Here is a 72,089-nt window from a genome sequence, read left to right as displayed (position 1 = left end):
TGAAATGTGAGGGTTTGACTCCTGGCTGCTTTATTCCAATTTTAACCTGATTTATGTTATGCTGGTTACAGAGTAAGGCAGCAGTGGACCAGGCCTGAGTCCATCTCCTATCTTTAGTATCAGGTTGACCCCCTTTCCATCCCACCCCAGACTCAAACACTCCCAAACTCTGGGAATGGGAATGTTCCAGGCCCTCTCTCATTTTCAAGAGTGGGGTGTAGGTCCGGAGAGGGATGTCATTTAATGAACAAGAAGGGAAAGGGAGTTCCCAACATAGGCGGCAGAGTGATTTCATCTGTGACCTGACAACCATTATTATTTTTTATTTATTTTGGAGCCGTATATTGAACCTTTTATCATTTGCATGTTTTTGACGCAGGTTCCAGCACTTACATGTTTATTGCATCTAGGGCCAGATTCTCACTTACATTAAGGCCCCTTTATGCCGCACTAACAGAATAAAGGGGCTTTAAAGTGGGCGTAACTTCCACTGGCAGCTACTCTGAGGCCTCTTACACTGCTTAAAAGGCCCATTTCCTTTTGTGATCTATCTCCAGACAGGGGTCTTGAATCCTGGTGTTGTACCCTTCCCTGGGGAGAAGCCCTGCAGGAGTAACTAAGTCAGGGAGAAAGCTTGTCTTCAAAACCTGGTCTGAGTTGGCTCCCGGGCTGAGCTCGATCCAATTTCAAGGCAGATTTCCTACCTCAGACAAAATGGTGAGTCAGCAAATCTGGACCACAGATGACAGAAAACACTTACAGGCTTGAATTAGTTGGCTGTTGCTGGCTTAATCCATTGGCTGGAGGGATGGACTGGCCATTGCCTCCTGCAGAAAGGCTGGGGGAGGCACAAAGCATAGCCTGGAGGAGGACAGTGCCTTCCCTTTTGGCCTCATCAATCTCCCCAGCATATAGCCTCAGGCACTGAAATAGTCACAGTTCTAAGGACCAGAATAGAACAGAAGGGTTACCTGAGCTGTGCACTGGGATTAGGTTTTCCTCCGGGGAGGTAAAGCTTTGGTAATTCATTACTGAAGCTCCCGTGGATTCAAAATGATTTTGCAGCAAATTTCAAAATCCTTGTGCGGCTTGTTCTGCAGAGAGCCAGGCGTCAAGCAAAAACTGGGAAAAAAAAGTGTTAAGAACGAGTAACAGAATCACAGTAACAGCTGGCAGAGCTGCTACAGATAAGGGTTTATGAGCATTTCTGTTACTCTGTTGTTTGAGTGTTTATAGTTCAGCCATTAAAATTGATTTTGAGCTAAAAATTGACATCCAAGTTGTCATCTCAGCAATATCAGATATGAGTGGGTATATTTTTAATGAAGTGGCTTCACTGTTTCACTGGCACAGTTTATGTCCACAAAATCTGCTCTTCCATTTCTGCACACACAGTCCAGTAGGAGGTGTAGATCTGTACAGGTACATTGCAGGCACAGTGTAGGTAGCAAGGCAGGAAATTATTCACATTTGGGTCCACAGCTTATTTTGCGATCTCAAACTGAGTTCACCTGCCAGGAACCCAAGCTCATGCTGACTGAACATACACCCTATAGTATGTCTGTATAGGTTACCACTGCTACAAATCACAGGGTGGTTAAATATTTCTCACGTCATTCATATTGCTATATTAAACCAAGTTTAGATTAATTTTTTTCAGCCATTTTAAGTGATGACAGTCAAAATCAATACTGAAATATTAAGCCAAATTCTGACTCTGGCACCTTATATGTGCATACCTCAGATGCTGAAGCCTGAAATAGGACAGCAGGACAGAAACTGTCCACCTTAGCTCTGGCTAGCTTCCCAGGGCTGTGTCCTTGGAGGCTGGTGTCATGGTGAGGGTTTATGGATCAGGGCTTAAGAGAACCAAGGTCCGATTCTTACCCACTTTCCCCACACTCCTCTGCTCCTCACTGGAAATTTTTGTCAGGGGTAAATGGCATTGGGAGCTCTAGAAGGGGCTGAGAACAGGATTCACAATAACACTTTCTGCAGCAATCAGGTTTACCTGTTTAAGCAATTCTGTGCACTGGTTTGGAATGCTTTTAAACTTTTTTTCTTTTCAATTAAACTCTGAAACTTTGTGGGTTGTTCAGGCATAATTTGAATTAGGAACTTTAGATGTTAAAAATAATGCACCCTGGAAGTTTAAATCCTTTTATTGTTCACACTGGGCTTACTGAAAACCTACCGAAGTCCATGGGTTGTGTGGATATGTATGATGTGCACCATTACGATGATTCTAATACTATAGTCCCATTGACTTGAGTGTGCTAACTACACATGGGCAGCACTGCTGTTAATATACATGGGGTAGTAATTTACTGCTATGAATCTGGGCAAGGATGCACATCTTTAATAATATAATGGGGGAAAGTTCCCTTGGAATGCTTATTTCTAAAGAGACCATTCTGCACAGCAGATGGTAAAGATATAGAGATATATCTTCATGAGCATATATGGACATGTACTGACAGCTTAGGAATGTGATAGCCATTAGCGTGAATGAATATTCCTATTGTAATACTCATACTTAACTTAAATTGTAAAGAGCTCTGATACAATCAAACAACCTCCAGAGTTTAGCTGTTGGTTTTTAGTGATGCTTCCCAAACACAAGAATCACCGGGTGGCTTCTTGTAGGGCAAAGCCTCCCACATTTTGGCTAGCACAATACACAGAGGAATAAATGCTCCCATCAAATACATCTGATCCTTTCAGTTTGTATCTTCTACTGCCAAGGAGAGTGAACCTGCTGCATCGGCTCCCTGTATCTTGCTTCCCAACGCACAGGGTAGCTACATTTGTTCCCCTGCACATAGACTCTTCCATGCCCATGAAAAGAGGCAGGAGGAGAATACAGAGAAGAGCAGCATCCTGAGTTTTTGCTGGCAATGAAAATTATTTTCCTGTTTTAAATTATCATATAAGTGCAGAGATGGACCAAGGTCTAGCATAATGAGCATAGGTCCGAGCACGAGGCATCCAGGAGCGCTAATCCAGCCTCTGACTCACTAAGTTGCCTTTGCAATGTAGTTTATCTTCTTTGCCTCAGTTTCCCCCTCTGGAGAATGGTGACCATACAGTATTTGCCTGCCCCACAGGACTGTTGTGAGCATTCGTTAATTAGAGTTTGTAAAGAGAGAAGCTTTCACTTCATTAAAAAAAATCCCTTGTTAATTTTATCCTCATTTGGCCAAAACCCCTGTATAATAATTCAGTCACTGGCTAGAGAAAAGAGGCCTTCGATTCTGAATGAAAGGCAAGAAAAAGAGCTGAGAGAAGGCCCTTGTGATGCTGACAGTGACCCTTTAATCATAGCAACACTGGCAATAAGGTGTCCTATGGGGATGTCATTCCTTTTTTTTCTTTTTTCTTTTTTTTTGTAAATGGCCAGATCAGGTTTATCTTATTTGGAAGTATTATTTTAATCAGCAAATCTACATGCCATACATAGAAAGTCTACGTGTTTCGTATATTCGCCTGATTTGCCTCCTGCAGCAGGAATGATTGGCACAAGTGTCAGAAGTATCTGCACAAGGATCTGTCATGGTTTATAACTGATTGTTCTACTTGATTTTCTGTAGGAGCCTCTCTTCTCTGTTCAATTAGTTACTTATACTGACTCTTGCAATAGTTTAAGGCTGAGTCATGGCTTTATTAATGAGATAAAAAGACCCAGCAAGTTTACTGTATCTTTATTATTAGGTCTTAATACTTAATAGCTTTTTTGTTTAAGAGGAGAAAGGGAAGCAGTATTAGATGGCCATATACCATCAAAACTTGGAATGCCTAATTCACCACTGCTCAGAGCAGGGTTTGCTAACATGTGGCAAATATGACCAAGACCACTGTCATTATCGATCTGTCTTGGAGTTTTGTTTCTACTGGTGGAACTACATGAGTACTGAATGATGGGTCTAATGTTTGCTAGTGTGGACATGCCCTTACTGGTCTGAGGCTGGGGCTAGGAAGTGGGAAGCCCTGGGTTATAATCCTAGCTCTACCACTGACTTTGCTATATGGCCTTGTGTAAATCACCAGTATGCTCTAGGCCAGATCCTGATACCCTTATTCAAGGTGACTAGGTGCCTCTGAAGTGGCCCCATTAAAACCCCTGGGACCACTTGTGGAGTAAGTTGCTATCTGAACTGGCTTACTGCGTCTCTGTTCCCCGCTGTATACGTACATCATGAGAGTGTTTGGAGGACTGACTAGTTAATCTTTTTAAAGTGCTTTGAAGATGTACAGTGCTATACAAGACCATTCTGAAATTACTTTTCTGTGAAGAGGAAACGGTGAGTCTGGTTGTCTAGTGTCAGTGTTCCCATATGGGGGAATTAGGCCCACAGGATTTGGCAGCATTGACTCAGCCATTGAGAAGGAGTGCCACAATTTGATCTGCAGCAACTCCCTCAGGCCAGTGCTTGGAGGACAATGGATAACCTCCAGAGACTGCCATTTGCAGGAAGGAAGGTTGCCATGATTTGGGATGGGAATGACAGGGGAATACATTCCTTTCCCAGGCTGAGTTTTCACCAAACCCTGACCAAATGCTATATAGTCCTTGATACTTAGAATGCCACCACTCACATCCCTGAATACCCAGGAAGCACATGCCAGTTCATATCCAGCTTTGCAGAAAAAAAGTAGAACTGCAACTAGAACCCGGATCTTCAGTTTCCCACCAGTGTGGTTTGCCTCTGAACAGAGGAAGCAATGATGGTAGCTTACCAAAGCCACCAGCAGAGATACTTTGTATGGGAGTTACAGATCTGTTGCAATGATCATTAAAAATGAAAGAAAACAATGGGTTTCAGGGCCCTGAGTCCCTGAAATAAACATTTCATGTATATAATTAAATGTCTTCCTGATACCACTTTTCTGTAATAGGCAGTCTGCCCCTTTCAGGTCCAGAAGGCCAGCCAGCCCTGTTCTGATACACAGTCCCTTTAAGAACAGGATTTTGAGCCTGGTAGAGGGGATGATCTGAACCAGCTGAGAAGAGATCGGTACCCAAAGAGCACCTGATTCCTATAAGGATTAAAAGAGCTCAGGTAGGTGAGACCTAGAGGAAGTGGGTTGATTTTTATGGCCAGCCCTGGAGAAGGGCATTCTAGGCAGATGGTCAGTAGGACAGAGGAAGAGCTGCTAGAAGCAGGGAAGCTCTCTCAAAGAAGCCTCTGGGTCAGGGGAGAGGTAGCTATTGGATTTGTGTTGAGCTGCACTATTTTGGGGATTGCTGAAAAGTATTGATGTAACCAATAAATAGTTCCCTGAAGAAAGGGCCTGAACAGACTCTGGATGTGGTATCTGTTATTCCTTCCTGAACCAATGAGTTAAGATAGTAGCTTCCAATCAATGTTCCTGAGAGCAGCTGGGAGTCCCTCTGCTCAGACTTCTACAGTCAACCACAGAATTATTACCTTGAGAGAGCAGAAGTAATAAGAAGCAATTAATGTGGTGTCCACATTAACTGTAGAACTTAAGCTAGCTTTTTACTAATACACGATTAAAACAGGGAAAGTCTCTGGTTGTACAATGAAAACAACCAGCATGATCAATGGGTGGGGAATTATGTAAAACTCAGCTGAGATGTCTCAAGAATAAGTATATTATAATCAGAAGGGTTACCAAACCCTGCTCACATAAGTATAACTGTTGACCCTGATTCTCTTCTCACCTAGATTAGCTTTACTGTAGTGTCTGTTTCACTGAAGTTACCACTGAGTAGCGTTAAGTGACAGGCAAATGAAACCCATGAGCTTAATGGAAGTAATGGTGAGAAGGATTGGCATACGCCCCCAAATGTTGGACTAATTAGCCTGTCTATCTCTCAGAAAGGAGTCACAACAGTTGAAAATTCCAACAGCACTATATTTTATCTTGTCACATATACTATGCTCATCACTATGGCCTTCTCAAGCTTAAGATCTTTAGATACCATAAACAGTGATGAAATATTTGTGTACTTCTGTTTTAAGGTCTGGAAATACACAGGAGTGCACATCTATGAGAATTAAACAACCTTACTCCAAATAGGTTAGCCTAACATTTTTGAACCTCAGTTGCCCTTCCTTGCTGTCCCTGGGACTTTAATGTATGCATCTCCCTAAGTTATCCAGGGAACATCTGAACCATTATAAGAGAACATGTTGTTCCTTTTTGAGCAACATAGTTTCTAGAAGCTCAACATTGTTGTCAGCTCATTTTAGTAAGCTAACATTACCTCCCAGAGAAAGAACTTAGTGTGTGATCTACACAATGGTACATACCTTAATACAGGGGTGGGCAAACTTTTTGGTCCCAGACCCTGCTCACCAGTGAGAGCTCGAGGGCTGAATTAAAATGACTGGTGGGCCAAATCCAGCCCATGGGCTGTAGTTTGCCCACCCCTGCTTTAATACCTTGAATGCTACAGGGTAACCTATCTGCATCCTAGGTAGTTTGGCCTTGTGTTTATTAGAGAAACCCTAGCTCCACAGATGAGTAGTACAGCACTAGACAGGAATAGTTAAGCTGTATGTGCGCTACACCCTCTATCAAACACAGCTGGTGTGTATAAGAAAGAAATGAGTAGTGGTTTGTTGGGGTGAGGAGGAGACCAGATGAAAGAAGAATGTGATTAAATTACTACCTCCTTGAAAGGTGAAACTCTTATTCTAAAGAAGGAAAGGGTCTTTATTTAGATTATTATTACAACCTGATAAAGGGAAGGGTGCTGTTTGGTTTGGCTGTTTCATTCATGCAAGAGAAGATGGTGAGTTTGCTTGTTCTTGTTTGAGTGCTGGTTGATCCCACCCCTAGTGAGTGGGAGGGGAGAGAGATGTTCATCCTATGACCCAGAGCAAATTAGTCACTGACCAACTTAATCATAGTGTTGGGACCAAATCATTTTGTGTGACAAATACAAATTCCACTCTTTGTGTTGACCAGTTTTGGCCTCTGTAGGCAAGTTGTATTGGATAACTTGATCACGATCTATAGACAGTTAATGTTCAATAAAGAAGAACAAAAATTCTGAAGAAGATAAAGGAACAAAGAGGATGAGGGAGACTCTCAATGATGACAACTTGTTACCTAGAAACATATGTGCACACACATGCTACATGACTGTTCCTTGCTAGAGCCACCACGCTCCTGATAACTCTTCCCCAGTCATGTAGCACATGCGTGTGCAATAATACCTGCCTAAAGCAGCCAAAATTGGTCAACATAAAGAGTGGGATTCGTATTTGTCACACACAACAATTTGTGCTATAGAAAGCTGTGACTTGCACCAATGTAGTTATAAGTAGAACAAGGTTAACTGTTTATTGCAGTTGAACTGACAGAAATAGACTTGACCTCTGTAAGAGTCAGGGCCTGAAATTCAGTTAACTTCTGATTTCCAAATTTAGGGTGACAGTATCCAAGTTTCTAGAGGAAGAAGTTGTTTATCACTGGGAGCAGCGTAACCATTGGAGGGGAAGAGGAATTATTTAAAGGGATGTTTAAACAAATGAGTTTCTGGACCACAAGAGGTCTAATTCTGAACTCTTATGCTGGTGTGAATTTCTATTACTCCAATGGAAGTAATTGCACTAAAGTCAGTGGAGTTACCACTGTTAAACAGGTGTAAATGAGAAGAGATTCAGGCCTATTTCCTTCAGGCTGCTTTCTTGCTCTGGATGAAAGAAAAGAATGTTTCAGGCTAATCCAGCTGAATTAAAGTATTCCCAGCTTCACAAGATTTTATATCCTTTGGACTGTTAAAGCTCTAGGTTCGCTGATGTTTCTTCTAGCTTAATTGATGGAGAGTTGCTGACATCTCTGTATAGTACAGAAGGACACTGGGGTGGGGTAGAAATGAGAACTGAATGCTAACAGTGGCTTATAATGTAAAGAATATGCCATAAACACAAATTTGGTAGGGTAATCATTAGGAGAAACATTGAATGGTTTTTATGATACTCTGGTCAAGTCTCACCTGCAAATGCAAGATCTCAGTATTGCTGACGGGTAACAGAGGTTCTTTACCCTATACTGCATATGTTTTCACAATCTTCTTGCTTGTATTGGTCTGTTGAATAGAGAAGTGCAGAGGGAATTTGAGAGGCTTAATTAGGGCTGAACTGAGCCTTTAAGCTCAGTCCTGAATAGGGGAGAGTGTATAGATGCACCACCCCAAGAGAAATAACAGCAACATACTGCAACTAGGGGGGTTTCTACACTTGGAAGATTACTGAATTAGTTATTCTGAACTAGTTATTTCAGTGTAAGCCCCAAATGGATTGCCCCATCTTCTGGATAAAAATGCCTTTTCTGATCTAGCTTAATAAAATCACACTTATTCCAGGATAAGTCACGTGACTTGTACAGAAATATATTATTCCAGAATAGCTACTTTGGTAACTTCCAAATGTAGGCAAGCCGTAAGAGTCACAATCCTACCCTGTTCCCCTTTTGCTCCTGGGGTGGAGGAACGGGGAAGAAAGTTAGCAATACCTTTCTTCTTGGCTGCAGTTTCCAACCTTTTACCTAGCCTGTGCGTAAGGGAATTATCCAGTAGCTCTGCCTTTCTGCTCCATCCCTCTTATCACCTTTTGTCTGTGAGGGAAAGAGATGGTGGGAAGGGTGGACCAAAGGTTCTGTAGCCCTCTTTCTCCCCTCCCCCACTTATCACCCAAACTCTGGGTGGAGCAGGCCCCATGTGGTTATGTGGAGGGAAGAAGTGGGGTCTTATTTCCATGCCCAGAAATATAGGAGCAGAACACAATCTTGCTTATTAGGTTTACAAAAGCTTTGCAGTTCTAAAGCATTTTTTCATTCGAGGGTCTCAGAATGAACACTATGATTGGTGCAAGAGTAGCAAAAGCTCACTCACTATACACTAAAGACGTAAAATTTCCAGAAATTCTGACGGCATGGGAAAAAACAAGTTTTTTCGCAGATTTTTTTTGTGGAGGGAATGGAAATTTTGGGAAAAACTGAATTGGAGTATTTGCAGTAGTTACTTGCTTATCAAAACTAAACTTTATTTATTTATTTAAGACTGAGAAATGTATTCTGTATAATGTATTTAGCACACAGAAAGCTTTGTAAGATAGATTTATGAAATAAGTATAAATTCTTTACTTTTGAATAATGACAAATATACCTAGCATTAGAGATGGATCTGCACTTAAATGTATTTTTCTACCTGTTGACATATTTCTAAAATGGAAGGGGGGGGATTAAAATGTTGAAAATAGAAAGTATCATATTATTGACTTGTAAACAAAAAACAAGGTTATATCTGTAGGGCTCAAAAATAGTATGTAAATTGAGACCTGATGTTCTTCTGTATCTGCATTATAACCTCATGTTTTTAGAGAAAACATCAGAAAATGAACATATCTATATATTTATTACAATGTAATTAACACAGTACAGTATTAAGGACCAACAATGGTATATATCCATACTTTAAAGTAAACTTTAGACTCTTTAACAGTGCATCATTATCATATATAGAGTAAGTGTTGTAAACAAAACTAGCCATCCTAGAAACATGTACACTGCTACCTCAATATAACACCACCCGATATAACATGAAATTGGATATAGCGCAGTAAAGCAGTGCTCCGGGGGGGGGGGGGGGGGGGGGAGGCTCCACACTTCGATGGATCAAAGCAAGTTAAATATAACACGGTTTCACCTATAATGTGGTAAGAACTTTTGGCTCCCAAGGACAGCGTTATATTGAAGTGTATAGTGTAACAAACAGTTTAGTTACTAATATAATTTTGGAAATGCTAGCATAGCTCAAGCTTTTTCTTGTAGTTTCTCTAATCAGAATTTCTGTCTGAACAATCCACAATGTCTGATTCTGAACTTTCATTATGATCTTCATGTACTTCATTACATGAAGAGTTGCATGAATTGAAACATGTTTCACATATTAGCCTGCTTGTTGATTTTGTGTATATCTTTCCAAACATTGACCAGTTTCTTTCAGATGCTGCAGAAAATGGAGCAATCTGAAGCAGACAAGAAGGAAGAGGACTCAGAGTTGTACAAAGGCCTTGCCATATGTTGTAGGAGCAATATGCTTGGCAGATTGCCAGATTGCACTCCTGGACCAAATACCTGAAGAGGTTTCAGTGCTCTGCGACATCTGAAAGTACTTTTCCAAGAGCTAATCCTAAGTGATTGCTTTTTAAGTAATCCAGTCAAATGCTGTCCCAATGGTGTCATCACTAACATTTCTACTTTTGAACCTTGGATCAAAGATATTTACAGCACCATGTATGTGTCTGAAGCAAAATTCTTCCCATCTGTGAATAAAGCCCTTTGCTTTTACTTCTTGCTGACTTGTGGGTGGAGATGCACTTAGATTCCCCAAAACAGTTGAGTTTATCTTGGCCATAAGTTGAGGAATGTCTGACAAAAGTCCTTTGTCTGATTCAGATACACTGATTGCAGAAGCAATTGGGTTTAGAATCTTCAGGGGAGTTCTGCAGGTGAAGCCAGAAAATATCCTCTTCAAGTATAGTGTGTTGTATACATTCTACAGTATCTAATAAGATCTTCAGTTATCACTGTTTCCTGAAGAGCTGCTTTGTTTTTTAATAAACTTTAAAATGATGACATCATTCTTTCCCATCTTGTTTTGCCAGTAAGTTTCAATGTTATTTTATTTTTCCCATGCTTTTCTTCCTGAGGCTTCCTAAAGACAGCAGCTACAATATGAGTAGTTTTCACATCTCTTAGAACTTTTTGCTCTTTTATAGATCTTTTTCAGTTTGGCCAACTTTATTAAATCATTAGGAAGCAGATTTAGGCCATGAGAAGCCCATCCTTTTGCAATAATATGTGGATATTCATACATTATGCTGTCCCATGTTGCTTTCGTATTACTGGCATTGATAGCAGAGCAAGTACTTTCCCACTTCCAGTCTTCTCTTGGTACTTCATATATTTTACTACTACTATACTCTGCAGGATATCTGCTCTCTCCTATTTCAATGCTCTTGTAAACACTGGTTGAGATGTTATCATGAAGTTTGATTCCTTCCCCACATACATTTGTCCACCCATCTGTAGGTACTGCCAGAAAAAAGTACTTCATTGATTTTTCTTTCATTGCACAGCTTGCATTACATATTCATATTTTTGACTGTAAAAGGCTTGTTCGAAGAATGGCTGCTGTGTAACTGGTACAATGGTCTTAATAGTTTAAATGCTGCCTGCCATTACTTGTTTTCTGTGACTGATAATGGAGTACCAGAAGTGTATATCGCTTGTCTGGTCATTTTTTTGTTTACTTTCAAAGTCAACTTGTTTACAGATGAAGTCATTGTTGGGAATCTGTTGGATACAGTTGGTTGAGAGGCCTGTTGTTTTCCTGGTGGCTGAGGTACTCAACTTGAGTATTCAACACTTCCAGATGGTAACATCAAAGAAGCAGAAGGAATTCTGGATCAGGAATGATTGTTGCAAGTGCAATCATTGTCAGTGCCATCTACCTCATGCTCTTTTTCTTGACCTTCATTTCCACTCATGAAGGATTTTTTTAATAGCTGCAGGACAAGGATGTGTTTGGTCATCCTGGTAATATTTGGAAATGTGTATTTCATTTGTCAGTATTTGCAAAATGTGGTTCCTTTTTTGTCTGAATGACTTTCAGTGAGGAAACGCTGCCATATGTTAGAAGATGGTTGCACCATTTTTGCTGGTGGAGAAGGAAAAAAATAATAAGAGCGCCTCCATGCTGGGTGTGGTTGGTTCCTCCTGTGGATTTTGGGGGTCAGGACTCAGGCAGGATCAATTCCAACCCCTAAAGATTCTTCTGCAGGCATAGGCCCTGCAGGCATAGGCCTCTTGCTATCTGCCCCAATGACTCCACACAAGCAAGCAGCAGGCTGTTTGTTCCCCTGAAGGACAGAGGGTGTCAGTCTCTCATGTCACTAAGGAAAGATGTCTTTGGAATGAGTGGGCTGTTCACCAGGACCAGTCAGGAGGAGAGCAACTTCAGAGCAGCAGCTACTTCTTTCTCATGATCACATTGTCTCCACATCAAACTCCACTTCTAGGATAGATGTAACCGAGGCAGGCAGGCAGCAATGCACAAGGATGGGCCCCTGTACTTGCTTCTGTTCCCTAGTAAAGATGACAGTGGGGGCTGAAATAATATGTCCCAGGGGATTAGATAGATATATGGTACATAGACCTACAGTACATTGAAATTGTAATTGCCTCATACTACAGTAACTCCTCACTTAATGTTGTAGTTATGTTCCTGAAAAATGCAACTTTAAGCGAAATGATGTTAAGCGAATCCAATTTCCCCATGAGAATGAATGTAAATGAGGGGGTTAAGTTCCAGGGAAATTGCACACATGCAGTATAAGTTTTAAACAAACAATTTAATGCGGGTACACAGTGATGATGATTGTGAAGCTTGGTTGAGGTGGAGGAGTCTGAGGGTGGGATATTTCCCTTACTGCTAAATGATGAACTAGCAGTTAGCTGAGCTTTCAAGGGTTAACTCTCTCACTCTGCAAGGCAGCAAGAATGGAGAGAGGGGGTATGTGTGTGAGAGAGATATGTGCATTCCCCCTTTAAGTACACTGACTTGTTAATTAGATCAGCTTGCTGAGACCAGCTGTTGCAAGTTCCCTGTGTCCTGAGCCCTGGTGTTTCCCCCTTGCTCTATGGAAGATGGGGTAAGTGTGGTGCAGGAGCAGGGGGGAGGGGAACACCCTGACATCAGCCCCCCTCTTCCTTCCTTCCCCCCAGCACAGCAAGCAGGAGTCTCGGGGAGCAGCTTCAAGGCAGAGGGCAGGAGCAGCTCATGGCAGTGGTGGGAGGAACAGCTGCAATTGCTAGCCTGCAGCACAGGGAACTTAAGGGAGTGGGGAGCTGATAAGGGGAGCTGATGGGGGGCTGCCGGTCCACTCTGGTTCCAAGCCCCCACCAGCTAGCTGCAGTGGGCTGCTCTTCCTGCAAGCAGTAGACAAAGCAGGTGGCTGCCAAATGATGTTAGAAGGGAGCACTGCACAGCTGTAAACGAGCATGTTCTGTAATTGATCAGCAATATAACAACGAAACAACATTAACCGGGACAACTTTAAGTGAGGAGTTATTGTATAAGTTTTAAAATAAAATAACTTCATCAGAAATACTTGGTAAGCATTTTGTAGGACTGAAGTGCAGCAATAATAACATCATTTTAAACATTACTCAAATAGTATTTTACTGTTTAGTCTTTTCAATTTTTCTCAAAATTTTCATTTTTTCCCTACCAAGGCTTGGGTGGGGTAGTTGTTTTCTGGAAGTTTCTGGGGATTTTCTGGACCCTCACCTCTCACACACATTTATTTGTAGTTCACAGAGTGCCAACTGTGAGGTCAGGCCAACTGGATTATTTGCCTCTGGGAAGGAGACTTTGTACCAGCACACACGGCCAGATTTTGTTCTCATGGAAATCAATAGGGTTGCGTGGGTGTAACTGAGAGTGTAATTTGGCCCATACAGCTATCGTTACTGTGCATTGCTTTTTCAGTTCATGTTTATTAGTGGTAGCCGTAATTATACATTCACTTATTTTCTTAGAGTTGCTATAGCGATTCAGCTATGAAGCCTGGGAAAATATAGTCTTTATGAAACCAAAGTGTTAAGTGGCGACATAAAGATAACTCTAATTGGACTCGTTCCTTTCTACTTGTGTTCTGTTTCTATTCTCCATTACAGCACAATTTGCTTCTGTTCAAGCTACACTAAAAAGTGAGAGAGAGAGTACTCACCCCCCTCACTAATAAAACAGAATGGAGACAATATAAATGACTAGAACTTGAGTTATAAAGCTCTTTGAAGAGCAGTTTCCTCTTTCTTCTGGCTTTCCACTGTATCCCCTCCTTACCTGGTTCTCATGGTCTCTTTGCTGTTTCTTGTTACATTTATAACTTTGATTGTAATGCTCTCTGAAGTGAGGACCTTGGGTCCGAAACATTTTTGCTCTGTGGCCCCTTTGTGCTGGCTATTGCTGGCTAGTATCTGCTGAGTCTCCGGAGGTAATGTTAAGGCCTTCTGATTGTACCCCCTTTTCTCCCTCCAGGCTCTACATACAAGTTTGCAAAAGTGGGTAAAAATAGACATGTGCCCATCCTCCACAACAGTAGCTTCAAAGAAGAAATTTCTAGCGGCTGAAAGAAAAAAAACCTACCTTTTTGCTTCTGTGGTTATTGGTTAAGAAAGTTTGTCCTTGTTTAAAAACAGACGTTTCTCTAATTTAACTTAAATAACTTTAAAAACGAGCTTAGTTAAACTGGTGCAAACCCCTACATGGACATTCTTGTGGAACTTTATTTTTTTTTAATTGGCTTATACTGCGGCAAGCTCCACTGCTATACGCCAGCAGTAAACCAATACAGGGATTTAAAGTGGGAAGTGTCAACACACAGTTGCCTCAGGTTAACAAAATAAGTTTAAAACTGTAGTTAACTTATATATAAACTGGTGTAAGCAGGCATGTAGACAAATCCTTTATCTGTGCATCCATGATATTTAAATTGTGCCATTCCCCATGGTATTTGGAGAGTTTATTCTGATATGAAAAGGGAGCATAATACAATAGGACAGAATGGGTATGAAGTATCTTCCATACCACTGAAAAGTTCCCCAGTTCAGGCTTTGAAGTTAACACTACATGGAGGTGAATTGGGTCAGCTGCAGAGAGCTAAGACCATCCTTTTGTTAGTATTGTTTGGTTGGAAATAAGTTTCTAAAAGGCAGACAGAACCCTCTCCATTGTATGGTGTGACTGGGTCCCAGGGGAGCCAACTGAGGTCACTCAATTAGGGTGAACTGCAAAGAATGGGGCAGGCAATCCCCAAAGCTGGTGGATATTCCAATACTTAGATTTACCAAGCCAGCACAATACAGCTTCTATAATACCTCACTGGTTACCCAAAAGCCAACATCAATTCTCTTGAAGTAACTCAGGCCTCCGTCCAGACACCCAACTCAAATATGATGAGGATTACTGAAAATCTTATTCATCATATAAAAAAGTTCTACCAGTCCCAAAGAATAGGACATATTACCTCCCAGGTTAATGAATATTCCAGATCTTGCCCAAATACATGCTTACAGCCGATTCTTATTAATGAAACTAAAATTTATTAAAAAAGAAAAGTTAGAGAGCATTGATTAAAAGATCAGTATACATACAGACATGAGTACAATTCTTGAGATTCAGATTCATAGAAGAGATTGTGAGCTTTGTAGTTGCAAAGAGTTCTTTCAGAAATAGTTCATAGGTTATAGTCCAATGTTTATATTCAGGGTGGTTCAGTCGGGATTGGGATCTCAGTCCTTGGTGCTTAGGCTTCCCCTGCATGAAGCCTCAAGCAGATCTGAGAAAGAAAAGGATTGGGACCCAAAGTTTTACAGTTTCAGGCCTTCTTGTGACAGCTGAGAGTCCTTCGGCAAACAATAGACACTCATGGGGACTTTGAAGTGGACCTATTTCCTAAGCATCACCAGTAATTATCCACACAGATTAACATAAGGCAATTGCCTGTTTTTCGGCCATTCACATGATTTGCTATACATTTCAAAGAGAGATGAATACAGTGATATCCTATGTTTACAGTATATTTAAATGTTAAGATGTCCTTTTGATCTCTGAATCAATAGCTACAGGAACTGTCTTTTTACATGGCTAAACGTTAAAGAAGATATAAGTAACCCATACAATTAGTATCACTTTTAATTTCTAACAATATAGGTTTGCATTTCAAAGTTCTAGCCTATCTAACATGTCTCTAAAGGTTGACTCTGGGTCAGCTAGCTGACAAGCTGCTTAACCCTTTCTGGTCATGCGTCACATATGGGCTGGGACTAGACTTTCATTGTAAACTCAGTTTTAGATACTATTTTAAACTCCAACTTCTGGGTCAACTTGACACATTTGCTCTCCTGCTAGGGGACAATGTAAGGAGGAGGTTTGGGGATAATGGAGCAAGATGTCTTGAAGACAAGAGACTTTTTTTTTTTTTTTTTTTTTAGAATGGCATTCTACTTTTGCAAAAGTCTAACTGTAATATGTCGATCAAGAGGTTTCTCAGATTAGTTTTATTCATTTGACCTCACTGAACACCATTTCCTTCATGAGTTTGGTGGGACTGTAGCTGGCTCTTGAACCTATGAGAGCTCCATCAGTAGCAGATGGAGTTCAAAAACATTGTCCTCTCAATTCCAGGCAAATTTAAAAGGTGCTTGGCTTTCTGCAGGGGATGACTTTCACACACACACACAGAGGTGCCTATTATTTAATCCACTCACTTCCTGACCTGGTACAGGGATCTCACTGCAAAATTTAAACATATTTTGGACTGATGATTGGAATCTGTCTTCTGACTTCCCACTCTCCTATTGCTTGCTCTGCCATGGACTTGTCAATCAACTTCTGTGCCTTGCTTTCCTGGTCTATACAACTGGGATAATTACTTGCTTTGTAAAGTGCTTTGATCCCCTTGAAAGAAAGGTGCTACCTAAAGGCATTATCTGCTCCATGCAGATCCCTACACTGGAACCCCTTCATTTCCAGGTGTAGGTGTACCATATAAACCATATAAATGTTAATGGTCTCAGAAAGGCAGAAGACTCCTTAAGAGGAAGAAAGGTCTTGTGGTTAAGGCACAGGAGATTGGAATTGAATTCTTAGCTCTGCTACAACTTCCTGTGTATTGGTCTCAGTCAAAGCCAAACTCTCCTGCCTCAGTTGACCATCTGTATAAAGGGGACGATGCTTCTTTTCTCCATCTGGTCTGTTTAGATTGTGAGCTCTCTCAGGCAGGAGCTGTGTCTTACTATGTCTATACATCATCTAGCACAATGGAGGCCTAATCTTGGCTGTGGCCTTCAAGTTCTATTGTAATATAAACAACGATCATTGAGGCAAACATTAGGTTTCAATGTCTGAAACTTATAGGACCTGACCTTGCAAACATTAGTGAGCAGAGCACTTACTACTGTTTTTATCATGGTGGAAAGTACTTTTCATACGGTTTGCCAGACCAGGCCCAATCAGGCTGCTAATCTTCCTTTACACATTCCTTAGCAGTAGTTTTGAAAGCTAAGGACTGCCAGCTCTGTAGACTTTAATCTTTATTTATACACAGGTCAGGTACCGCACATAGCCATTGGCAGACTGGCACTAAAAATATAAACAGCCAAGGCAGTATTTTAGATAAAATTTCTGTGTTTCATTCCAAACAAGGGACAAAGTCACCTATTGTTCAACAGAAGATTAGAATGAAACACACAGAACAAACCCTTCAACAGCGAGGGACTTTTCTTAGGGGCCACTTTAAAATGGTATCTACTGGTGAGTTTGACATGGTTATTACTGTGTAAATTGATTATTACTAAAACATGTATCAGTGTTGAACTATTTAATTACATGTTAACTTTAATGGATTAAATATTTTGTTCAGTTAATGTGGTGTGAAATGCAAAAATTTTGTGAATGTTTTACTTAAAAAGAATATTCATTTGGGCCTCATCCTCCACCCTTCTGTTTTTGCTTTCTGGCAAACATCTGAACAACCACATTTTAATAGTAAAATTTTTTTGCCAAAAGCAGACTTCAAAATCATGCTCACAACTACCTCTGGAAACAGAAATTTAAATAAACACATGCAGGAACTTATGCCAGCAATGCTTATATCCCAATAGCACACTCATCCAGTCATGACACAGAAACAATACTATGACCTATTTGTCATATGACAGTTAAGCAACACAGGTTGAATTTTGAATACAAGTGAAACCAGACGTAAAAAATTCAAAAAAGATATTCATTAAATACGTGTGAGGACATCCCAGTTGTGTCATGCACAGTCGGTGAGCAGGAAGAAAGGGCTAGCCTTATGGAAGAATCCAATGAAATGTAATAAAGATGAAGTCAATAAGGTTCTGTAGTAAGTCCTCTTAAGGCTACATAATTTGACTGAATACAAGGGATATTCTTTTGATTTTCTATTGTACAAGGACAGAAAGCAATAACAATTACACAGGAAAAAGGAAAAAATACAAAACTAAGTTCAACAGAAAGCTATACATGTTATAAAACAGTGTTGTACATTTATACCCTCTTTGTCTGGCAAGAATACTCAGCAGAGATACATTCCTGAATTAAATATTATTGGATGGTTCAAAATAATCTATAGAAACTTATTTTCTATTTAATTCTATAGAACTTTTCCACAAGGTAAGTTCATCAAAAATTAATTCACAACGAATCATTTTACTCAGTTTAAGTTAATGTAGAATAGTCTAGTATGAAAGTGTAAGACAAATGCCCTATTAAATCAGCATCCAAAACATTTATTTTTTAATAAGTGTTTGCTTTGGATAAATGTCAGATTTGACCACCTCACAGCAAAGCAGTTCAGTGAATCAGTCATTTTTCAGGAGGATACCCACAATTATATATATGTTAGAACCTTTATGGTTGAGAGGACAACATTTTAAATGCGAAGATATAAAGCAATGCAGTGCCGTCTTCCAGAGTCTGCAGACAACCTGAAATATAAGCTTTCAGGGAAGTGTAAACTGACTAATTTTGCCTCAGCAACATCAACATTAACTCTACACTGCTGACCAGAACAAGCAAGAACAAAAAAGGAAGATCATATTAGGAAAATCTGAGAGGAGTCTCACTTTGGCATTTTCAAGGGGATCGAGCCATGTTTGTGCCCAAAATTTGGGAGACACCACCACTCCCTCTCCACTCTATTCTAGCCTCTTGTTTGGAAAAGGCATTAATAATCAATAATTTCACATCTGTAAAAATCTTTTTATTTGTATTCAGTATTGCAAATAACGTATAACTCATAAGCCATCAGTAAGTATTCTACCTTCAAATAGGATTGATGTGTTTTCTGATTTAAGAATGAAGCTGTTCTGTTTCCTGGCTCACTTAATCAAAATGTTTGCCAGAACGTAGAAGCAATTGCTCTCAGTGGAAAGTTGACAGTTCAAGGGGAAAAGTCTTTGGGAAGCCAAGTTCTTGTATCTATGATATATCTACTGGCTTCCCTTACCCCATCCTCAGTGGTCTGGAGTTGCTGCTGCAGAGCTGCAAACAAAAACCTGAGATTGAGTTGAGCTGAGCACAGGTTTGTGTTGAATGGCTCTGTGACTGTTTGGGGAATCTGTCTATGTGCAATTGATTAATTCTGGTTGATGTTATGAATTCTCTGTGTTTAAGCCCTTATGATTATTTTTACTATATTCTTATTGCATATTCCTTGTGACAGGCTTTAAGGGCTATCAACAAATGAAAAGGCCATGCCTGAACAGAACAATAGGGTGGCTAAAGATAGGAAAACCAGATCTCCAGAGGAGAAGGAATGGAATTTCCCAGAAGAACAGGTTTCTGGAGTGAGGGGGAACCTTTCTGACTGTCAGACCAGCCAGAACCTGAAGCACATTAACTGCAGGAGTAAGATGGAGAGACTCCATGTTCTGGAGCAAAAGCCATGTGCAGGAGAAAAGCTGGAGAGGAAAGACCCTGCACTCATTAGAATGCTTTGACCAGCTCCCAATGAATACTTAAGTGTAGTGAAGAAAGGGAGGTAGGCAATGGTGTAGAGTTGTCTCATTGTTTTGCCTAGATCTGTATCTCCTTTGTGTTGTGAAAGCGAAAAGTAGTGTTAGAATCCCAAAGCAAAATCGGTGTCTATTTGCTTCAACTATCACATCTTTCTGTGATACCAGAGAAATCCCCAGACTCCATTGTGTATTCCTGGCCTCCATCTTGATTAAGAAGAGTCACTCCACCACTAGAAGGAAGCTGTAGGTCACATAGTACTTCAAAGTAGGGGTAAAATCAGCTACATTACCAAAGTAGGGGAAAGTACAGATGAGGTCATCATAACTCTGAGGTAAACAACGGCAGTGAGCATGCGTGGAATGTTGGCATCCATTCAAGAATGGGGTAGAGTTTGGAATGTTGGTACTGAGCGCATGCGAGCATGTGCAGTAAAGATCTGATGGTGTCATATCTAAAAATAGAATTGAAAAACAGTATAAAAGGCAGTGTGCCTGTGGACAACAGAGAGAGAGTTAGAGGACGAGAGATACTATTGCGAATGGACGGGTAGCAAAGGAGGAGCAAGGAGATAGTGAACTGACAGGGGGTAGCTGTGGTGAAGTTGAGCTATGGAGCAGAGCAGAGCAAAGCAGGTGGTAGGAGAAAACGTGAAGAAGCAGCAGCAGCAGCAGAAATCAGGAGACAGAATAAGCCTGTCAGTTATGACTGTAGTACAGTGTTAGTGTTAGCTTGTGTGTGGATTAATAAAGATGTGTCTGCGCATTATGTTAATTGTACAGGGAATCTATGTATGTAACACTTACTGATTGTTACTGGTAGCTGTCAGTGACCTGTGATGACATTATTGTATCAGGGATTGTTATTTGCACCAAAAAAGGGTGCTTTGTTTTGGAAAGAATACTACTTGCGTCAATTATTTATTGAAAAAGCAGCAAAGAGTCCTGTGGCACCTTATAGACTAACAGACATTTAGGAGCATGAGCTTTCGTGGGTGAATATCCACTTCGTCAGATGCATGTCTGACGAAGTGGGTATTCACCCACGAAAGCTCATGCTCCTAAACATGTTAGTCTATAAGGTGCCACAGGACTCTTTGCTGCTTTTACAGCTCCAGACTAACACGGCTACCCCTGTGATACTTGACAATCATTTATTGGAAGACTGTATCCATGTCCTCTGGGGGTAACAAATTCAAGCTGTTCTAGGGAGCTTGTAAAACAGGGAATCCCTGGTAAGCACAAGATATTCCTTAGCCATTCTGAAGACCCATACCCAATGACAGCAGCTTGATTATAACAAGAGAACAAGTGGGCTGTTTTGAAGGAACCCTTGGTATGCCCAGAAAGGGGCAATAGGTGAGCTATTCTGAGGATACCCCAGATCTGAAGGGACAAACTATACCAGAGTTCCCAAAAGGTTGGAGCTCTGCGAGTGGTGTGCTTAAGGTATTGGGGAGTCTGGAGGAGCCAGCACAATCTCAGGGCCTAGGCAGATTGTCATAAACAGATAGTTAAGGGTTAATAGAATAGGAGTACTTCATGTCTCTTTTGCCTGTAAAGGGTTAACAAGTTCAGTGAGCCTGGCTGTCACCTGACCAGAGGACCAAACAGGGGACAGGATACTTTCAAATCTTGAGGGGGGGAAGTTTGTGTGTGTGCTGTTAGTTTTTGGTTGTTGTTCACTCTGGGGGCTCAGAAGGACTAGACGTGCAACCAGGTTTCTCTCCAATCTCTCCGATACAGGCTCTTATAAGTTCAGAATAGTGAGTACTAGGTAGATAAGGCGAGTTAGGCTTATGGTTGTTTTCTTTATTTGCAAATGTGTATTTGGTTGGAAGGAGTTCAAATGTGTATCTATAGCTAAAAGACCCTGTACCTATTCCATTTTAAATTTACCAAGATAATTTTTACTGTTTTTTCTTTCTTTTATTAAAAGCTTTTCTTGTTTAAGAACCTGATTTTTTTTTTTTATTCTGGTGTGAGATCCCAGGGGACGGGGTCTGGATTCACCAGGGAATTGGTGGGGAGAAAGGAGGGAAGGGTGAGAGAGAGGTTAATTTCTCTCTGTGTTAGGATTACTTTCTCTCTCAGGGAGAGTCTGGGAGGGGGAGAGAGAAGGAGGGGGGAAAGTGAATTTTCCTCTCTATTTTAAGATTCAAGGAGTTTGAATTACAGTGATCTTCCAGGGTAACCCAGGGAGGGGAAGCCTGGGAGAGGCAACGGTGAGGGAAAGGGTTTACTTTCCTTGTGTTAAGATCCAGAGTGTCTGGGTCTTGGGAGTCCCCGGGCAAGGTTTTGGGGGGACCAGAGTGTACCAGGCACTGGATTTCCTGGTTGGTGGCAGTGTCATAAACAGATAGCTAAGGGTTAATGTCTCTTTCACCTGAAGCACCTAACCAGAGGACCAATCAGGAAACCGGATTTTTTCAACTTTGGGTGGAGGGAATTTTGTGTCTGAGGTCTTTGTCTGTCTGCCTGCTTTCTCTGAGCTTTGGAGAAGTAGTTTCTACTTTCTAGTCTTCTGTTTCTAAGTGTAAGGACAAAGAGATCAGATAGTAAGTTATATGGTTTCTTTTCTTTGCTATTTGCATGAATATAAGTGCTGGAGTGCTTTGATTTGTATTCTTTTTGAATAAGGCTGTTTATTCAATATTCTTTTAAGCAATCGACCCTGTATTTTATCACCTGAATACAGAGAGACCATTTGTATGTATTTTTCTTTCTTTTTATATAAAGCTTTCTTTTAAGACCTGTTGGAGTTTTTTCTTTACTTCAGGGAAATTGAGTCTGTACTCACCAGGGAATTGGTGGGAGGAAGAAATCAGGGGGCGATCTGTGTGTTGGATTTGCTAGCCTGATTTTGCATTCCCTCTGGGGGAAGAGGAAAATACTTTTTGTTCCCAGTCCTGGAAACAGAGAGGGGGAGTCACTCTGTGTAGTTTCACAGAGCTTGTGTCTGTGTATCTCTCCAGGAGCACCTGGAGGGGGGAAGGGAAAAAGGAGTATTTCCCTTTGTTGTGAGACTCAAGGGATTTGGGTCTTGGGGTCCCCAGGGAAGGTTTTTCAGGGGGACCAGAGTGCCCCAAAACACTCTAATTTTTTGGGTGGTGACAGCAGGTACCAGGTCCAAGCTGGTAACTAAGCTTGGAGGTTTTCATGCTAACCCCCATATTTTGGACGCTAAGGTCCAAATCTGGGACTAAGGTTATGACAGGCAGCGCTACAAGTACTAAGCTGGTAATTGAGCTTAGAGGAATTCATGCTGGTACCCCATCTTTTGGATGCTAAGGTTCAGAGTGGGGGTTTATACCATGACACAGATGGACTGTAAGGTCCTACTCTGAGAAAGGAGGGATAGATGGAGGATTGTACACCAAGAGTCTGCCTAGAGACCCAAACTCAGAGACACTGCCTTGGCTCTGCTCAGACTCTGCAAGCAAAAAGCACACAAGTCCAGTGTTGGGATCCAAACTCAGCAGCCTGGTGAGTTCCCAGCAGGGAAGCTTGGCCAGAGCTGTGACAGAATCCACTAACTTGATAGGCATTCAGAAGAGATTTTCTGCAGAGATGGGCCGAGCAGGTGGTGCCTGGATCTGGATCTTGATTAGGTTTAGACCAGGTTTGGGTTTATTGGCAGAATCAAGGGGTTTGTGTTCAATGCTATCAAAGTCTTGCAACCCCGTCCATTGAGATTTTGGCTCTAAAATGCAGATATTTGATTTTACAGTCTTGTAAAGTTTCCACCATCTTGGAAATGGATCTGGAAAGTGGGCCCTTTCGAGGTTTGGTTTCAACCAAAGGCCTGGTGCTTTAATTTGGATTCAATATTTCAAATTCACATAACCTCTGTCCTGCCCCAAACCCAGGAAACTCAAAGGGAGTTATATTCAAATTTCTAGATTAAATTCTACAGTTACTTCTTTGATCAGTGAAGATACCTTAAGTGACATCATTCTGTCACCTCACCAGATTGCTTGGATTGCAATGAGAGCTGAGGTATTTCTGACGTGACGTACTGACGCATTATGAGATACTGTCAGTGATCCAGCAAATACTAAGAGGATTTCACAAAGATCAGGATGGGGGAAAAGAATTTTAAAATCTTGTATCTCTGCTGAATGCCTGCCCACAGGTTGATTAGTGGGCCCCTGCAGCTTAGAAGCCAATTTTCATTTTTGTCTTGCTTGGAAAAAGGAAAGGAACTAAATATTTTATGTAATTTTCTGTGTCTAAATATATTGCCAGAAAGTCTGATTCCCTTTCATCTGCTTTCCCCTGGTAATTTGTCTCTGAAACGTTGTGTCTCTCTTTTCCCTCCCACCCCTCATCCCTACTTTGCTTTCCTTTTCCTAGGATATTTTATTTTAGACCAGAAGAACCCAAAGTTTGCCAGTCTGAGTATTGCACTGGTTACCTGCCAGGAGTCTGGGGGTGGATCCTAATTTGCATAACACAGAGAAGGTTGCAGCTGGCCTCATAGTTCATAGGAAGTACAGCATGCAGAGACTTAACAAACTTGCCATGTTCGGCTTTGTGCTCCATTGGGACCTTGTGCTGCACTCTGAGTGAATCATGGCTTCCATTCACAGAAGCTATTGTGTTTTTCACTCGATGCTGCTCTCACTAGCACATGAGCATTTTTGAGGGAACGGGATTATTACGAAACTTATCTAAAAATGGAAATTACAGAGGTTAGTCATCACTGTTCCCCAGGAATTATTTTTTAATTGAATATCGATTCTTTTTGGTACTGGAGCCTCAGCAGATGACCCTCCTCTCTTGGTCAGTACTGACACAGTGCCCTGGGATGAAGTTTGGGAGTCCTGGGTTGATGAATGTGCTGTTTGTTGTGTGAGATACACAACCAATTCTCTGACAACTTATGGGGCATTAAATGGTACCATAGTACCTTTTCCAATGTGCAGTGTATCTTACCCACTCCCTGACTATTGCAATGCATAGTAGTGTGGATATCTGTCTCTCAGTTAACAACATTGACCTCACCCACTTTATTGTCTCATTTTCTATGTGTAAAATTATATGTAGAGCTGAGTGGGAGCTTAACTACATAGTTTTTCATTGGAAAATGCTGATTGGTAGAAATCAAAACTTTTCCCTGAACCATATAATTTTTCACTAAACTTCCTCAAGTCCAGTATATGAGAGAGAGAGATGCACACACAGAGAGCTTGGAATAGCCAATAGTCCAGTAATTAGGGCATTCACTTGGGATGTCAGAGACCCAGGGCGTGGCTACACTTGCAGGTGTAGAGTGCTGGGAGTTGAACAAGCCTTCCGAGACCGCAGCAGGGAAAATGCTGCCGAGTGTTTACACTCTCAGCTGGAAGCACACTGGCATGGCCACATTTGCAGCTCTTGCAATGCCACAAAGAGCAGTACATTGTGATAGCTATCCCAGCGTGCAAGTGGCTACAATGTGATTTTCAAATGTGGGGGGGTGGGGTGGAGTGTGACAGGGAGTGTGTTGTGTGTATGTGGAGGGAGAGAGAGTGGGTTTTTGGGGGGCTATGTGTCAGCATGCTGTCTTGTAAGCTCAGATAGGAGCAGACCTCCGTCTCCCCCACCCTGCATCTCTCTCACTCACTCAAAGCAAGCAGCATTCCTCAGTAATGGTTCCTTTGTCCCGGAGCAGATAAGCAGCCAGCTGTCAGAAAGGGAGCTTTGAAAGGGCGTATCTGCATTCCTACAGTGAGTTCAAAACAATTACAAGAGTGGCCACTTGTCTTAAGGGGATTATGGGACATTTCCAGAGGCCAATCAGAGCACAGTAATGCAACACCTCGTCCAGCGGGGGTGCAGCAAACATTATTCCACTTGCTGACGTGGAGGACCAGTAGTGTTGTTGCCTGGAGTCAGAGCGCTCTGTGCCTTGCCAGTGTGGATGAGGAGTGAGCTAGTGCGCTGGGAGCTCCTTTATTGCACTGTAACTCGCAAGTGTAGCCAATTTCAAGTCACTGCTCTTTCTGATTCAAAGCAGGAACTTGACCCTTGTTCTAACCACTAGGGTACTGATTATTCTGGAGTGTGAGCTCTCTCTTTGTGGGGGTGGGGAGTTCCCAAAACTGAAAGGTCCTTGTTTTGTGCTGCATTGGGCTGGAAACAAATGATGAAATCTTCATTTTTGGAAGTGGAATTCTTGTTTTCCTGACAGCCCTATACATAAGTGCTTGAGTGAGTATGATCCTGGCCATCTCTTCTGGCTTTTAAGTCTGAGTCTAAATATAATCTGGACCATATACATTATCCCTAGAACATTTTACACAGATGGAAAAATATACTCCTAACACTTGTAAATAGAATTGTTGTGCAGTTTCTAGGTACAGAAATGAAACATGCACAGTTTATAAGCCTGTACTTTATTTGCTGGCTATATCCAAAGCAGGAAAATTCAGACTTATTCCCCACCAATTAGCTCCAATGGTGGTAGCAGTAGTGGTGACTGCATTTCAAAGATAATTTAGGCATTTTCACCACCCTGTTGCCTAAAACTACTTAGTGTAGAGTAAGATGACACATGATAAAAGAGGCCTGAGTCTTGTCTAAACTATAACTTACATGGGTGGAGCTGCACGGTGATTGAATTATGGGGTTTAATGTTTCCTAAATAAGTTCAGTCACAGCAAGTGCAATTGAAGAGATGCTGGTGGGGCTGACATTAATTGTTTAGTCTACATAGGCAGCCTTTAAGGTACCTAATTTTTAGGAGTAGCTCCTGTCCAGGTGCTCTGTTAAGCATTCCCACATACCTTGCTGACAGTGGCCTCGGGCACCAAAGTGTCTAGTGCTGCCTGGTTCTGTTTGTATGCTGTGGCAAATATTTTGTGTGTGAGGCAATGGGGTGTGTTGCAAGCATTGCTGATTTTCTCAATGCTAGAATTCTCTGCTATGGAGAATTCTCTCTCGTTTCCTAGTCAAATTCTAGTCCTGCTAATTACGTTCTAGTTACCTGAATCCTTCTGTATCTTCAATTAGAAACAGCATTTAAAACTATTGTGTAGTGTTGCTGAGCGCTGTTAAACATATATCATGCTTTTGCTCTAGCAGTGGCTGCTTTCCAGAGGTAGGTGAAGTGATTCCTTATATATGTGTAATGTTTGTAAAATAGTTTTGGATCAGACTGACTCAAAATCACAACAGCTGTGACAGTCCCATCATGTCTGTATCAAACTCCATATCAGTAATGGGACTTATATAACCGAGAGAAAAACTGGCAAAAGCGAGGCACATGAAATCCTAGCTTTTTTAAAGTAATTGACAAAGACAAGGTTTGAAATAAGATGCTATTTGACACAGCATTTTACAAAGATGTACTACATGGGAAGTCCTCTCTCCTTATGTTACAGTCTCTTCCCAGGCACGCTAGTTTACTGTTCTGAACCTCTGCGCGAAGGCTGCTACAGTAGCAGGCAGCAGCGCTGCATTCCGTGATCGCTTCAATCCCTGTTATCCTTTTAACAAGACAATAATAGCCAAGACACTCTGTATCCTGGTTAATAACCAAGGTCACTGCCTCTGGAAGAGAGGCGGGGGGCGGAAAGAGAGATGGGGTTTGGTGTGCTGGTAGACTACTCTGTGAGACCCTGCAAATCCTAAACGTACTGACTGACAGATGCTGATTCCGCGCTGGGAAGGGCTTCAGAATTGCATGGGTGCTGAACGGTGGCAGCACTAGATGCTGAAGCCTGGTACTAAACTGGGATTGTCTCCCCCCAACATGCAGCCGTTTGGCAGCGGAAGCCAACAGCTTTCTTTACAAGGCAGCTTCCAGCCTCAAAGGGCAGGGCTGATTCGCGCTGTGACAATTAGAATGAGGGAGATTTAAAAAAAATCGAGTGTGATTTTTTGTTTTTTTTTTTTTTTTGTTTTGTTTTTTTTTTTTGCAAATGCCTTTTGCATCCCAGGAGGCGCGTGCTGGGGGAAATGATGCCTTCGCCCTTCCCGGGCCCGGAGGCTCCCTCTGCGGCTGGGTGACCCTGGGCAAGGCTGCAGACAGGGAAGCGGCGGAGGGCAGAAGGTAGCTGGCAGAGCAGCCCTTGCGAACATGGATGTGACTCTGCCGCACCTTGGAGTTCGTTCTCCGCTGTCCGGGGCTTATCAGCCTCCGCTCCACGCCTGCCTTTTGCAGAGTCCAGCCTGCGCCCCGAGGAGCCGCTCGAGCTGCTGCTGGATCGGGCTCCCCCCAAGTCTTTCTGCCAAGTGCCGCCTGCGTTGTCAACCCCTTGCCGGGGAGGGGTGATGGTGGTGGTGGGATTAATATGAACAAATCCATCTCGCGGCGCCCGGGGCTGCTCGTCTGAGGCGGAGCGGCTCGGCGCGCGGGGTTCGGTTGAAGAAAGCTGCTGCGGGAGGGTTTCATTCACAGAAGGCGAGTCGGTGTGGAGGGAGGCAGGGAGAAGGACTCCAGAGCCGGGGAGTGAGTGAGGGCAGGAGACAGAAGGGGGAGAAGGGAAAGCGGGAGGGAAGGCACGATCGAGCGCCCCATTGACAACCCAGCCTAGGAACGGGTTAAGCACATGCCCGCTGGGTCAGTTGACATGTAAATACAGAGCAGCTGCTCCTCTCCGGCTCGGGCCGGCTCTTCCAAGCTTCTGATTGGCAGCCAATGACATCACCCCCTGGCCCCTCCTGTGTTATACCACAGCGGACTCAAAGCTACGTCGGATAAACCATCCCCAAGCGGCTAGGAGCCCAGCCCCCAGCTCCCCCCACGCCCCCCGCCAGCCATTGGCACCCCGGGGCTGGGAGCCCGCCCACTCGCAGGAGAGAGTCCCCATTGGACGCGGGCGCCGTCCGTCCCCTCCCGCTCCGCCTCTTTCGAACCTTACATTTACAGCGTAGCAAAAGAGAAAGTAACTCTGTTGCAGCGGGAGATCAATGAAGCCGAGTGAATGAGGGTTTAGTGTGTAACTCCGTAGGCACAGGCGGGCCCCGGATGCTGAAGGAGAATACTTATTTATGAAGTAAGTGGAAGGCTCTCATGATATTGACAGGGGCGGGCAGCGTTTATGTAGTTGCACATAGGTGCAGGACCTATAATATACATAGTATGAGAGAAGGGCATAGTTTTATCTGTATGAAATGCTACTTTTGGAGGGGTGGTGTAGAAAGCTCGGCCAACAGTGTTGGGCTTGTACTGCTTCTGTTTACTGACCTCTGCTTTTTCTAGTGAGTGTTGGGATGGGGAAGAGGCTTTTCTTGTTTGGGATTGCTGCAGTGTGTTTGGGGAGGGGGAGGGGGTGGGGGTGACTGGGAGATTAGAGTGCTCGGAGGGATCTCCTTGCATCTTCTCCCTTGGCTTTATCTCCCCACCCCAGACACACACTTCATTTTTGTATGGTCCTGGGGGAAGAGAGGGTGGTGGTTAGTGGTGCTAAACAGGGTGCCTTAGCTCTGTTCTCTGACTTTATGGATTTGCTGGAAATATATGACCCTCTGCTGCAGAGGTGCAGATCTTCCGAAACTGCATATATCCTTGGGAAAACAATCCTCTGTACCTAGGATCAAATCCTATGAATTGTTTTTGTAATCTTACTGATTTTATGTATATTTTGAAATAAAATTAGTTGCCTTTTATTTTTAATTGTGCTGCTTCCCCACCCCCTTTACTAACTGGAGGAGATCGCTTTTTAGTTTTCCATTGTGTTTGACTGTCAGGCTCTTTAAAAAAATGGGGGGAGGACAGAGAGAAGGGATAGGCTAGACAATCTACCAGGGTCCTTTTTTAAAGGTTGATGATCAGTCTCTACCCTGAGATTTCATTTTCTATCTTATTAGTGCTTTCATCTGTAGATGTTAAATATTTTCCCCATTGTAAAGATGTTTTCAAATTCATCCTGCAGAGAGATTTTTAGAGAAAAGAAGGAATTGAAGGGACTTGTTATCCCAAGGTGGGCCAGAGAATAAAACTCATTGATATAAAAAAGGGATGTTATAGGTGTTGTAGACATGGACAGTATAATGCTGGAAGGGGAGGAAACCGATATTAGAAGTGCTCAGTTGCTTTTATTTTGTTAGATTTTATTTAATTTGTTAGCTGGTTGATGGAATATATTTTGAGGAGGGGGTATCAGATGCTCTGAAAGTTGGTGGATATTTTTTGGCGTGTATGTGTGAGGAAAATAACTTTATGTGGTCTCCCTCAATAGACGAGACACTAAAGCTTGTAAAGGTCATGACCTCGGGGCTGAGAGGGACCCTTATTCTTGGAGTCTCTAAAACTGTTCTGTGGGGTGTGAGTGCTTCTCCCTCTAAGATTGCTTGAGGTGCTAGAGTTTCCAGGCTGATATATTTTTATTAGAATTGTACTAGGGTCTGAAAAGGGGAAATGGAATGCAGGCTTGTGCCTTTCAGTTACGTAATGATCCCTGATATCTTCTGTTTTTTGTTATGCCTTTGTTCTGTATGGGTTCAAGCTTTCAAATGGCTTTCTCAAGCGTTTATTCCAAGGCTAGTTTTATTCAGTCTTGCTAGAAAAAGTTGCACATCTGCCTCTGACATATTTAGCTGCTGTGCATTCCTATGAGTTATCGAGCCATGCCAGTAGTCCTGTCCCTTGCTGTGAGCAGAGGAAATGAGAACATGCTTTTTTATTATCTCTATCAGTTGCATGCTTTGCAGCCTCAAGGTTTCAGAGTAACTCAGCATCTGCATGTAAATGAATGTCTCCTCTCGACTAGTTGCATGGTAGGCCAATTGCATATTCTGCATTCTCTCTGCGTACAGGCTAAGAGTTGAAGCTTTTGCTGCAGAATTGGGAGAGGTTCCTTCATAAACTGCACTGAGCTAATCACTTTTAGTCAGTGATGAGTATCAGAAACAACTTTTAGAAATCTCTGGCCCTGTATATTTCATGTGATCCTTTTTCTTTTTCCCTTTGCAGACAGATCTTGAGTTCTTCTTGACTTGCCAATTCTCAGCCTCCTCATGCCTCCATCTCCTTTAGACGACAGGGTAGTAGTGGCACTTTCAAGGCCAGTAAGACCTCAGGATCTCAGCCTTTGTTTAGACTCTAGCTACCTTGAATCTGCTTCTTCTGCCAGTGAGAATCACACAAGTCTCCTTGGCACAGCTGTTGTGTCCCTAAAAGCTGCTAATCTCACGTATATGCCCTCATCCAACGGCTCTGCACGCTCCCTGAGTTGTGGATGCAGCAGCGCCAGTTGCTGCACTGTGGCAACTTACGACAAGGACAATCAGGCCCAAACTCAAGCAAGCACCAGCAGCACTACCAACATAGGAACCTCTACCACCTGCCCTGCTAACCAAATGGTCAACAACAATGAGAACACGGGCACATTGAGTCCATCGGGTGGAGTGGGGAGCCCGGCCTCAGGCACAACCAAGCAACTAGCTAGCATAAAAATAATCTATCCTAATGACCTGGCTAAAAAGATGACCAAATGCAACAAGAGCCACCAACAGAACCAAGGGCCTGTCATCATTGACTGCAGGCCATTCATGGAGTACAATAAGAGTCACATTCAAGGGGCTGTTCACATTAACTGTTCTGACAAGATCAGCAGGAGAAGGCTCCAGCAAGGCAAGATCACTGTCTTGGACTTGATCTCCTGCCGGGAAGGCAAGGACTCCTTCAAGAGGATCTTTTCCAAAGAAATTATAGTTTATGATGAGAATACCAATGAGCCAAGCCGAGTAATGCCTTCCCAGCCACTCCATGTAGTGTTGGAGTCACTCAAGCGAGAAGGCAAGGAACCTCTAGTTTTGAAAGGTACTTTTACCCGCTATTCCCAAAACAATCTTCTGATTTCTTTTGTCTTTTTCCATAAATGTCCTGTGTTTTTTTGTTTGTTTGATTGAAAGATGTACACTTAAAATCTATTTGGGAATCCTCTCTAGATAGATATATAGAGAGAGTCATCAGTAGCAAAAGGAATATCCAATAAAATTACTGTGAGGTGGGTGCACAACTGTTGAAGGATCATCCTTAGAATAGTTCTCAATGGTTCACTATCAAACTTCATGGGGGAGAGGGGAATGTACCTGGTGGGATCCCGCAGGGGTCTGTCTTGGGTCTGGTACTAGTCAACGTTTTCATTAGTGACTTGGATAATGGATCTGGAGAACATTCTTCTAAAATTTACAGGTGACATCAAACTGGGAGGGGTTTCAAGCAGTTTGGAGAACAGGATTAGAATTCAAGTCAACCTTGACAAATTGGAGAACTTGTCTGAAATCAACATTCTGAAATTCAGTAAAGACAAGTGCAAAGTACTACACTTAGGAAAGAAAAATCAAATGCACAGCTACAAAAAGTGAGGAGTAAGTAGCTAGGCAGTAGTACTGCTGAAAAGTATCTGGAGGATACAATGGATCAGAAACCAAATGAGGCACCAATGTGCTACAGCTCCTAAAAAGGCTAATATCAGTCTGGGTTTTTTAACGTGAGTGTCATATGTAAGACGTGGGAGGTAATTGTCCTGCTCTACGTGGCACTGGTGAGGCCTCAGCTGGAGTGCTGTGTCCAGTTCTGGGCACCACACTTCAGGAAGATGTAGACAAACTGGAGAGAGTCCAGAGGAAAACAACAAAAATGATAAAAGGTTTAGACAACCTGACCTATGAGGAAAGGTTTAAAAAAACAATCCTGGGCATGTTTAGTCTTGAGATAAGAGGACTCCGGGAACCTGAACACATTTGAATACTGTTAAGAGCTGTTACAGAAAGGATGGTGGTCAATTGTTTTACATACCCACTGTAGGTAGGGCAAGAAGTAATAGCCTCAATCTGCAGCAAGGGAGATCTAGGTTAGATATTTGGAAAAACATTCTACCTGTAAGGGTAGTTAAGCTCTGGAATAGGCTTCCAAGGAAGGTTGTGAAATCCCCATAACTGGAGATTGTTTAACAACCTGTTGTTAAACAAACACCTGTCAGGAATGGTCTAGGTATACTTGGTCCCACAGGAGGCTGTACTAGATGACCTCCGAAAGTCCCTCCAGCTCTCAATTTATGAGTCTATGATTAAGAGAGGGGAGGAAGATCTTAGCATGTATCTTGTATATACAACATGGAGCTGATAGAGCTTGGTGTTTTAGGTATTTTTTAAAAAATGAATATTGCTGTCTGGGGGTGAAGAGGGAGGAAACAGACTTCCTAGATTCCTAATTTCTGTGCAGAATTTTAATTTTTCCTAACTCTAAAGGTTTGGACTAGAAATACTTACAGTAAAGAGCAAAGACTCAAGAAGATGCAATATTCTGCCCAAATGTTTTAGATTAAATTGATTTTTGGGGACCTTGGATTTCTAGTAGCCTTGCTGTCTGTTATCTTAGTCTTCCTAAAACTTAGCTCATAGAAGTTGGAGATGGGCAACAGGGGGTGGGGTAAAAGAAGAGGAAGAACATTAACCTAACTAGTGTGAGTTTTCGGATCAGTTTGTGTACTACTTGTTCTGGTGGCTGATCATTTGGATCTCAAAATATTTCACTCTATGCAGGGCTGGAATGTTGGGGGAGGCATAAAGCAATTGCTTTGCTCTGAAGTGGTCTGCAGGAAAAATCTTTTTTGAAGAACTCCTGTTTTAATGCTTTGTCCAGTTTAATTTTCAGTGTTTCAAGTGATATCTTCCGCCACTTTGAAAAGCTTTCCACAGTCTAATACTGTCTAAAGATATTTACCTTTTTCTTCAGTTCGTTCTGTTTATTTCTGTTGTCAGCCCAATTGCTTTCCCCTGCCTTGGTATTTAGGCACTTCAGATACTTGGTTGACAGTTGTCTGGTCCTTATCTCTCCCATTAGCCATTGTTTAGCCAAACTGTACATATTGAACTCCCTTAATCTTCCTCAGAAGTCATTTCTTCTAGCCTTGCAATTCTATCCCAAAGAATATGGCAGCTAAACTTGCTGTTCTGAGAGTTGCTAAAGGACTCTGTGGAAGTAGATGGGTTAAAGAATGGAGCTGTGTGAAAGGTTTTGTGGCAGCCTTCGTGATTTTGTTTAAACCTTAAAATCATGTTTTGGCTTTCTTGTGCATTAACTGCAACTCAGTGACACTGATTTGATTTTGACAATTGTAACTGGTTCCCAATAGACTTTCACTGAAGTCATTAGGCCATCATGATTCTTATGTATGCAAAAGGGACACATTGTGCAGTGGAGCTTCCTTTTAAATTCAATGCTACTATTGGCCATAGTTCTGTCTTAACAAAGCTTTCCTTCCCCGCTCCTTGTCTTGACACTCATACCTTTTTCAGCAAAGAAATTCTTTATATTTCTTAGTAAGAAAGCTATGGGTAAATGACTTTGTATATCAGGATCCTGATGCAGTGTGGTAGCGATGGTTTATCTGCATAGATATTTGGTATCTGTGAAATGTTAGACATTGCAACAGTAGCAAGCAAGTCCACACGGGTGTCATGCTTGAAACATGGTTTTTATACCCTCCTCTACTGATGCTACCTGCTGGGTGCTCTGCTGAGATTTCATAGAATGCTTGCAAAATCACCTGGCACACACTACTTTGGTCCTGCTCTGAAGCAGACCATTTTAAAATTGGTGAGAAGCATTTAGTGGTTGGCTCAGAAGAGTCTCTTAATAGAGTTTGGATCTCTTCCTCTCCTCTCCCTCCCCCTTCCCCCGCAATCAGATGTTCCCTCTGAACTATTTCTGCCAACAGGGACGAAACTGAGGTAGAGGACAAGGGAAGAAAAACCTATGTGTTAACAAGGGAATGGAACTAGCTTGGGAAAGCACATCAAGTAGAGGAGGGCCAAGAGCTCTCCCATTTTTAAACAGGCGCTATTCATTTTTAACCCCCCCTCCCTACCCCATCACCTAATTTGAAATGAGGTCTGAGTAGGGGCCTCTTGAAGATGGGATTATTATGGAGTAATTAATAAGGCTCTGCTTAGGCTTCCGTGCCTGGAAAGTGGCAGTAGAAGTACTTGTTGTTTAGTTCCAGTTGTCAAATAGGATTTTTCCAATCATGGTGTGTGTGTGGGTGGGGGTGTATGTGTGTGTTTTTAGAAATTGAAGTAAAATTAAAGCAAGGATATAAAGCCTCTGCTTTTTTATTTTAGATTTCTCTTGCTCACCGCAGTCCAGTCATAATTTATTGCTGGCCCATCTGATCCTCTGTTTTATGTTTGTAAACAGTGGTTGCTAACCTTGCCGTCCAAATTTATGTCCCCTTGATCTGGTGCCATGTTCTCCATGTATGGTGCTGCCTGTCAACCAAGCAGCCTTGTTGCCATTTTAGTGTTGCAGTGTCACATTGAGGAGAAACTGATCAGAGAACCTCAGGGCCCTTGGCCTTGGGGATTAAATTACTGCTTTAATTTACAGTTCTTCGGGTTGGTGACCTCAGTTCAAGATGTATTTTGTTCTAGATGTGGCTTTTTATTTTTTTTTTAAAGCAGTGAAGGAAATACTGTGTGCTTTTCTAAGACCAGACTGATCTATTGATAAAATACACTTTTGAAATTGTATATATGCCAATGGAGAAATTTAAAGTTAAGCCAGGTTGCTTAATAACTTATTTTTAATATTAACAGGACCACATGTTGTACTGAGGCTGCAACAAGAAGACACAGCTGGGCAGTGTTGAATGTGATTGGTCTTTGCCTTTGTTTTATATAGGGATTTTAATCTCTCTAATGTTCCTCCCCCACTTACCTTCCTCCCACTCCCACCTGCCTTCTTTGCATTATTTCTTTTACACTTCCTTTAGTTATGGGGTACACTTTTTTTCTTTAAAAATTAAGGTAAGCTTTGCATTTGATTTAAGCTCTTCAAAAGCCAAGTTCAAAAGGCTTAGCAGAATTTCAAATAACAAATATAAGAACTTCTGTATCTACAGAAGTATATATCAGATTATATTTGTAGCATTATTATCAAATTGTGTATAAATTTAAACTGCTTTTTATTGTATCCTGACCAAATCCAAAGGTTTGGTTTGGTTGCATGCAGTATGTCAAATAGCTTTCTCCCTCTACCCCCTCCTCCAAACTTCTTCTTTTTTCCTCCCTTTAACAATAGATGCTAGTATCAAGTAGTTATCAGAAACTAAAGGCACTTTCTTTAGTGGCTGGATTTCTTTGCATATCATCATATCTTTTTCTCTTAGTGTCCCACATACAGAACTGATCACAGTGGTGTCTTTCACCAGTTCTGCTAAATGACTAGATACACTTACACAATTTGCTTTGCCTTTCATTGTTCTGGAGCGGGGTAGGAGGGGTTGTTTTTTTTTTAATCTCCCCCGAAGTCAGTGGGTGGAAAAAGTCAGTGATTTGGGCCTACTTCTGCTCTCCTTGAAGCTGATGGAAAAATAGTCACTGCATTCAGTGGAAGTAGTGGGAGTCATGATGGCTCGGTCCTTCGCCTCATTGGCCCATGGAACCGTGTGGGAGGGAGAGAGATGGGGTGAATTCCTGGTCCCACTGAGGTTAACGGCAACACTTCCAGAACTTAACCAAGGGTGTGGAGGCACCTTAGTGCCTTACAGGGGGGATTCTTCTATTAGTGACTAATCCACGGTTGAAGCAATATTGCCAACCCTTGCAATTTTATCACAAGTCTCGTGGTACTTGGTGTTTCCTTTTTGTTTTTGTTTTTCCCTTTAAATCCCCAGCTCTTGGAGTCAGGTGATTACATAAATATCTACACTTTAATTATGAATAATGTTGTTTTTTTTCCCCTCTGAGATTGCAGGAAAAAATCTGGGTCAGGAAATGAATTGTCAGCCCACCAGAAGATGTGTTGTGGGATGGAGGGAGACCATTTAAAACAACCCAACCCCTCCCCCCAAATATGATTTTGCAAGCCAATCACTTTTTTCTTTCCTTTCCTTTCTTTTTTTAAGAGGAGGCAGGCTGATTTGAGATTCTGAATGCATGGGATTGGCAATCCAGCTGAAGAGGGCTTGTTTCTAAAGAAAGTCTTGCTGCTTTTCACAGTACTGTGCACAATTGGGTTATATGAACCCAGAGAAGTGTGGCTAAAGCTCAGTTAGAGCCCCTTATAACTCCTTTTGTTTTCCTCTTGGTGTGAGGAGCTTATTTCTGTTCTACCTTTGGACTGTTCATCTAACAGGGGAATAAATGAAATGTTTTTGGTCTTGTTATAGTGATGAGTGTGAAACCTGCCACCAAGCCACTTGTTGCTTATTGTCATGATCTAAGAATAATTTCCAGACTCCTAATTTAAACAGGTATCAAGAAAGTTAAAATAATTCCTAAAGAATACAGAGCTTTGTAGATTTAAATAAACGTCCATCTAATGTCACACACTAAGCTCATTGTGATATAGTTATCTGCTTTCTTCTCTGTACCTGATGATGTCAGTTTTCTCTTCAGAAATAAACATGGTTATGTTTTGTTGCTGTCAGAGTTGCTCTAAATATGCCGATGTGTAATTGTGGATCAAATTCAGCTCTCAGTGACTGACTGACCAAAGCTACTGGCCAATAGAATAAATGAATACTTAGCATGTATTTCTGCCAGGGATCTCAGTGCACTGAAGTCAATTAGATCAGTGGCTCTCAACCTTTCCCAACTACTGTTCCTCTTTCAGGAGTCTGATTTTTCTTCCATGCCCCCAAGTTTCACCTCACTTAAAAACTACTTGCTTAGACCTAAACATACAAAAGTGGCAAAACACACTATTACTGAAAAATTGCAAACTTTCTCATTTTTACCATGTAATTGTATTCCAATTGATTTTTTTGTAAATATTATACTTGCATTTCAGCGTATACTATATAGAACAGTAAAAAGTCATAGTCTGTATGAAATTTTAGTTTGTACTGACTTTACTAGTGCTTTTTAGGTAGCCTGTTGTAAAAGTAGGCAAATATCTAGATAATTGAGGTATCCCCCTGGAAGATTTCTGTGTACCTCCACTGAATAAGACCATAACTACACTAGGAAAAAGTTGTATTTTTAAATGTTAACTAATATGTGAAAATCCTAGTGTGATTAAAAATAACTCTTTCCTTGTGAAATTCTGGCTCCACTGAGATCAATGTCAAATCCCAATGTCAACTTCACTAGGGCCAGGATTTCACCTTAAGATTTTCATATATTCTAGCTAACATGTTAAAACTACTGCTTTTTTCTTTCCTCCTCCTTCCCCACCCCCCCGAGTTTGACAAGACTAAGGCTTTGTCTACATTCTCTCTCCACTCCAGTTTTGTACATGGGTTTATACAAGGTAAACCGAGGCATAAGTATTCTTGGAAAACTTAGCATTCTCAATCCCTTATACTACATTAAATGGACATTGCTGCATAAGAAACTGAAAACTACTCTTTCTCTTTGCAGCTACATGAAGTGCTGTCCTTGCCTCCAAAATAAATGGTACCTATTGTGTGGTGTCCCAGCATGCACTGTGCTGGTTATGTCACATTCAGCCTTGAGGAAAGCAGGAGACTACCTCTGTGTAGGGGTAAGAAGTCCTGTTTTTCTTTCAATGTTGCATTTTTCTCTTTCAAAGGTTTTCAATATTCTTATACTCTGGGGATCCACAATAAGAATATTAAAAAGCAAACTATTTTAAAGAACCACCCCTGCAATATTGGGGAGGAACAATCTGGATTTACCATCCCTTTTTGGAGGCTGGCTCTATCTCCGTAATGCTCGGTGTGACATCACCTGCAATGTGAATGGCAGGTTTAGCACTAGATAAAAGCTGGCATTTGGGTAAAGGGGATTAGCAGTGCATAGCTCAGCAAAAGATTACAGAGTTAGATTTTGAGTGGCTAAATTTACTAATACTGCCTTTCATTCTCTTTACCCTGTTTGTTACAGGACATTCAGTACCTGCTACTAAAGTTCCATTGTTCTTGGTAATATTGTATATTTAAAATCCCCCTTCAGCGTAAGTTTAATGCTGTTGATAGGTACTGGATTGACAGCCCTGGCAGCAGTCCCTGCTTAACTACAGAACCAGGTACAGCACTGGCCTTGTCTTCACTGCTAAAAAAGGTGTGATTTTTCTTGGGATAACTAACCTGCATGAACTGTTCTGAGGTAAAACCACAATGTAGTAAAGCACTTCAATTGTACTTCAAGTAAATTTGTCACGGTCAGCCCCTGGAAGGAGTATAGGGCTGTTCAGTTTTACCATGAGATAAGCAGCCCTGTTCCAGGGCCTTGTCCTCATGGTTTTTTACCTTGGGGATAGTTCATGTGTGTTAGTTACCCTGAGGTAGAGGAAAAAAACAAGTCTTTTTAAGCAGTGAACATGAGTCACCTTGCACTGTTGCTGCTTGTAGCTTTGACACACTGACCCAAAAATGGACCCCAACCCTTGCTTTGAGAAACCTTTCTTAAGGCTGTAAGGCAGATCAGTCTCTTCGCCTGTTGGTTCATTGGTCACCACTGAGACTTCCAGCCTGAGTGTTCCTGTTAGTTGTCATGTGGATGTACAAAGCAAACCTACTGTACAAACAAAATACCAAAACTGCATTTATGTTCTAGGCTTGAGTGGTAACCTGGACACTGCTAAATGCAAATATGTCTGCATATAATGCCTTTTAAGTTTGCACACAGAGGTGGGTTTTTTCCTTCAAAGTAGCAGCTGACGTTGTTACTGTGTTTAATACTCGAAGGTTCTTTAAGATTACTGTGGGTTTATAATAAATCTGAAATGTGCTGTGGGAGATCAACTGCTGGGCTTCAAGCTGTGACTTCTTAACATGTTTGTTTGATGGAATAAGTAAGAGAATGTTAAGGTTGCATATTTTGGACTCAAAAGCCAAGAAACGCCCAAAGTAGGACCACACATGCAACCTTAACTGTGTGGGTGTATGTATGCCCTACGTGGTTTTTATTCTCATGATCACACGCTCTTTCTCAGTAATATAGTGAAGCATTCAACTTTGTCACAATTTTTAGATACAGAAATGTAGCACTTCCTACTGCCACTCTGTTTATGCAGACAACCCCAGGAAAGTTTATTTACTTCAGTTGCAGTTTACCAGGTGCAGGGGGAAAAAATGCATGGACTTGTATTTAAGGAAATATGCAATCATATAATATAAAAATTGTGATAATGCATATAGAATCCTAGAAATATAGGGCTGTAAGGGACCTCAGTAGGTCATCTAGTTCATCACTCCCATGCTGAGACGTAGCAGTAGTATACCCAGATTATCTGACAAGTGTTCTATGTAGCCTGATCTTAAAATCCATCAAGATTCCGCAATCGTCACAGGTAACTTGTTCCAGTGCTTAATTACTCTTGTGATTAGATTTCCCCACACCCCACTCCGCAATATCTAAATCTCCCTTGCTACAAACTAAGGCCATGGCTACATTGGCACTTTACAGCGCTGCAACTTTCGCGCTCAGGGGTGTGAAAGAACACCCCCCTGAGCGCTGCAAGATACAGCGCTGTCAAGCCTCAGTGTAATCAGTGCTGCAGCGCTGGGAGCGCGGCTCCCAGCACTGCAAGCTACACCCGTAAGGAATGTGGTTTACGTGCAGCGCTGGGAGAGCTCTCTCCCAGCACTGGCGCTCCGACTACACTCACACTTCAAGTGTAGCCATACCTTAAGCCCATTACTTCTTGTCCTACCCTCTGTGGGCATGGAGAACAATTGATCATTGTTCTCTTTACAACAGTGTTTTAGGTATATATGCACAAGAGGGCAGAGCTAAGATTAAGCATGTGGCTTGAACTGTGCAACTATACCATTCTCTTAGCTTTGTTACTGATCCCCCACATAGAATCTTCTAGAATGTGTTTGCAGGCTCCAAAAGTCATGAGTTTTCCGCTTAAATACCATAAGATTAAAAAAAAACAAAAACTTGGAGTTATTTTTATTTGCTGCCTTGTTTCCGAGCCTTTAGGGTGCACTCAGTGATGTTTTCAAGCTTTTATCTGCAACCATAAGGGCTAGAAAACCCTTTTTTAAATGAAAGCTGAGCTTCTCAGTTAGTCCCAGGGTGCCAGCATCTGGACTCTTAAGAAAAATGCCAAATATTGGCAATCTCATGATTAAAATTATAAGAGTTGGCAACACTGCTGGAGGGAATACTGAAGAAGAGAGAATAGTTCCTTCCATATCCCTGAATTTCTGTTTGGCTTAATGCAACTCATATATCTCTTGCAGACCTGTGTCTCATTCGCTGCACACTAAAGTCCTGATCCTATGAACATGCATGCAATAGCTTTACTCATGTGGCTAGCCCCACAAGTCCCAATATTATTGTGGACACAATTTTCCATGGGATCAGGCCAGGTTACCAGGCCCTCTGCTCCTACCCTAGCCCCTGTAAAATAAATAAATAAATACGGGTAGACTGGCCATGCATCATGCAGTTGTACCTTGCCTCTGCTTATGACACTGTTGGCACTTAAAAATAGTGTGCATGTGTACAATGCTAACTTCAAAGTCTTGCAGCTTGGCCACTTTTGCCCGTAGAAAATTCCAGAACAGTCAGTGAGGGGCACTTCTCTGCCATGTTAAAACTTTCTCCGCAAGATGCTTCATCATTAGAGCTGGTTTTGTTTTGTTTTTAAATTGTTGTACTGGGAATTATTTTTGCTCAAATTAAAATTCACCTTCCAGGCAACACCAGACCTGAAAAAATCTGTCTGGGAGGGCAAGTTTCAGCATTGATTTTGAACACCCCGCCCCTAAGCTCTATTGTGCTCTAAGGAGAACAAATCTTTCTGCCCTGTTGCAGATCCTGGGCCTGTAGAATGTCCTCTGCGGGATTTGGGGTGTGAGAGGGATAGCATAGTGGAGGTGGCATCCTCTTCTGTGGAAAAGACAGGAGAGCTGCATGTGTAGGGTGTGTGTGTACATAGATTATGGGTGTACTATCTGGGACAATGGCTATAATTATCAGCGCTGGTGCGGGGCACCAGCACTCCCAAGTGTGTGTCTTGGGTGGTAAGCCATGGGGAGCGGTCTGCTGGTCTCTGTGAGGGCGGCAGTCAGGCAGCCTTCGGCCCCGTGCCTGCGGGAGGTCCGCCAATCCTGCAGCAATTCGGCTGCGGGTATGCCGAAGCTGCGGGACCCGCAGACCTCCCGCAGGTGTGCCGCCAAATCCACAGGGCCGGGGACCTCCCGCAGCAAGCCACCAAAGGTAGCTTGCCTGCTGTGCTTGGGGTGGCAAAATAGCTGGAGCCGCCCCTGATAACTGTCAAGTCACTACAACGATCACTACCTCTGTGTGATTAAACCTACATAATGGACTTGCTGGGAGGCCTTGAGCAAGTCATTTTAATCTGTCTGAGTTTTCTTTTTAATCTCTCCAACTCCTGATTTTATAAAACACAGCTAATACTTTGCCTATCGTGGTTACCATTCTATGTAATTGACCCAGAATTATCAACGATAATTTTCCTATGCTTTCGTACTGTCATCTGCAGTCTTGCCAATCCCAAGCTTTGAAAAATCACGAGTCTGCCTCCCCCCCAAATCATAACATTATAAATAAGTGATAAATGTTGGGTTCTTATGTACTGTGATTTCTTCCCACACCACTTTTTCTTTCTGCAATAGCAAAGGGTAGAAACTTTTTATTTTAAAAATGTAAAAGCTGAGCTTCCCATATAGTTGTCTGTCTTTAGGAACTGGGGCCTTAAGGAAAAACAGGAAATCAAGTGAAACTTATGATTTAATTACAAGTTGGCAAAACTACCTCAGAGCTACCACTGTTCAGTAACTGTGGGTAAATGGCAACCTCTGTCCCAGTTACTATTAGTGAGCACTTTGAAGATGTAAAACACTTTGTTAGTGCTAATAATAGTAGACTGGTTGGGATCCAAGAAGGAAATAAAATTTTGAGTGATCTCAACACATTTGTTTCAAATCTGTATTACTACAGTAAAGCTTTTGAAAATCTTTAGAATATTTGAGTTAGCCCCCTTCTGATTCCCCGAAAGGGAGAAGAAATGACTCTAAAGATGTCTGTTATAAAAGGAAACATGTCATCCCTTGCCCTTGCAGGAATTATGCATATCAATTATTATTTGTAAAAATGCCTTGGGAAATTCAGAAAACCGGAGGATTGGGTGTAACTTGCGAGCGTTTGTCCCATTAGTTGAATGCAATGGTTTTGTCAGTTTACTGTGCTAAAGCCTGAAACTGGCTCTTATATAAGTGACTGGCCAATAATGTTATAAAACAAAAGCTATTGTTAAGCAATCGACCTGTTCTGAGACCACGGCAGCTTCTATCTCCTCTGAAATAATAGGGTACTCTTGGTTTCGGTCTCTGCAAAGATATTGCAAGTGTTTCCTGTGTTCTAAAGCTGTGAGCATTCGCTGGCACTTTTAAGACTAAACATATTTGATTTATTTAATTTTCAGTTTTTCATAATCACATCACTAGCAGAATATATACATACACATTTAAATTCCAAATGGCAATTTTAAAATAAAATGAGCTATGTAGAGTATTGCATCTCTGCAAGCATTATTCCTCACAATACACTTGTGAGGCATTTATGACCTAGTTACAAACAGAGAAATTGAGAGCTAGGCTGAATTTAAGTGACTTGACCAAGGCCACTCGGTGAGTCAGTGGTAGACATTAGAATTTTGGGTTTCCTTGTTCCCAGTCTCATGCTCTAATCACTGGATAATGTAGATTCATTTCCTTCCGCACTTACTTACCAAAGCTTGTGTTCAGGGTTCTGCTTCTACTGCAAGTCCATGACAGTGGATGTATTTAAAGCAGTCTGAGAGATCGTGCCGTCAATCACTGTTATCTTTCTCCTGTTACTTTGCATTTCTCTTTCCCATATATATATATAATCACCTTTATGCTTAAGGTCCAGGGAACTAGCTTCACAGGAAGACTAGCATCACTCTTCCGCAGAAAAGCTCTTCCTTCAGCAGCAGTCGTGACTAATCAGTTGAACTATATCATTGCAATCCACTTGAAGTTTCCACCAGAATTGTGTGGAAAACCTCTCCATACAGGAGCATGGTGCTACTCGTTTGTTATTGCTACCTGATGGCTCTTGGGTGTCAAGTTTTGGGGAAAAGAAGGCTTTGCCCAGTGTTCAATCCTTCTTTAGCTAAGGGCTTTTTAGACTCCTTAACTATTAGAGGGAATTATCTTAGAGACACTCTCTGTGTACAAATTCTGTTAGAGGGACTCATTTACAACTTTATACGTGGAGCCAATGTTCCCCAATGCATGTGGAGATCTAGGGTCTGTTAGAATTATTTTCCTTGTTCCTTTTTGATTACTCTAGGAGACACAGTGGGGAAGGTGGGACTGAATGCAGAACTCGGATGAAGTTGGTCCACAACCTTGGTCCTTTTAAGTTGCTCAGTGATCTAGGGTGGCCTAGTAGCAAAACACTCCTACTTTCTATCTGGAACTGGTCAAAAGAGAGCACCCCATCCTGTCAGCCACAGACCTGGCCATGGTGATTGATGCATTTATGAGCTCCACGGTGGATTACTACTATTTTTTGATGTATAGGGATGATACATACCACATGCCTTGATAAAATTCTGGTCGGAAAACTCACATCCAGGGGGTGAGGGGAGGAAAGGTGTGACAATGTGGGCTAGCACCTTTTTCATGTTCTTTCAGTTCTGGTCTGGTTAAGGCCAGTGTGGCTATTGGCATAAGTTAGGCAGTTCAGGGAGCTACTCTAAGTGTTGTCTTGTCTGGGTTGCCTATGGGCAACCCAGAGCTGTAGCCCTACCCCAGGGGATTGGGTGTCTTCTTGAGTGCTGCAGGCTGACCTATGCACTGCCTTGCACCATGGCAATTGTCCTCTGAACAACAATGGCTTGTTATTGCCCGAACAGCAACAGGGAGCCCCCTTCCCTAACTGGTACAAAAGACTAACCCATCTGCTTAGTAACAGGCCAGCATGAAGCCTGTCACTGTGATGCTCCAGTCTCTCTGCTGTGACTTTCTATCAAATGCAAGTTTTGTAGTGTGATTGTTCAGTATCCTCTGGGGTAGGATTGGCACGGACTGAGGGGTCTTGCCTCCCTGAGCTCCCACAACATTTATATCCACTGGTACAAAAACTGGGGGGTCAGTACAGGGAAGCCTGTGAGTGCTGCAGGCAGAACTCTCTGCTGGAGCTGGACCTAGGCTAGGGACGTCTCTCCCACAAGAGAGACGCAACTGCTGAACTACCTGCTCTGAGAACTCTGTACCAGATTCTTCTCTTTGACTTCACTTCCCTTCATTAAGTTCTTTGTATACCTGTGCCCTATAAGCTATATTAGTTTAATTTTTGTTGAGATGTAAACAGCCATCATCAGGGTCCAGCATTAACAAAACTTTGAGGGGGACAGCTCATGCCTGTGAACCATTGCTCCGGGATGACTGCTGACTCTGTAAGATAATGCTGCACTAAATCGCATTTATGAAGATTTTCTTTACTACCAGAATTTTTTTTTTCACTTCACTTAGGGTGTGTGTTTTGATTTGTTTCTGTTTTTAAGTTCTTCAGTAATGAATGGGTTACTAGGGAAGTGCTGGTATGGGTTATCAATGTGTAATGACTCAATCGCATGCCAGCTGTATGTGGGGCTGATGGAATTGTAGCTCCCTTTGCAACAGCATTTTGGATGAGAGGTGGTTACCCTTGTCCTCTGAAGAAACAAGTTGCAGTGTCTCCTATAGAGCTTATGACAAAGTATGCTTTTAAGGGAAATGTTTTCTTAAGGACAAAAAGTGAATAAGTGGATAGATGAGTTGTGGAAACAGTGGCTTTCTCTAAACCCACTGTTTAAGCAGAAATATTTAATCTAACCCTTCCAGAATAACAATGGTGACTTACTTTTTTTTAAACTTCACCCCTTCCCTCTTCATATATGCTGAGCCAGTACCCTTTTGCATTGTTTTAATGTGCACATAATCCACCACGTGATCACACCAGCTGCTGATTGTGTCAATGTGAAGGCTGCATTGAAGGGCAAATAGGCATTATTGCTTTAGGTATAAATATGGTAATGGCTAGATATAGGAGAAAATCAGCAATAAAACTCCAAATGGGGGGAGTTTTTTGTCGTACAACTTTTTTCCCTCAGTCCTTTTTCATCCAGTCTCCTTTTAAGGCTGATACAGAGTCACTAGCTTAGATAAAGTTTTTGGTCTCTATTTTATTTATGTTTGGGTGTTAAACTGTGTGCTAAAGAGGGGGAAAAATGTTTCTAGATTACCTTTGTGTTAATGCAATTTCCAGTGGGAGTATTTCCTTTAGGATTTACTCTGACATTTCCAATTACTATTTAATTGGACTTAATGTAAGTTTAAATCCCCATGGAAAGTGTACTTTTGCTCCAAGAAGTTGAGATGGGCCTAATTTTGAGTTTTTTGCTGTAAATGCCCAGAATCCAAGGATGGTGTTCTAAGATAGTCTTCACTTACATTTCTTTCTACAAGCATCACAATACTGTGTCTTGAGGGGGTGGGGGGAAGTTTGTTTTGTTATTGCATTTACAAATAAAGAACACTGTCTTCTCTTCCCCTAAGAACAACATAAAATGAACAAATTTAGAAGAAAGTGCCATGTCATTTATCTAAAGTTGTATCTGTTCTTGGGAATAATTTTTTCTTAGGACATTCTCATGTAAGCAAACTCCACTCTCCAGCAACGTGTTGGAATTTTCCAGTTTTAAAGCCAGTGTAATCTTCTTGGAATTGGCAGATGCGCCAAAAGTGTAATAGTCTCTACTAGTATTGTTGGAGGCAGGGGGTGAGGGTAGGGTGCCAATACAAAGTTGTTGGTTTTTATGTCTCTTGCAACATAGCCAAATATTCTCTTTGGCCATGCTGTTTTGGAATAGGATGAGCACCTTAATCAGCCTTTTCAAGTTCAGATTGTTAGATGCTCAAGAAGACAAATGTAAACGCATGCTGGCAGGTAGTCTATGCCCAAAACTTAGGGTTGGGGAAAAATGAAGTCATAAATCAGACACTGAATATTTTATAGAGCATCATAAAGAAGACAGATTTTCCTGAAGGCTTTCTAGTGAAAATTAGATAAGGGGTGGGGTATGAAAGTGTAAGATGTCACTGGATTTTGGAGCTCATGCATGCATCCCGTTGTGCCCATTACAGCCCTGGGGTCCGGGGGTGAGGGGGGCCTTCAAAACTAGTTGCTATATTGCAGGGCATGTATTGCTCCTAGTCACAGGACACTAGATACAAGGCTTCCTGATTCTTAGTCAGGACCAGCAAATAGGAGACCTAAGAGGGAAGCCCTAGTGTGGGGGCATGGTATCCTGGAAGATACTATATGGGGGAGGATATGTCCTTACCCTTTACCACTGTCAAAAGTGGGAAAGGTCTCAGTTTGCAAAGTATTTTGAGTCTCTTTTGCGTCTTTGGTTTCATCAGTATGCCTGTCCTGAGGAAAGATGTAGAACTGACTCAAACATTTGGGCTCTCCTGGCTGGTAAATCTACCCACCAGCTCTGCAGGTTAAAACAAAGTAGTATGAACCCTTATTCCCTAAGGAGTGACTTGCATGATCTGATACTATGTATCCAGGGAGAGCAAAAGAAATAGATGGTACAAGAGTGAAAGTTAATGGTGGGAAGAAGAGGGATCTGAAGGAAGGTTGGTGGGCAGAGAGATGTAGTTTCAGGTGTAGGGAGCAGTATAGGAAAAGCCACGAATGAGGAGACGAGACAGAGTGCTTGAAGAAAAGGAATTGAAGTGGAGGGCGATAAAATACAGGCAGGGGAAGAGCTGTGCAGAGTCTTAGAAGTAAAAATGAAAAGCCTGATCTCTGTGTCAAGGCATGGTGCCAGAGAAAAGGACTCGAGACCTGAGTGATGTCATGACGAGAGATGGGAAGTGAAACTTGTTTTAGCAGCTGAATGTTGGGTGGTTGAAGAAGGAAGGCTATGGGGCTTTGTCTGCTAGCTGTGCCATTGCTGGCAAAAGAGTACAAAATCTATCTAGTGGAGATAGGGTGACCAGATGTCCTGATTTTATATGGACAGTCCCAATATTTGGGTTTTTTTTAAAATATATGGGCTCCTATTTTACCCCCTCCCCCATCCCGATTTTTTCACACTTGCTGTCTGGTCATCCTAAGTATAGACAGCATCGAAGAGGAGATAATGTCCTGTGAACTGGAGGTCTGGCCATGAGGAGTTGGCAGGAGTTAGCTTAGATTATTTCTAACACTTTTGTATGTTAATACAGGTATGAGAATTTTACCCTCAGTCTCGCTTTAGAAACCAAAAAGGACCTCAAGCAACCTTGTCAAGGATATGCTTGCAAACATTTAACCTCCTTTAGGGCCAGGGTTTGTTTATAATCCATCTTCTCTAGGTAGTTCACATATGGGGAAAAACTTCACCTTACAGGTTCTCTGGAATGTGCAGAGCTTTTTGGTTTTGTAAGACTTCTTGTTTTTCGTTTGATTTGGTATTTCTTATTTTTTGAGTGTTGTGAAGCTTTCGCCTTGGTAGCTTGATGAGAAGGAGAGACTTTATTAGATTGGGTGTATCAAAGTGGAAGTTTTTGTAGCCTGTTTAGTTTTACATTTATTTTTTAAGCTTAATCTCTTATGGCAAGGCTGACACTTAGTCCTGCATGTGTGGAGGGGGCAAAAAACCCGCCGTCAACTGTTGAAAGGTGCTGCAGGAAGACCCTGGCAGGTGAGAAGTGCTTGCAGCGCTAGAGAGTAAGACTCATCTAATCTGTTAGTAACCAACATAAATAGAAAGGTGTAAGTCACTCGTGCATTTTTTTTTAATTCTGCTTCAAAGACTGAATAGATTTCAGAGGAAAATGTGATACAGCAAAGTCTACATGTATTATGAAACTGAGGTAAACCATTTCACTCTTTAAGAGCACTTGCTATGGCAGTGGATTTTCTTCCCCCCTCTTTAACAGGGTAAACAGTAATGCTTAAAATTAGCAGAAGTCTTGTTGTATCTGTGTTCCTATCAACTTGCAATGTGGTGGGTTCCCCCCCACCTGTACACACTGTCTGTTGGGCCTCGTTTATCTTTCTTGAACAAAACCTGGTGTAACTCCATGGAAAGCAAAGGAGTGACCTGTGTAAGTGAGACCAGAACTGCTCCCTCTTTCTTTAGCTGAAGAGAATTGCTCCATTGTCTTTTATCGCTTGCTCCCCACAGCACCGGATACTTATATTAATAGCAGTACCGCTTTTGGAGACTGACTTCCTGGGGCAGTGGTGTCCAAGCCATGACCTGAACTGTGACCCTCAAGGAAGTTTGTGGTAAAACAAAAAACTTATATTGATGGCATAATCCAAAGTGTGTTAACTCAGCCTTGTCAGTATGGGATAACTGTGGGAGACAGAGCTACCTACTGCTTCCCCTGAAGCCTCTGGAGCAGCATTGATGTAAGCCAGAATCACTTTCAGGAGCTGCTATCCCATCCTTGCTACAGCTGCTCAGCACCTCCCAGGGTGGCTGCCTGCTGTATTACTCAGGAGGGTGGAGAGAGTAGCTCCACTTGGTCCATCACCTGTTTACTTGCATGGCTGCGAGAGCCTCAGACACAGCAGGATAGGTGTTTGCTTGGCTTTTCTGGCACCTAGTGGAGCAACTAACAAAGGATGGTTGCCTTCCCAGCATCACTCCCTAGGACAGCCCAGGAGGAGAACCTGAGAACAACCAGTTACCTGTGTCTGATTCTCTGCCCCAGTGCTTTCCTTCACTGTTCTCAACATACTCCTTGCACAAGGGGCTGTGGTGGGGGAGCAAGGCAGAGAGGCTGACTGCTAGCTATGTGCCTGACGGAGGAATTGAGGGCAGTATCCACTCTCTTTGCACCACCTGGAGGGCTGTGAAGGGAGTGGAACAGGACCGAGAATAAGCCCCAAAGTATTGATTGTGGCCCCACTGTCAAGTGTTTGACCCTCTGACTGAAAAGGGTGCGTGTCCATGACAGTAGAGCATGATCCCACTGTGACTGAAACTGTGGTAAACAATATTGAACATGGTGGCCAGATCCTCAACTGAGATCAAGAATTGCCAAGTGCAGTTGGGGGGCGAGTAAATAATGCCACTGCCAGAAGCAGGAGTACTTAAGGATCACTAGGGTGTAAATAAACCCTCACTCCATCCCCCTTACCAGCAACAGAAATAGGGACTGCTCTCTAGCTGTATGCCACTGTAGAATCCCCTAGGCTGAGGCCATTGTCTAATGGTTGCTGATGCTGGTGTTGCATCTGCTTTTGTACCAGCAGCCCAGTGGAAAGGGGCTGCATTGCAGCTCAGGTGTTGCTAGCATGTTTGTAACCACTTCCCTGGCAGTGGTGTCAAACTCTAGCCTTGTGGGATGGATCTGGCCTGTCTGACTCTATCACGCAAGATATGGACACATCAGATTCTGTAGAATCCAAGGTTTCAATTAAAAAAAAAAAATTCCCTTCCAATTTCTGCCCCTGGGCCTGTAAAGAATACACTTGATTCATGTGCGGACGGTTATCTGCAGCAGTGTTTTTGTCTGTCTGCAAACAGTCTGGAAAAAAGGCTTGGAGAGGCCTAAACTCACCCAGCCTCCATTCATTTTACTGGAAGTTATTTAAATGTCAATATTTAACTACTTAATTGCTGAAGGGATTGGGAGGAAAGGTCCAGATTTGGGGGTTGGAGAGGCGAGGAAGAGAACTGAGAATTGTTACAGGGGAGGGAAATGCAGAAAGATGAATGGATGAGAGAGAGAAAAAGACTGGTCTACATGCAGGAAGAAATTGATTCTACTCCCTTGAGTAGATATCCTTAAATCGGTTTAAGTGGCTAAAATCAATTGAACTTATTTTGGTTTCTTACCCAATTAAGCTGAATCAATTTTAGCTGTTCTTAAACCAATGTTAAGGATGCCCACACAATGGAGATGAGCCAATTTAGTTAAATCAAAGCATTTCCTGCATGTGGACTATACCTAAGAGAAGGAAATCAAGATGAGAAGGAAGAGGAACAAAGGTCAGGGATAGCAGTGGTCATAAGATGAGCATTTTTTTTTTCATTGAGTGATGCTCTGTGACACAATAGAGCACTTGTCTAACTTTTAATTCCCTATTTAGTATTTGTTATTACATAGAGACATAGCATCCTTGATATGCAAATCTCAGTGGCACTGGGGCCAATCCTTTGTGAATCCAGTCCTAAACTTGTGTCCCAGACCATAATTAAAACCAGAATTCAGCCTTCCCCACAGAATGACTTTGATTCCCCAGGCATACAGATAATTATGAAAACAGTCCTAGAACTGGAGTACTTGTGGCACCTTAGAGACTAACAAATTTATTTTGAACATAAGCTTTCGTGGGCTATAGCCTACTTATTCAGATGCATAGAATGGAACATATAATAAGGAGATGTATATACATACGGAACATAAGGTGGAAGTAGCCATCTGAACTCCAAGAGGCTAATTAATTAAGATGAGCTATTACACTGCTCTACAGCCAAAATGCTTCTGAAATAAATGTAGTCCAACTTTACTAATTCTGGGTCACTGAGAACGAAAATGATGCTTAAAATTGTTGATTGGCTCTAGTTTTCAAGATATGCTATTGGGTCAGTATATACAACCCTTGACTTGGGAATGGCAGAGGATAAGTGAGTTATAAAGGGAAGGGATCTCAATCTAAACCAGAAATGACTAAAATACATCTTTGACTGGATCTATGAATAAATCTATGACTGGCTTTGGACAGTACTTGCTTTTTAGGCAAAACAATGAATGATGCAATCTGAAACTGGTATTGCATCATACATGATATGAATTGCATCATGTTATTCCTAGAAGTCATGGATGATGCAATCATAACGAAGCTTACATCACTCTGCGGAACAAATTGCCCTATATCAGCTCTAGAAATCATACAGTGTCGTGCTCTCATTTGTCAGTGTTTGATTTTGCAAAGGGACACATTTCTGTTTAGCCAAAGTGAGCGGAGATGCCTCATACTTGTTTGAACATGCAGATAACTTCTGCTATGTTTGTGGTGAAGTGACTTTTGCATCACAAAAGCACAGTATAACCACTATGGTTAAGAAAGCCTATCACCTTTATTTTGGCTGCAAAATTGGAGATCAGGACAAGAGGTGGGCCCCACACATATGCTGCAACACTTGTGCGACAAATCTTGGCCAGTGGTTGAACAGGAAAAGGAAATCTATGCCTTTTGCAGTGCCAATGATTTGGAGAGAGCCAACAGATCATACCACAATTGTTACTTCTACATGGTGCCTCCAGTTGGGAGAGGTGTATCAAAGAAGAAAAAGTGGACTGTGCATTATCGAAACATTCCATCAGCTATACGCCCAGTACCCCACAGAGAAGGACTGCCGATTCTTGATGCATCAGAATCATTCTCACTTGAGTTAGATGAGGATGAAACTTCTGGTCCTGAACCATCAATGTCACAGGACCCACATTTTCTCCCATCCTCCTCCTCTGAACCACACCTCATAACACAGTGAACTGAATGACCTTGTCAGGGATTTGGAACTACCCAAGAGTAAGGCAGAGCTGTTGGGCTCCAGACTACAGCAGTGGAATCTCCTGGCAGGTGATGTTAGGGTTTCCGTGTTCCGTGACCGTCAAAAGGATCTTGTCCCATCCTTCTTCATGGAAGGTGATCTTGTAGCCTGCAACAACATCGATGGTGTGATGGCAGCCCTCAACATCGTTCACGATCCAGATGAGTGGAGACTGTTCATTGATTCATCAAAGACAAGTCTTAAAGCTGTTTTGCTGCATAATGGCAATGTTTTGCCATCAATTCCAGTTGGTCATGCAGTCCATATGAAGGAAATCTATGACAACATGAAACAACTTTTGAGATGCATAAACTATGACCAACATCAGTGGCAGCTTTGTGGCGATTTGAAGGTTGTTGCTCTCTTGCTTGATCTGCAGACTGGATACACAAAGTACTGCTGTTTTCTCTGCGAATGGGATAGTCGTGCAAGAGATTCCCACTACATCAAGAAAGATTGGCCACTCCGACAGTCATTGGAGCCTGGGAGGAAAAGTGTTCAGCATCCACCACTTGTTGAATCAAGAAAGATTTTGTTACCACCCTTACACATCAAGCTGTGTCTGATGAAGAACTTTGTCAAGGCCATTGACAAAACACAAGCAGCTTTGAAGTACCTCTGTGGAAAATTTCCAAGGTTAAGTGAAGCTAAGATAAAGGAAAGTGTCTTTGTTGGTCCTCAGATTCGTGAACTTCTTCGAGATGATGCATTTGACCATGCACTGCGTGGCAAGGAAAAGACGACATGGAAAGCCTTCCAGTTAGTGGCAATAAATTTTTTCAGAAACAACAAGGCAGACAACTACAGGTTATTGGTGGAAAACCTCCTCAAGGCATACAAAAGCCTTGGTTGCAACATGTCACTAAAGATACATTTTTTGCACTCTCATCTAGATTTTTTTCCCACCGAACTGTGTAGCAGTGAGCGACGAGCCCGGCGAGCGATTTCACCAGGACTTTGCAACAATGGAGAAACGCTATCAGGGCAAATGGAGCCTATCAATGTTTGTAGACTATTGCTGGACAGTGACAAGAGACGCTTCATTTAATGAATACAAGAGACAAGCCAAGAAGCGCCGAGTAGACACTGAATAGGACTAAACTATGTACATAATAGTTTTTTGCCTTTTGTTTCATAATAAATTTTATTTATATAACACTTTTTTTTTTGCTGATTTTTAAAGTGTTACATAGACAGGACAGGTGAAATATTATCATGTAAAGCAACCATAAACACATGAAAAGACCTAGGTTTACAATTTATGATTAAAACTCTACTAGCTACACAATATACATAGACATTAAGATATTTAAGTTTTTACATTTTAACAGTAGCCAATCAGTTGTTTTAATTGTCATATTTGAATTCAGCACATAAAATGTGCTATGTATTTTGATCTCTGAAGCAGACGACTTCTCAAAAATTGTAGACCAGTGTTATCAGCAGGAGGGAGGGGAAAAAACATTTGTATACAGACTAACACGGCTGCTACTCTGAAACCAGTCCTAGAACTGCTGGAGATGACCTGGGAGCATGATTTTGCTAGTGTGGTTCTTGGGATGGAAGAAGGTAAAGACTTTTCCAATAGGTCTGGGACGTTGTTAATGCTTGTGTAGTTTTGGTTATAGTGTGGACAGACTAAAAATAAACTGCAATACATATCTCGGGGGGGTGGAGGGGAGTGTCAGATTGACTTTTCCTTGAATCATCCTGCACTTTGAATCAACTTGACATAAAATTATCTGTTCATTAATAATAACACAGAAGCATTTTAATGGTCATCTTAGTGGAAAAATACATGAAACTGTCATCAGCTGTTGCTTCTGGCTTTTCTGCACTAATGCAAATAAATGAGGTCACAGATTTAAAGGAGCAGACTGTACTTGCACAAATCTGAAGTGTCCTCTTAACGCTTTTTGTGCATGTTGCAATACAGCCACATTATTGCTGCTGGCATGCCCAAAATGTTACCTGCTGAACACTCTTATTTAATTTTAGATATTACAGAATTTGGAGTTATAGTCCAGATTTGGTGTGTGCGCTTAAGTGGGCTGCCTTTAATGATTTAAAAAAAAAAAGTCTTTAGTGAATTACTTTATTCTGCTCTCCTGTAATCTTTCATTTAGAGTGGAATTCTTAGGCTGGAGCAAATCTGGGAAAAGAAGATATAGACAGAATACGGTCTTAGCCAATATTTTCCTGTAGCCTTCGCTTTTATCTAATGAAGTTTTGTTGCCTCGTTATAATCTAGGGTAGCTTTGAAAGATATGTAAACGGTCTGTTTGTCACTAGAGGGTCACATGTTCTGTCTAAATATGGACATCACATCTACGGTCTGTGTAATGCGTTGCAAAACAGGAACATATTTTTGACACAACAGGAACATACAGTGCCTGTTAAAATTAGAACTTAAAGATATGCATCAACAGTAGGTCAGCAACAAATATCCTTTAGTTTTTCTGTAGAGAGTACAGGTGCTGCATGGTGGTAGCTGCATATGCTTTAAGATAGACTGTTTAGTGATTTTTCATAGAATAAAGTTACTCTTAATTCTTGATCTTGCAGATGATTTTGCCAATGAAGGTTTCATAGCTCCTGCTAAAAGCTGATTAGCATATCTCTGATATGAGACCATTTTGTGCATCTGCTGCATACAATATAATAATCACCCCAGGGTGATTACAGAATAGACCCAATGAATGTCTGTAACATAGTTATAACTCAAGCTAGTCTACTTTTTTTCTTGCTGTGGCTCAAGTCTCCATTGATCTATATGTACCTGTTTTTTCTGCCAACCATGTGATCCTCAATGGTTTCGATAAGTTGAAACTGGTATGCAGCTGTTCTCCAGAGATTACAACATCGCAACGAGAGCTTTGTTATGATTAGAATAAAGTAAGCTAGACACTTATGAACAGATCTTCCATATTCAGAACGGAACAAATTGTCATTGGTAGCTGGAGGGTATGAAGCTGAACAGAACAAGTCATACCACAAGTATTGACCTCTCAGGACATGGTCTGAGCTCTGGCTAGTAAATAGTGACAGTCTGACAAAGCAGGACAGTGGAACTTGTCATACAGTGAGGGGAGTATTTCAGATGTAGTCATAATGGCACAAATCTCTGGCTGCTTGCATCAGTGACTACAAGAATACTCTGGCTTCTGAATTATCTTGCTTTATAGATGACAGGCCAGCTTGCCTGTCGTTAAGAGTATTGCTTTCTTGATTCCAGTCTTCTGGAAAAACCAGGTATTTCTTTCATGATGTCCTGTGCACCCACAGAACCTAATGAGTTCAGTTTAGATTTGGATGTGCTCAGACCCTTGAAGATCTGCTCATTGACTACTTTAGGGTGAAAAGTGTACAAAGCAGCTTGTACAATCTCTGCATAAACGCTTGTGATGAAGCGGCTGCATCTGATTGTAACAGGGTGAGGTTATACTTTTCATCACAGGCAGGTAAGTGGATACAATCTGCAACATGGTGTTTGCAGCTCCATAATACTCAGCCTAGGAGGTCTACATTCTTATCAAAATGGGCCATAGTTGCTATTATAGCTGTATATGTGTTTTCTACCAGAATATTTCATTGGACGTCTCATGGAACAAGGTACTACTCAGTGTGAGTAAGGCTACCGTCTCTAGAGTTTCATAGTTATCTCTTCAATGATGCCTCAGAAATGGACTCCCATGCCAACAAACTCCCCCCACCCCCCTTTTCCTTCTTAGACTTGAGGATTGCTCATCTGGACTTGTGTATGTTGTATAATGCTGCTATTGGCTGTTTTTTAACTTCTTTTAATGTCCTGCTTACTTTTTGTATAACGATGCATTTCTTTTTGTGATTCTTGTCAACCTTCACGTCCCTCTTCAGGGCACTTCTAATTCTTGCACTATGACCTGGAAGGCTTTGGAAGTACAGTGTAACAGAACACATTAGTGTCACCCATAGATCCTCCTACAGCTAAAAAAACTGAGCCTTTGGAATGTCCCACCCTCCCACCATCTGGTTTTCCTGAGGGTCTTTCTCTGATAGGAGTGACATGATGAAGTCCTTGTCACCACAAAGTTTGGAACATCCACTCTAGACAGACCTGCTGTAGGTCAGTATTGACCTTTTCTTTTCTTGGTGTTGTGATGTTTTTTCACGCAGAGCATAGACTTTAAATTCTGGGATAAGAGCCATTCTCTGAAAGAATACTAATCCACTGAAAGCTCTAGTGGTTATACTTACACACACACACACACACACAGATGGGGACCTCATCTTGACTTTGGACATCAGGAAATTCATTTTTGATATATATTTTATTATTCCACCAAATGAGTGGAATAAATTGTACATGTTTAAATTACATGTAGTGCCGAACAACCCACTGGGATAAAGGCCCCATTGTGTTAAGTGTTGTAAAAAAACATACTAAGAGATTGTAAATTCATTTTATAGAAAAATCTATTGAGTTACCTTTACTTTTCTAGAAAAATCTATTGAGTTACCTTTACTTTTCTGAAGGGGAGCCTTCTCTTTAACGGCTTCTCCCTGAAATGCTTGTTAGGGTGCTTTTACTTTGTCTGATGTGAGAACTGCAAAGCTAATGTCTCTAGTAAAGAGAGCCTAACTAATCTCATAATATTTCCTCCTCCTCTTTCCACCCCCAATTCACCTCATTGCATGGTTCCTAAGTATTTGCATTATTGTCTACTGCCTCTTTGTTCCTGTCTCCAAGTGTGCATATTTTAAAAACTTCTGTTATTTTGCACACTGCATTCCATGCTGTGTATGCTTGGGGAACGTGCACTCTGAAAATTGCTTTGGATAGCTATTGTGCTTGGATAATTTTTTTTTTTTTTTTAAATGCAACCAAAACCAAGCCAGCCAAGAAGGAAATGTGCGCCTAATCAGCGGGTGGCTACTATCATTTTATTTTTGTTATGTTTCTCTTTCCTGGAAGAGAGAACAATCTTCACGGTTCTTGGATGCTATTGGTCTATCCAGCAGCCCTATCCCACTGCCTGGCAGTCTTGTTGGAATGTTTATTTGAGGGTTGCCCTGCAGGTTCTGCTCCTAGCCATCAGGTGCTGCTGTTGCAGAGGAATTTCACTCAGGTTGTCTCTCACTCTCTACTTCCACCTGCTAGTTTCAAACTGGCAAGGAGTGCTGAGGAGGAGGGGGTGGCTGCTGCAGTTGGGTGGCCTGGTGTCTCCCTCCACCAAGGGAGGCAAGGAGCCAAGAAGGAGGGAACAGAGACTGGGCGACAGGATGGGTGGGGTGGCAGGATGGAAAAAGGCAGAATAGGGGAGGCTGCTCTCGACTCTCCAGTCCTCTTTTTCTCAGACCTCACCCAGGTCTCACCTGCCTGCTCTGCCATTACCCTAACCTCCTCCACCCCCACAAACACCCCTGCTTCTAAGAGATGAAGAGGCTAGGCTCAGCCTACGGTTTCTTATTCCCACCCCACTTCCATTGCAATTAAGTGGTGGTTGGGGATAGGGAATGTCACATGCAAAGGTGTGGAGCGTCTGGCAGCATTGTTGAGAATGCATGTCCTTTGGGGCAGGGGCAGTGTTTGGACAGTGCCTAGTGCATTTTGGTTGCTACTGCAATGTAAAACAATATTTAGAATGTAATCACTCGTCCGTACTATGCAGAGGACCTGAGGAGACAGAATTCACAATTGGTTTTAGGCTACGTTAAAGACTGTGTCAGGGTGGAGTTACAGTTTGATGGAGGTGACATCTTGAGAGCTATCACAGGAGTATGGCCCTATCAAATTCATGGCCATGAAAAACACATCATGGACTGTGAAATTGGATCTTCTCTGTAAAATCTAGCTTATTTGTGAGGGAGGGAAGGGGCAGGGACAGGGGCAAGGCTGAGGGTGCACCAGTAGTGGGCTTCTATCGTGCACTTCTCTCAAGTTGCTAGTTCCAGCTGGCTGGGGAAGGATGGGACTTCCTCTTCCCCTGCACAGCTGCTCTTGTGCGGGGAGCTCAGACCCATCTCTGGGAACCTCCCTTGGCTGCAGGAAGCTCTGCAGTACAGAAGTGAGGGTGACAATCCTGTGACACCTCCACAACCCTCTCTTTGGGTCAGGAGCCCCACAATTTCAGTATTGTGAAATTTCAGAGGTAAACATCTGAAAACATGAAACTGACTACTTAAAAAAATCCTATGGCTGAAATTGACCAAAATGGAATGAATTTGATAGGGTCCTACTCATAAGACACTACCATCTTGAGCCAAAAAAAGCTGGTCTCTTGTGTGGACTGAGGATTTTGGATTTTATCAGTTGTAACAAAGGTCTTAAACAAAACCTTAGTGAGTTTGGATCCAGGTATTTGGATTCAAACACTTAACCTTCTTGCTTAACCCTCACTCCCAATCTCTTCTGAAATTAGACGTCATTTAGAGAATATTTCTGGTATCTGGTCCATCTTTACCTTTTTACTTTTAAAAATCCATGTTCCTTTATGAGAACAGCAAAAAATGTGTTTTTTGAGCCACAGCTCCTTACAGCGCTTTCTTTTTTCTTTCTTTCTTTCACAATTTAAACGAGGTTTGCATCTCTCTCTCCCCTCCTTCCCACCCTTTCCTTCATCCACCTCCCCTCTCAATCTCCTGAGCAGAGATCTTATTTTGCTTTGCACATATTTTTGTCCTGGAACTGTTAGAGAGAAGTGTTTAATACCACTGAAGATAATGTGTGATTTGGGGCAGGGTTTAAGGGTAGGAGACGTGTCTTACAGTTTGCTAACACTGTTGGGGGTCCTAAACGAAATAAGTAACTTATCAGCAAATGAAGAACAAAGCCTGTCAATGTGACAGCATGTTTAGGTTTCCATTTTTTTAAAAATCTTCCCCTAGCAGTGAATTACCAAAGTGTTTTAGGTGTATTAAGCAGACAAATACTTTCTGTTTTTAAGCATAATAAAATTAGCAATATGATGACTTAAGCATTTCTTTTGGTCAGTGCAGCTCTTTCTGGTAACCTTTTTTATCTTTCTCTCAATTTTTTTTCTTTTTTTGCTTAGATTTAATTAAGTGCATTTGAATCCAAACATTTTGATGGTTTCAAAATATTGGCTGCATGGTACTCCATATGGCCTCAGTAAACCATTAAATACATAATCTTACAAAGATATCCCTTCTGTAAACATATCTTTTCTTTGTCTCTCCCCACCCCACTCCCCCACCTCCAGTTAGGCAAAGGCGGTCCCAAGCCACCTGTTACCATTACATCATTGATTCCCAAGAACACCGTTGTAACAAAGGTCTTAAACAAAGTAGTTCTTCTAGTATTATTTGCACTCAAAGAGCTGATGTTATGCCAGCTGATGTCATTGTATGCCTTTGTGTAATTGCTATGGAAACCAGGCAGGTGGGGAGCCTGGAGTTGATGTCATTGTGGAATGAGGTGTAGAAAGAATTTTAAAACTATTCTGCTTTTCGTCTAATGTTTTGTGGTGCCACCCACTTGAAAACAAAATGGTGCTTTAAAATCCCACATTATAATAGGATACACAAGTGCAATCGAAACTGGTTTTCCCCCCAATCCCCTTCCTCACCCTTATTAATGTCCTAAAAATAATAGATGTTGCATATTTGCAGCTAGTCTAGGCAGAAAAAGTGGGGCTGCTGTTTGCCACATGTTAAGTGAGCTCCTCGACTGCGATAGTTTTATAAGGAATACACTCTCTTAAAAAATTAGAGGGGTAGCCATGTTAGTCTCGATCTGTAAAAAGCAACAGAGTTCTGTGGCACCTTAAAGACTAACAGATGTATTGGAGCAGAAGATTTCGTGGGTGAATACGTCTGACGAAGTGGGTATCTTTGTTACTCTTAAACAAAATGTCACTACTCTCTTACCTGGTATGAAATATTAATGGATTTTGTCCCCCTCTATTTGTTGGCATTTTGAAAATGAATGTGGTGCTGGGCTATCTCTGCTGAACAGATCAGTGAAGGTCTTGAACAGATGAAGTTAAGACCTTTTTTGTATATTACAGTTCAAATGTTTAACCCTCCCACCCTGCAATTTAAAGCAAAGTGATTAAAAAGTTGTACAGCTTTGTTCAGATAACTACTTTTTCTCACCCCACAAAATCAGAAGTTCCAGCCGTATGGTGTGCAACTGTATACTGATGTGTTGCATGGATACATGTTTGACTATTAACTTATTCCCTGGTATATCTTGCCTATACTAAAAAAATAAAATAAAATCGTATTTGGGATGTATTGCAGCAGCTGTTACCAATGGTACAGCTACCCTTGTGGTAGCAAAAATGTAAGTGCTAATATTGATGGGGAGATCAGGCACTTTTACCACTGTGTTCTGAAAATTTGCTTTGAGGAGGCAAACCCTCAGGCATAGTGTAGAGTTAAGAGAACTACTCACATATGTACATTTCTTCACGTGAGCTGTATTTTCCTCAGAAATCTCTGCCCTCACACTCTCTCTCTCTTTTGCTCTCTCTCAGGTGGACTCAGCAGTTTTAAACAGAACCATGAAAACCTCTGTGATAACTCCCTCCAACTTCAGGAGTGCCCAGAAGGCGGAGGAGGTGCATCTGCAGTGCCGGCCACATTACCTCAGTCCATTCCCACCACTCCAGACATAGAGAATGCTGATCTGACCCCCATCTTGCCATTCCTCTTCCTTGGAAATGAGCATGATGCTCAGGACTTGGAGAAGATGCAGAGGATGAACATCGGATACGTAATCAACGTGACCACCCACCTCCCCCTCTACCATTACGAGAAAGGCTTGTTCAACTACAAGCGGCTCCCTGCCACTGACAGCAACAAGCAGAATCTCAGGCAGTACTTTGAAGAGGCTTTTGAATTCATTGGTAACTATCTTTGCCTGGCAATTACTCTTGTTATTTATAATCCTTGATACCTGTTTGAAAAAGCTTGAATGAACTTTGTGCTACACTGACAGCTCAGAAAGCTTAAGACTGGATCTGTTGTGAGAAATGCAGAACCCATTGACTTCAGAATTGTGGCACCCCTTATTAAAGTCAGACTTCAAGTCCTATTTCTCCATACACAGTGGCAAAATTGCCAAACCCCAAGTGTTCAAAATTAATGAGCTGTGCCTCCAAAACTCATGAGACTTCTTAAAAATAAAGTATTTGCCTTCTGGTTTCTGGGTCTTTAGCATGATCACATTTTCCAGCTTTTCTCAATAACCAAGAGGGCTAAAAACTTACCTCCTTTTAAAAATCTGAGAGTCTTTTCAAATCATGTAACTCCAGGAGCAGAGGCATTAAGCATATCAAGAGTTGTGATGATACAGTCTTAAGAGGTGGCAACATTGCAGTGCTGGCATAAGCTTTCCAAATACACTGTCATGCCAACCTGACTCAGTGCTGACCTGGAGGGTAGACAGAGCAGTTCCATTTTCTCTCTACTTAGTGCCCTGCCCCCTCCACTTAATTACTGAAAATACTACACTTTGTTTTGGAGCCCTACCATGGTAAGTTTGTTAGTTTGAGGCCCATACGCAGTAGGAATGAATGATACTTCTTAGCAGTTAATTACTTTAACCTAACCATATGTACAATCTTGAAGTCATATGTTCAAAGTAATTAAGGTTCTTCTTCTATTATTGCTGCCTAAACCTTGAAAAATTAATACTCTTATGCAGTCTTATTCAAAGCATGCTTGCTAGGTGCACTCATTTAAGATGAACAGCCCATATTTTTTGTGCTAAAGGCAAATATTTACCACTTCTCTGGTCTGTCCCTTTAAAAATCTTGCTCATGGTCTCTTGCGTCTGTGATAAAATGTCTTTTTCCTTTCCCATTTTCCCTTAAAGTCACTGTCCTCAACCTTCATATCTTGGTAGACTTGCTCAGAGTGCTTTACCAATGTTCATTCGGCTTCACAACATTCTTGTAGGCTGTGGGTAGGGGTTATAGAGCTCAGGTGCCCCTTTCAGAAACAGTACGTCTGCACACGCTGCTGTGAGTGTGCTGCTTAGCTCAGGTAGACAGAGACTTGCTTGCTCTGCTTGAGTCAGCATGCTAAAAGTAACAGTGTAGCTATCTGCTTGAGTACGTCAGGGCAGGTTTTTACTCCCGGCAGATAGCCCAGGTTACCTCGGGCTACACTACTACTGTGCTAGCTCGAGTAGAGCTAGGTCATGTCCATCTAATAGAGCTGAGAAGCATGCACCCTAAGGCAAGTGAATGTACCCAAAGGCCCACCCATTTTTGCAGTCAGGATACAGGCTCAATCCCTTCCAGACTGATACTCTTCCAGTCCTTTCTCACAATTCCTTCACATGTGCCCAGGACAGACATGTTCACCTGCAATTCACTAGTAAAGAATCCTAGAATGACTCTGCTCACTGCAGCACAAAGAACCATGGGATATGCCTCCAGAAGCTGAGGTGTGACACGGGAGGGAGTGTAGCACCAGTGAGCATACAGTGACTGCGGTAGGGCTTTTCAGTGTGGATGCTTGCACCCAGGCTAGGCTAATCCACATGTCCGTCACCTGGGCTCAATATGCAGTGAATGAAGACCTATCTTTTAGAAGCATGCAGCAGCATTGTGTTCTAGTTGATGTTCCCAGTCCCACAGTTGGATCTGCTAGCTCCATCCTCCTGTGCTTGCGAGTTTCAGAAGGGCTGAATATTCATAGCTTCTATTGACTTGAATTGTAGTTGGGTGCTCAGCACCTCTGACATCCAGGTCCCTGTTGGCTCCATTAGGACTGTGCCAGGGTTGGACTATTGGATCCGATTGCAGGAGTGGGATCTAATGCAGGAAACTAAGGGTTTGTCTACACGGTCCTGCAGTGTGGACTATGGGCATGTGTGTTGCGTTTAACAGCCTGCGTAGGCCCTGCTTGTGCAAACTAAAAGGTGCCTAGTTTGAGTCAATGTACTGTTTGAAACAAGACTGTGTTAACACAAACTAGGTACCTTTTAGTTCTCACTAGCAGGGCCTATACGGGACCATTACAACGCAACACTGTAGTGCATGCTGCAACTCATACTCTGAAGTGTCTGCTGCAGGGCCATGTACACAAGCCCTTCAAATAGCTCATTCTACTGAAACTACCTAATGTTGCTTTCCTTCGTGGCAGTACTAAGGGTAGTCTCAGCTTGGAGAGTGTCTTAGACTCTGCCTAGTCCAGCTGTAATTTTTTTTTTTTAATTTGATTGTGTCAATTCACCAGAGTCTCATAGAACTGGAAGGGACCTTGAAAGGTCGTCTAGTCCAGTTGCCTGCACTCAAGGCCGGACTAAGTATTATCTAGACCATCCCTGACAGGTGTTGTCTAACCTGCTCTTAAAAATTTCCAATGATGGAGATTCCACAGCCTCTCTAGGCAACTTATACCAGTGCTTAACCACCCTGACAGCTAGGAAGTTTTTCCTAATATCCAATCTAAACCACCCTTGCTGCAATTTGAGCCCATTGCTTCTTGTCCTATCCTCAGAGGTTAAAGTATTGGTTGCATCATTGTGACTATTAATATAAATAAGTAGACAGAAGGTAATTATAACTCTGCTGGAATTCAGCTGGGAGACGCTAAGGTTAACATCTTGGCTCTTATTAAAAGTTTCATGAGATCTCTCACTAGAAGTGCTCAGGATGCTGTTCTACCACATTTCGCTGGTTCATTTGCCAAATGCTTCCTACAGTTGCTCTCTTACACTCAGCTCTACCAGGGGTAGCAGTACTATAGAGATTGAGGATATTGAAGTGTAGCTGTCTCCTTGTGTACTTGCCTGCAGAACAGTAATCTGTAATTGGTCATATGTAAGCAATTACGCTCTTATATGCTCTAGTTTGTACTAAATTATCTTAACTAAACCTGTATTACAGCAGGAGTGGAAAAGCTAAAATGGCCTCTCTGGAGAAGGTGAACACAAGGAAGGAAGGAAGTCTTGTTTGATATTGTTGAGTAAAAAAAAAAGAAGCTGGGTCATGAAATCAGGCAGACCCTAAATTTCTAATTCATGAGAACAGGAAGATGCAGTCAAGCCTGGCTTATGTTAAGACATTACTAAATTTCACAATCATTCTTGAGAAGAAAAGGTTCTATATTCAGCATTCATAACTGCAGGATTAGATCCCATTGAAACCATTCATAAACAATGCATGGTCTATTACCCGATCCAAGTGCAGAGAAAACTACAAGAAGTCCTCTCGCAGGCCACGCTAGAAAGTGTAAAAAGAACGAGGAGTACTTGTGGCACCTTGGAGACTAACACATTTATTTGGGCATAAGCTTTTGTGGGCTAAAACCCACTTTATCAGATGCGTGGAGTGGAAAATACAGTAGCAAGATATATATATTACGGAGAACATGAAAAGATGGGGATTGCCATACCAACTCTAATAAGACAAATCCATTAAAGTGGGCTATTATCAGCAGGAGGGGGAAAAAAAACTCTTGTAGTGGTAATCAGGATGGCCCATTTTAAACCGTTGACAAGAGGGTGTGAGTAACAGTAGGGGAAAAAGTAGCATGGGGAAATAGTTTTTAGTTTGTGTAATAACCCATCCACTTCCAGTCTTTGTTCAGGCCTAACTTGATGGTGTCCAGTTTGCAAATTAATTTCAGTTCTGCAGTTTCTCATTGGAGTCTGTTTTTGAAGATTTTTGTTGTTGAAGAATTGCCACTTTTAGGTCTGTTGAGTGTCCAGGGAGGTTGAAGTGTTGCTTACAGACAGCCTCCCAACCTGAAGCAAATACTCGCCAGCAACTACACACCACACAACAAAAACACTAACCCAGGAACCAAATCCTACAACAAATCCCGTTGCCAACTCTGTCCACATCTATTCAAGGGACACCATTGTAGGACCTAATCACATCAGCCACACCATCGGGCTCATTCAGCTACACGTCTACCAATGTGATATATGCCATCATGTGCCAGCAGTGCTCCTCTGACATATACATTGGCCAAACCGAACAGTCTGTACACAAAAGAATAAATGGACACAAATCAGACATCAAGAATTATAACATTCAAAAACCAGTCGGAGAACAGTTCAATCTCCCTGGCCACTCAATTACAGACCTACAAGTGGCAATTAGTCTCATTAGAGTCTGTATGGGAACCCCCATCTTTTCATGTTCTGTGTGTGTGTTTGTATAAATATATAAATCCTACTATATTTTCCACTCCATGCATCTGATGAAGTGGGTTTTAGCCCACAAAAGCTTATGCCCAAATAAATTTGTTGGTCTCTAAGGTGCCACAAGACTCTTTGTTCTTTTTACCGATACAGACTAACACAGATACCACTCTGAAACCTGTCACCATGCTAGAAAGCATGTGTTTCCTAAATCCATTTTACTTTCCTTTTTAATAACTGCAGTTTGAGGGCCTGCCTGTGTATTTAATAAACAACTATATCTTATCAGTTGGCTACATTTGCTGTTAAGTAACCAGTCAAAGTTTTTTTGTTTTGTTTTTTTGTTTGTTTTTTAATTTTATTTTTCCCGCCTCCTAGCCCTGGAGGTAATTTTAAATTTGATTTATTTTAAAACACACAGTTTAAGATGTTTCCAGATCTTTTCAAATGCAATCTGGGGTTTTGAAGACTGAAGGCAGAATCTTGCTGGAAAGAGGCACCAAAAGTTCATGTAGTTATAAAACTCCAGTTTTTACTTCTCCAAATGCTAACTGGCAAAAAATATCCTGAGGAATTTAGCCTAATTTATACTGTCAGAGTAGTCCTTTTTTTGATGTAATGTGTTCCTTTATCCACACTTGTTAGCTGTTTCCTTTTGCTCTAACTCATGTGAAGAGCATGGACTGTGGCTTGTGAATGTTTGTGCAAAATACAACTTGCCTAGAGTTTAGAAGCATCCTTTAAGGTTCCCTTGCTTTTGCTTTAGGGATTTGTCATTCCAAAAATGTGGTGGTGTTGTGTTTTTTGGGTTTTTTTTGGAGGTGGGGGTGTTATTTCCACCCTCCCCTCCCCCCCAAAAAATACTGCTGAGGTACAATTCCTGGAGATACCCTTTCCCCCAACTCTGCCCACACTGTTGCTGTGCTTACATCAAAGGACACAAGTTAATGATTGATTGTGCTCAGATTGGGTATAGGATTTGTCATAACCACCTTTCTTCACACTGCTAAAGGTGATTAAAACTGGGCTGGGAGCAGAGGGGAAGTTGGAGCATACCACACTTTCCTCTTTTCATACACGGGGAAGAACTGGGAGTCAGACTTTCTGGGTTCTTTTCCCAACTCTGCCAGACTTGCTGAGTGCCCTGGGCAAATTATTTAACTTCCTTTCCGGCTTACTCTCTTGCAATATGGATATTATGCTTGCTGCTTTTGCAAAGACGTTGTGAAAGAATGTCAGGCTGAAGTTCATCCAAAGTATGGATCAGTAGAAATCTTTCCAAGAATAGAATGTTTCCAAATATCTTATAAAGCTCACAGTCACAACTCATTGTAACACCCTTGTGGGAGGTGGTATTAACCTCTGGGCTGCATTTCCTCCTCATTAAAATGGGGATAAGTCACATGCCCAAAGTTGTGTTAGAACATTTATGCTTGAAAGGGAGTAGAACTCAACTCTCCTGCTTGCTAGTTCTGTGCCTTGGCTAAAGATCATGCTACTTCCTAAATAAGTATTCCTCTTCAGTGCCTGCAACACAACCATTGCAATATTGTGCTCATGTAAGAGCAATTGAGTTAAGAAATAGACTTAACTAAATCTGAAACTCTTTCTGCTGCATTTTGGCTCCAGTAAAGGATATATAAATTTTTTTTTAACAGTCCAATTAATTTTTCATAATTTTTTTTTAAATTATCTTGCTGTGTGTGTAACCTAAGTGAGGGGGTTTTCACTGACACTTTCCTTCCAATTTAATTATAAATTGCATTGAGATTATCTGATTTTACTTTAAAAACAAAATCCACCCCCACCCTTCTTTCCACCAACAAGTGTTACCTCTGTCTCTTGTTTCTGTTTCCAGAGGAAGCTCACCAGTGTGGAAAAGGCCTTCTTATTCACTGCCAGGCCGGTGTGTCGCGCTCTGCCACCATCGTCATCGCTTACTTAATGAAGCACACACGGATGACCATGACGGATGCCTATAAATTTGTCAAAGGCAAACGACCAATCATTTCGCCTAATCTTAACTTTATGGGGCAGTTACTGGAGTTTGAAGAAGATTTAAATAATGGCGTTACACCACGAATTCTCACACCAAAGCTGATAGGGGTGGAGACTATAGTGTGATAGTGAAGCTAAGAGGTGGCATATAATGAAGGGTTTATCATATTCTTCACTTGATATGGGGGGAGAGGGGAAGGGTTGCGCTTTTTCTTTTTCTTTTTTTCTTTTTTTTCTTTTTCCCCCTCGCAAACTTGGTGACAACCCTCCATCCCCCGTTTTTTGGTAAGGAAATAGTTTTTAAAACAAATCCAAGAACTTCACTACGTTTGATGGAATGCCACTGAGATTCCCTTCCTAGAAACTGACAAAGCAGGAAGGCTTCCAAACAAAATGAGTAATTTTTAAAAGCAACACAACAGAAGGGAAAAAAACCCCTGTGCTTCTTTGTTTATTTTATTATTTTTTTAGCGACTTGTAGAGTTTATGGCTAAGTAGTCTGTGCAGGTTCATAGACCGAAGAAAACAATGTTTAAAACAACATGAAAACAGCCAAAACAAAGCAGAAAAGACTCTTTTGGAAGCGTATAGGCCTTGATTCTGCAAAGACTTTGCTAAAAATAAAGCAAAATGCTCACCGGTGCAAAAGAAATCAGAGCAGCTTAGAACGTCTGCAAGGCACTTTTCACACTCCTGATAGAAACTAAAGGAAAAAAAACATTTGTTTGGTGTGTTTCATGTTCTGGTTCTATTTTTCTATTTTTAGGTGTAAAGAGGTTTTAACAGCAAGGGACTTTGACCATTCTATGCCATATGCCTTCACTGGCTTCTTGTGCAATAATAATAATTTGGGGTTTATTTTGAGTGTGCAAACTGATTACAGCTGACTGCCCAATAATAAAAAAAAATAATTTTTAATGTGTGACAGCAGCTGGCTTGGTTTAGAAGGAATAAACAAAAGCAATTATCTTTTTCCTTTTTATTCGTTTCCTTTGATTCTGGTTACAGTGCCATAAACCTTGTTACATATGTATATCCGAATGTAAGAAATCAAGAACAAGCAAAGTTTATTTAAGATATTTTTCGCACAAAATATGGTGTGTTTCTGTCTATGTAAAAAAATTTGATTTATAAAAATGAGAAATTCTTTTGGAAAGTGTGTCTTCTTTCTTTAGTAATTATGTTTTTCATTTGCTTTATGGAGCTGGGTTTTTTCAGTATAGAACTGCATTTGATGAAAAGGTATCCCTAGGCTTCCCCTTTTATTCCCCTCCCCCACCTCCCTTTTTAGAATTCATCCAGTTGCTGGGTGGGCGAGATGAACTAGAACAATCAGTGAGGGCTTTTTGTGGAGGAGCTGTTGTCTCTGCAGTTTTGGTAGCAAAGCACTCATTTGGGAAACTGCAGGGTCAACTCTTCCCTCTCATTTCTTTCCCCCTCCTCCCCCCATGCTTAGTTTTATTATCTTCTATGTTACACCCTTCTGAACAGTGTACTGTCCTCTGTTAAGAGGGAGTGGGATCTAATTTCACAATTTAAAAATCTGTTGGGTTTACTTCCCACTTTGCTGCATTTATTACCCCACTCCACCCCACCCCCACTAACCCTCTCACTTCCTGGCCATGTCACAGTGTAAAAGTGTGGTGTGTATTGCTGGTTCAGTGTTTAGCACTGATTTCTTTCAGTAGATGGTTACCCCTTTTAAAAAAGTCGTGGTTTGTTGTGTCCCTCCCCACGCCCCCAGTGTAACCTGGTCTCCTTGTGGAGTGTTGCCAACCCAAATTTGTATTTGTATTAACCTGAAATGATTAGAAAAACTATCTGACTTTTTTTTTTGGTGAAAATTGAAATATCCCAGGAAGTCTGATAGCATTGATGGTGGCTCGCAAATCAAAATCTACATGGACTGAACTAAATTAAAACAGGGCATGTCAGCAAAACTTATGTATAAACACATTACACATGTATATTTTTTGTGGACTTTTTGCTTAAAAAATGTTGTTACTATACACGTTTTCTTGAAATTATCCCTTTATTAAATTATTTTTCTACTATAAATGATTTTTTTTCCTTTCGATAAACATCGTTAGTCGTCTTTCCACTTCATCCTTCTTAATGAATGTTGTACGTGCAGTGAAACCCATCTGCAGTGACCACTCTTGGGACCAACAAAATGTAATTGTTTAACAAAGAGCACTCTACTGAAAGTGAAACAATGTATTTGCATTTGGGTGCTATTGAGGAAAGGAGTTTCCTTAATAAGGAACATCTCTTGCACAGGTTTATTGTACTTGGGCCTGACTTTCAGTGACATTTTGTGTTTTTTTTTTTGTTTGTTTTGTTTTTTTTAATGGATGTATTTTTGAGCCCAGGTGCAAACAGCTGCTGTCATATTACGTATTTGCAGGCAAAAATCAGTTGGTGTAAAAATCTGCTTGTGCCTGCAGTTCATTCACCATGAGCCAGAAATTTGAGACATCTTGCAAGATAACAGCAGAGTTGAAAGCCAGCTCAAAATCAGCCCATATAACAGGTGAGTGAAAACCCAAAAAGATTAACACATCCAGCATGTGAACATACCATACATGGTGGTTTGTATGTGTTATGGCTATTATAGTTACTCATCCTTCCCTACTTATATGGGTAAGATTCAAAATTGCTATTTACTTCCACTGTAGATTTCTGGCTTTGAATTCTGAATAACTTAATTCAAATCTCTACAGGTAAGACAAGGGTCTGCTAGTTTGGTATAACCTTCCCCAATCTTCTATCAAGTTTAATGCTAACCAATCACTGCTGTTTTAAACAAGATTCAAGTTTATATCATGTGTCTGTGCTTTTCAAAAAGCCAATTGCTTTTTTAAAAAAAAAAATTTCTCTCTGCAGTCCAGAATATTGTTGATAGAGTAAATGCATCATTTTACAATGTGTAGTTCAGATTTTTATGGGGATAGCTGATTGATTTTCCCTGCCATTGTTGCACCCAGATACGTTTAGTTCGGGACTGGCCTGTGTTTCTCTGTATGCTCGTAGTGACTATTGAAGAAAGGAACTTTAAATGCTTTCACTGCACTGCAGTTTATGGTGGTAGAAAGCCCAGTAATGACTAGAAGTTTAAAACTTGCCTGGCTTTCACTAACCTCTCCACTTTGAGACATAAGATAGGAACTGCACTTGGTCACAAGTGAACTGAGTTTAGTGGTCTCAGCTTGGACCTGGGTAGGTGATGTCGTCCAAGTCAAACTATTCTCTTTCCCAGTATGTTCTTTGTGTAGCAGCTTGTCTACGGTGATTAGCATTTGTTACTACATGCCAAGATGAGGCTTGGAGGGGGGGAAATTGGGAGAGGAGAGTATTAGGAGTAAATACAGTGGGGAAATGACAACTCGAGCCCTGCAGTGGGTGGAATCTTGAAGGACCAACACTAGTTCACTTGGCTGGAATCTTTTGACACTAGAGAGCATCCACCATGCAACAGTCTGGATGGGAGAACAAGAAAGTCGGTCTTGGATTCTTTATCTTTGTATTGCTATAGTGTCTGGGGTCCCCAGCTAGCCTCCCCCTCCCCCCAACACACATACTACATGCTGTACCTACAGCTAGTAAGAGTTCCTGACCTGATGAGTTTGCAATCTTAATTGGGAAGAAGGAAGTGAGATCATGGGAGATTAGGGCCCAGATTTTCAAAGCTACTTCAGCATGCTTCTGAAAATCCCACTAGGCTCCTATCTGAATTTAAGTGTCTAAATATCTGAAAATCTGGCCTTAAAAAGACTTGTTTCAGGTCATACAGGAAGATCACGGCAGAGCTGGGAATTAAATGCTGATCTCCTGAGTTCTTGTCCAATGTCTGAACCATAAGGCTGACCATCCTTCTGTCCTGCCCCTAGCTGTAGTTAAAAGAAAGCAGCACATGTAATAGTCTATGATGCACATCCCCAGAAAACTTACTTTTCAGCTGTGTAACAGCCATTCAGTTAGCATTTTTGTGTGTTTTGAATGACTCAAGTGGAACCAAAAAATCCCCTCCCCTGTCCTATTAGTTTCATATTTGTATTCAAGGTGTGCTAAACTAATTAGCAGCTGGCAAAATGGTTCTCATCCGCTCTGCTACTTGTTTCTATTTTCTCTTTCCATTTGAGGCATCAGTTAGACCTTTAGTGTTTCGTGTTCCCGAGAGCACTCATCTCAAGACCTGTATATTGGAAATGGGACCTTCAAACTTTCTCTTCTTTTGACATATCAAGTTTTTAGCACTAAATGCCACTTCAAATTGCGAACTTTTTTCTTTTAAAAAATGAAGTCCCATGAGATCTATGTAAATGCAGACTATTAATTTTAATTAGTGAATGACAAATATGCTGAATAACTGTAGAATAATTTAAAGAACTAGACATAAATATCTGCTCATGTCAAGATGATGTAACTCATTTCAGTAGTGATCTATCTCATATTTGAACTTGGACTTTCCAAGGTGAAGGACAGATGTTATCCTATAGCACTAATTAGCCCACACGTCACTTTTTTTGGTCACACCAGAAATAATGCTGAATCTTCCGTAAATATAGTAGATGGTTTTCAGTTAGTCTCTGACAAGGCGGTGAGTGCTGACATGACTTGTGTGTTTTTTTGTTTTTCTTTAAAAAGGGAGAAATTATGGTTAAAGGTTTCCTTTATATTAATGTGACAGATATGGACTAGAAATATTTTAGCATGGAACAACTGCGGGAAGTGTGATGGAGAAGATCCATAGTGCATCACTCAAAGGTTGTTGTGCCGACAACCAGATAGACATAGGAGGCAACTGTTTAAAATACTCTTGGGTAATCAGGTTAAGCTAAGACACTTTGTGAGGAGAGGGAGGGTGGGTATCAAAGAAACACCTTATAAATGCTTTGGGGTAAGTCCTGTCACCTTTTGTGTGATCTGCTA

At 41.6% G+C, this 72,089-nt stretch overlaps 1 protein-coding gene across 2 annotated transcripts; it reads left to right on the top strand.

The window, feature by feature from the left end:
- The first annotated feature begins 27,526 nt into the window (after positions 1–27,526).
- On the top strand, positions 27,527–67,369 carry DUSP10 (dual specificity phosphatase 10). Of its 2 annotated transcripts, none has more exons than XM_050948574.1 (4): positions 27,527–27,976; positions 30,491–31,339; positions 60,532–60,903; positions 67,018–67,369. In XM_050948574.1, the coding sequence occupies exons 2-4, from the start codon at positions 30,535–30,537 to the stop codon at positions 67,281–67,283; spliced, it is 1,443 nt and encodes a 480-aa protein (XP_050804531.1). In that variant the 5' UTR covers positions 27,527–27,976; positions 30,491–30,534; the 3' UTR covers positions 67,284–67,369. The 2 variants fall into 2 exon arrangements, with proteins under 2 accessions (XP_050804531.1, XP_050804530.1); XM_050948573.1 differs by lacking the exon at positions 27,527–27,976 and adding an exon at positions 28,443–28,571.
- The last annotated feature ends 4,720 nt before the right edge of the window (positions 67,370–72,089 follow it).

Source organism: Gopherus flavomarginatus, chromosome 4 (assembly GCF_025201925.1).
Source record: "Gopherus flavomarginatus isolate rGopFla2 chromosome 4, rGopFla2.mat.asm, whole genome shotgun sequence".
In the NCBI taxonomy this organism is placed as follows: Eukaryota; Metazoa; Chordata; order Testudines; family Testudinidae; genus Gopherus; species Gopherus flavomarginatus.
Note: the sequence above shows the minus strand (reverse complement) of the source record. Positions and strands in the feature narration are given on the sequence as shown.

What these genes read in the sequence shown, in the direction of transcription:
- DUSP10 (XM_050948574.1), top strand. Translation starts at nt 30,535, where the DNA reads ATGCCTCCATCTCCTTTAGACGACAGGGTAGTAGTGGCACTTTCAAGG. An exon ending in GGAACCTCTAGTTTTGAAAG is followed by an intron (nt 31,340 to 60,531) that starts GTACTTTTACCC and finishes GCTCTCTCTCAG; the next exon opens with GTGGACTCAGCAGTTTTAAA. An exon ending in AGAGGCTTTTGAATTCATTG is followed by an intron (nt 60,904 to 67,017) that starts GTAACTATCTTT and finishes TTCTGTTTCCAG; the next exon opens with AGGAAGCTCACCAGTGTGGA.